Genomic DNA, 72089 nt, shown 5'->3' on the forward strand with positions numbered 1-72089 from the left:
ATGCCCTACTTTTGGATAGTGGGAAAACCTGTATTTGAACACCAAGCCCCTGGTCCTTCACTGAACCTAGAACTCAGGGAATATGTTTAGTGAAAACCCCAACACTGCCTAGGACTTGGGACAATAAAATAAAGACTTTCATCGGACGCTGTTTTGATGATGAAAAAGTTCTGGGGGAAGGTTGGATCCATGATAAAATAGTCCGTGAAGACCCAATCTTTCCACTTTAGAAGACTTAGACCCTGGAACTGAAGCAGAGGAAACCCCCGGGGGAACCACGTTGACCCAGTTAGTGAGTCCTCATCTGTGAGCTTATAAACTCAGGACACAAGTCAAAAGTAGACACCTGGGGAGAAACAGCAGTCAGAAGATTTATTTACCCAGGGGGTGAGAAAAGGGAGGAGAGCCTGCTGGGAGAGCCAGCTCTACAGTGGGGGGCACTCTACCCCTGCCTCCAGTCATAGAATGATGGAAAATGCTGGGGGAAAAAACTGATTCTGTGAGGAAGAGAACATGGGGAGAGGGAGAGATGTTTAAAGTGGATGCCCAAGAAGTCTTGTTGGGTGATACATTCTCTTCACTCTTAGGAAACAGGATAACCAGGTAAAGATTAGTCCTCTTTGACTTTCCCCAGTCTGTTTTGTGCTCCTTCTAGTTCTAAGGCATGGGGACACCACCTCAAGGCTGTAGCCAGGAAGCCCGTTTTACCCTGCTTATCCCAGTAATGACATTCAACACTATCAAACCATTTAAATGTAAAAACACAGCAAGTTTTCTGTTTGTCACAGAGGTCCTTATGGAGACCTCATATGGATTCAGGCATGAGAGTGGCCTCAAGACATCACCTTACTTTTTAATTATATTTTTGGCATTAGAAGTCTTGTTAAGATGAGGGTTGCTTGTGAGTTTCCATTGGCAGAGGTGAGACATGGAGAGTAAATATATCTCTCCATTCTTGGCCTAACCTCCTTTACAAACTATTATATTTCATGACTTCTACGGAGGGCGGGGAGCAGGTCAATGGACTCTCTAGTCATACCAGGACTAAGGTAGGATGGTTTGCACAGGGCAGAGAAAGCCTGTCACTCAGGTGAAGCCTGCATTTAGCAGTGAATGTGGCCTAGAATCAACACTAAGTTTGCTATTGGTGGCCTCAGACGGCTGGCCCTTGAGTGCTGAGTCAGCGATGCCTCCATAAACAGTGCCCACAGCAGCGCAGCCAGGAGGCAGCTCTCAGAAGCTCCTCTCCTGTGAGCAACAGCAAGGGACCTGGAGAGAGAGGCACATTGGGACCTCAGGCTATGCTTAATGGGGCTTTGAGAAAGGAGGTCCACTGCACATGGGTGGGGGCAGAAGGTTGTAAAAATTTTAATGAATAATTAATATTAAGGTGGAGAATCTGAAGGAACCTGGGATCACTCAACTTACGACATTATTTGACTGTTTAAATAAATAATACAAGTTGTTCTGCTTCTGTAAATATGGAACTATTGATCTGTCATTAGGAAGACATTCACTTGGCATTTTTGTGGTAGCTGTTGCTATTGAGTTTTGTAGTTAATGTTGTTCTCGGCAAACGGTCCACAGTCTTTTATGAATTTTGCATATTGGAGACTTGTCTAGGGCTAAGAATGTGACTAGATGTAGAGGCTTAATTTGCAACTGATAATTAGCAGCAAGAGAAATAGTTGTTTGAGGATAAAATCTGTACCTAGACCCTAAGAATGATTTGCACTATTATATTCAAAAGATCAAGACTTAGTGAGTTCCAAATGGTGTCAAGCTGGTAGGTCCATAAAGATGAACAATATACAGCTTTGAACACACATACTTTCCATGAAATATTAAAAGTGCCAAAATAGAGTGGCATTTGAGAACAGACAGATGAAAAAAAATTCTTTGCCTGGGCATCTGAGGTTTCGCAGAGTATAGGGCAGTTGAATTGCATTTTGAAGGATAGGTTAAAAAAAAAGGTGACATTCCTTAGTATAATTAAAAAAAAGGGACACTCCGATCCCTTCACCCCCCCCCCACTTATCAGCAAGTTTTATTGATTCTACCTCCATAATGGTTTCCTGACTATTTCTCTGTACCCTAGACTTAGCTGCCATGTCTATGATCTGGGTCATTGCAGTCACTTCTAATTCTGCTTTCATGATTGCCCTTCACTGTTTGCCCAGCAACCAGAACAATCCTTGAAGAATTAAATTGAATTGTTACTCCCACCACTTAAAACTTTCCAGTGGTTTCCAGTCATGTCCAGTGTAGACCCATACTCTTTGCTCTAGTGTTCCAAGTCCTTCTCCATGAACAGACACTAGTCTGCCATCCTCACCCTGTGCCCTTCCTTCCTTCTTCATTATGCTCCCACCTCAATGCATCCAGGCTGCACCTCCACCAGTCTCTATACTGTTTTGTTGTCTTCCTTAGAGCCATGCCCCTGGTCTTGCCTGGTTGGTTCTTTCCTGTTTTTCATTTCTTAGGTTTAATAGTACTTCTTATGGTGGCTTTATTGGACTCATGAGTGACTAACTATCCATTTACTATCAAATCACTACTTGTTTCTCTGAAATTTTTCTTATCATCAAGGTACCAGACTGGAGCATGGCAGTGTGGGTGGGGGGCATGGGGCTGGGAGAAGATGTTTCAAAATCATCCTCAAGGGATTGAGAGGTAAAACCAAAAGAAAACATCTTTTCCCTAGAGAAAATAATGTGGAAAGAACAGTCATTTTGTATTTCCCACTTTTTTTTTTTTTTTTGTGGGATCCTTGCCGGTGGCCGGGGATCAAACCGGTGCTGCAGAGGCTGCGGGCAGCCTCGCAGTCCAGTGCTCAAGTGCTGCGCCACCAGGGTAGGCCCTTGTATTTCTCACTTTTACCTAAATTTGTAAGCCATGTTCCTTTTATGAAAAGTTGGAATTCCTTGTCTTTCTTCAGTATGGAAACTGATTATTCAGAGATATGCTGATTAAGATTTCTCTGTGAAGGAACACATTCTACTACCTACTGACTCTCAATTCTCCATTTTCATGGTTATTCTCTTTATAGCAGATAAGTAAGACGACTTTAACACTGAATAGTTTTAGTCAGCCAAGAATTTGTCTACATGTGCTTCTTTCTGCCAGATGCTTTTGTGAATATGAAAACACTGACAAGTTTCTCATTCAAAAATTGTACTGGTAATGTCTTTGGGATATGAAACAATTAAGAAAACAATAACAGAAGTTCCAAATTAGGTGCAATAGAAATAAGGGCAGAACCTTAGGAAAGAATCATATGGCTCCACTCTACAAGTTATGTTTATTCTTTTATAAGCATTTTCCCCTGTGTTGACTGGAGAATGATCACAGGGAGAAGTCTCTAAATGTGTAGGAACTAGAAAAACTACACCAGAGAGGAGAAATCAAATACTATCCAAAAATTAACAAAGGTGTAAGAAAATAAATTAATGGAAAAAACCTTGAATCTTGTTTCTCTAGCAAATAGTACATGGTTCCTTGTCATATAAATCAACATAACTCAATAAATATAACTTTACCAACAAAAAAATAATTCCCCCCCTGTGTTTTCTATATATCCATTGACCTTTAGTTATTTGTATTTGCTTGATATTTTGAAGAGCAAGATTTTTCTTGATATTTTTATTTATATTAATGAAAAATTAATGTAAATATTTTACATTACATTTTTTGCATAGAGTGTGCAGTTCCTAAGTGTTGTTGATTGACCTCTAGCTTCATCATTCAAGAAATAAAATTCTACCAATTTACATTTTCAGGTTATATATTTATCCTTGTGTGAGTTATGGTATATTATGTGTTTCAAGGAATTGGATAATTTCAACTAGGTTATCAAATTTGTAGAACAGTGTTTTCCTTTAAGTCACCAGACAAGGGAGAGGATGTGGGGTCCCTCAGTTCGACCTCACCCTCCAACACCACACTGGCTAAGCCCAGAGTCATCCTGTTAGGGGGAAAGGATGTCCTGAGAAAACTCCATACAGGCTTTATGGACTCCACCCCCACTCCAACAAGACACTGGGAACTACAAATCCCATGATCCCCAAAGGGAGGTTGCGAGGACCCAAGGGCAGAGTTAGGCAGCCATTTTCTCTGTTTGTATATATAACCAGCTATGTGAGTGGGGCTCGCTTTCTCTTGGCCAGGCAGAACTTGGTCTCTGCAGGTCATTTGGGATTCCAGGTCAGCGGAATGGGTAGGATGCATTTAAGAATTTTTCTCCCTCTTTTTCTCCCTGAGTTATTCATTTCCTCATTTCCCCTTTCCTTGTAAAAACACCTTTGATTAACCTTTTGTGTGTCCCTGCAGTTTAAGTACCCTTAAAGTGCATGGGTGAGGACCCACAGTCAGGCAACCCATTTTACATTGGGGTTGCTCTGTAACAAGCCCACTAGTCCATCTGCCGAGAATCAGAGAGAAGGACCAAAAGGCCTTGCTGCCAAGCCAGAAAAGGGCCCTTGAAACCCTCTGGTCTTGATTGAAAAGAGGACTCCACGCACTGGTGAGGGCAGGCCAAGAGTCAGCGTTCACTGATTAGCAAAAGGGCAAGGAAAGAGAGCTCCAGGGAGACCTCTCTGGGCATGAGACACTCTCTGAAATACCAAGCCTAGGGGTCTATATAGGTTTAGGGTTGGTGTTTGAGAACAAAGGAATTAAACTTTATTGGCTGAGAATGCAAGACTTGGTTAAAATCCATTTGTCCATGCGAGTGGGGTCCGTTTATCATTGCTTATTGTGGGCACCATCTGCAATTGGGTGCTCATGCAGGTTCATGGACACCTCATGGGGTTGGACACAAGCAGGTGCTGCAGCTATTGTCTGAATTAGTCTGGTTAAGGCTCTGTAACTCCCTTTTTCTGTAAGAACCAGGGGACTTGCTTTAGGCTGTTAGGAGATAGCACAGGTGTGCACAGGCATCAGATGTCCAGGCCGAGAGTCATGAGATTTGTTTAACCAAGTTAGACTGGGGAACAGCAACTTTCTGTCCTTGTCCCAGGATCCTTTCTTCCCATCTCAAGAATTTTTCCTTATATATTATTATCCTTTTAATGTCCATGTGATCAGTTCTCATGGCCCAGCTTTCTTTTGAGATAATAATCCACATTTTCTTTTTTTCTTAGCTAAAACTTGGCTAGAAGTTTATAGTTTTTATCGATCTCTTCAAATAACCTTTTGGGTTTGTTGATTTTTCTCTATTGATTTCCCATCTTTAAGGCAAGTCTTTCCAGACTGTCCTTAATTCTCATCTTCAAGAAAGGAGGTGAGGAGGAAATTTTTTCACTTTGATGAAACCATTGTCTACTTATCCTAGTCCCACAGAATTGACAATTTGAGATACAATAATTGAAAAAATGAGCAATGGGGCAGTGATAACTGTCGAAAGTGAAAACATTTTTCTTCTGTGAGCAGGATTGCTTCAACTTGTCCTCAGGTGATTCTCACTGTTTCATTCTCCTCCTCTCCACTGGGAGAAAGTGGTGACTAGCACTCTTTGACATGAGGTGGTGATTGGGTACTAGATCTTCCTGTTTCATGCTTATTGTTTTCCAGGCAGGGTGGAAATTTTTATGCTGAGTCTTCATCATTCACAGTCCAAGACTGGACCACAAGACCTGGGAGGAGGTACTGTTCTGCCAGCATGCCCAGATTCATTTTTTCCATAATCATGTATGTAGCACCAGCAAGGCACAGAGCAGGTTTTCTATGGTTGGGACATAGAAAAATCCACTGTGGCTTTTTCAGGCTTTTAATGATCTTTCTACACCATGTACAGAGCTGTGAAGCAACCAGGTGCAGGGCAGGCAGGGTGGCCTGTGGGCCAGGAGGCAGGCAGGGCTCCTAGTCCCCAGATAATCTTTACTCTTTCTGGGCTCTCTGGACTCTCTCATGGTCTCTTCTCTGGTCTCTACTTTGCTCTGACGCACAGTCCTGTGCCACCTCGTCCTCTGCTGTGCTGCCTTTATGTGCTCAGTCTCTTGGCTCAGATGTGCCCACCCAGGCATGCCCACACCACACTCCAGGTGCCACCATCAGGCACATGTGTAAGACCACAGGTTTTGATCATTGATGCTAATGGGAGGATGGAAAAAACCTGATCACTGCCATTTACCTTACAATGTGGACAATCCTGGAAAAAAAGAGCAGCTTTTGTACTTAATGGTCAATCAAGGCAATGGACAGAGCAGGTATGATTTTGCTTGAGGGCATGTGATGGATGTAGGAAGAGTTGAATCTCAAACACAGCCAAGCAATTCTCATTACCAACTGTAAAGGGCAGGAAGATCACAAGGCAGGTTCTCTGATCCCATGCAGACTGGGTAAAGGAGCAGTCAGAGCCCTCAGTGGCTTTTTGCAGGTCTTTTATTGGGGTTACCAGGCATATGGCAGGCAGGGGTGCTGGGGGGCCAGGAGGCTGGCAGGCCTCCCAGCACCCAGCAAGTCTTCACTCTATCTGGGCTCTCCGGCCTTCTCTGCTACTTTTTTCTCGGCTTCTCTTTTGGCTTCTGCTACTTCTTTCTCGGCTTCTCTTTCGGCTTCTACTGGTGTCCCCATGACGCCGCCCTTAAAAAGCACAGTCTTAGCTCAGCTGAATCCCATCTACCTATGCCCACACCCTATTCCAGGTGCCCGCCATCAGGCATGCATTCAGGACAAGGATCCATCATCTATCCTGATGGCGGGAGGGCAGAAAAGCCTGACATTTTCTTTACCCTACAGTCCACCCCCTCAGGGTTTTCTGCCATATAATCCACACATACACAACTTTGTTTCTTAGCAAACACAAACAATGCAGCCATGGCCCACAAAAGCAAATACATCGCAATATAACAAAATACAACAGAACACAAATAAGTCCAGGCAGGGCCCCAACCTAGCACAAAAGACAATTATTGGTACCAGCAGATGAGCCACCAAATCTGCTGCCAAAGGCACTGCTCATACGAGGGAGGGGAACCATTCACGGCATCTACTATAATACACCAGGAGCCGTCAGGCTTCCTGGCCTTCTCTGGCTGTAGTCTTGGCTACAAGCCACACACAGCATCCACCCCCAGGATGCACTAGCTCTGGGATTGGCGATTCTATTCTGTTGGGGGTAATCGCCAACCCTCAGGGTTTCTGTCTGCAGTTGCTGTAACACTCGGCCTTCATAGCCACCAATGCGACTCGCAGACCCCTGCACTCAAGCCAACCCACTGCACAAGCACATTGGTCGGGGATCCAAACTCTACATTCAGCTTGGGCTCAGCCCCAAGCCACATTCCCTACCCATCCCCCAAGGACGGGTTCCTCAGCTCCTCACCTTCACTCAAGAATGAGCAGGACATCACCCACAGGTGATTTTATGAGACTCACAGGTCTTCAGCATACTCAGGCTGCTTAACAGCCACTCAGGGCTTCTCAACTTAGCATCAGCACCAGCTTTTGCTTTCTCATTTGGCTTTTCTCCTCTGCCTGGATGCTGGGCATACACAGGATGCTTTTGGCCATCAAGGTCCACTGGTCACCCACAGATTCCCATCTCCTGGGGTTTACAAACAAAACTGTTCCACCCCCAGCGTCCCAAAACATATCAACCTGCAAAGTCCTCTGCCTTCTGGCGGGATTGTCAGTCCTAGTTCATCAGTCCATGTCCATCAGTCGAAGTCTGTTGGCCTCTCCCTGCATCAGCACTGGTGAGCTCTGAATCGTGGTCCTCTCCTCCCCGATGATTCTGCTGCCTCAGGGGTCACTGGCCGGTCCTTTTGGGTGTCGTCGGCTGGTCCTCGTGGGCGTCTCCTTCATGCCACGTCCTGTCCTGCAATTCCTGTACCCCGTCCCTCTCCTGTGCCGCCATGATGCCTCCAGCATCATCACAGGCAAAGTCTGTTACTTCTTAGTCCCTCCAGGTCTTCGGAGGGCTCCATACCCATCTGCATGGATCATCCTGCCGACTACGCCAATTGTAAAGGGCAGGAAGACCACAGGGCAGGTTTTCTGATCCCATGCAGACTGGGTAAAGGAGCAGTCAGAGTCCTCAGTGGCTTTTTGCAGGTCTTTTATTGGGGTTCACCAGGCATATGGCAGGCAGGGGTGCTGGGGGGCCAGGAGGCTGGCAGGACTCCCAGCCCCCAGCAAGTCTTCACTCTATCTGGGCTCTCCGGCCTTCTCTGCTACTTCTTTCTCTGCTTCTCTTTTGGCTTCTGCTATTTCTTTCTCGGCTTCTCTTTCGGCTTCTACTGGTGTCCCCATGACGCTGCCCTTAAAAAGCACAGTCTTAGCTCAGCTGAATCCCATCTACCTATGCCCACACCCTATTCCAGGTGCCCGCCATCAGGCATGCATTCAGGACAAGGATCCATCATCTATCCTGATGGCGGGAGGGCAGAAAAGCCTGACATTTTCCTTACCCTACACCAACCATATACTATATTTCAGTTTCTTAACTTGGAAAACAAGAGTCTCAGAGAACACCTTTGTGATGTTCTGGCTTGATGAACACCTCTGGATGTTCATCTGTGGAAGAAGTGAAGAAACTGGTAGAACATGAACTCCCATAAGATGAGCATGATTCAAGAAACAGGAATCCTAAGGAATTCTTCAAACAATTTTGTAAGGTGGTGGGAAGTCTCTGTTCTCTCAAGAAATATTCAATGATGGGGTCTCCCCAGTGGTGCAGCAGGTTGAGCGCCGTGCTGTGAAGCTGCCCGCAGCTTCTGCAGTGTGAGTTTGATCTGTGTTGGTGGGCAAGAATCCCACATGTTGCAGCAGACCTCTCCTGTCGCGCCCGCTGCTCCCCTCAGCAGTGTATTTTGGTCCTTCTGCCTGTTCTGCTCCCCGCTCTGTCTCTGGTGAATCCTCTCACCCTCCCGCATCTCTGGCCTGTACCCTAGCTCTTGTATAAAAATAAATAAATTTAAAAAAAAAAGAAATATTCAATGACTGTGATAGTGCTGAAAAAATTAGCACTGTTCCATCTGACTGCATGCTGGAGTGGAAAACTCTGACCTCTTCATAGGTTTTGGTAATAACATGTGTGGACACAGATGGACACAGGCCAGGAAGATCCTGTGGCCATTCCACTCATTATGGCAGCTGCATCACCAGGGCACATGTCTGCAGGAGGTTTGGGCAAGAGGTTACTGACAACCAAACTGGCCTGACAGTGGGCTCTTTGTCTTGAATGTCGAGTGCTCATTATCCAACTGCTCCTCTGATTCTGAACTTCTGTGAACACAATCACCATAGACTACTTCAATAAACACTGGCCCACCTGCAACTATTCCCCTTTAGGAGATTACAGTACTTTTAGAGCAACAGAGTCTCAGTGCTGAAAGTTATAGTTGCTATTCTAACTCATTTCACTGAAACCTTCCCAAAAGACAGAAACCATTTCAGTTAATCTTACTTTTTCCCCCCTCAGAGAGAAAAGTACATGAATAAAGATTAAATTGTCTTTTCTGTCAGTTCTCTTAAGAGTTTAGGAAAGCTCAGACTCCAGCCAGCCCAGATAGTTTGCATGAGACACTTTCTCCCTCAGGGAAAGAAAGGTCTGTTTTCCTAGCCATTATCTATAATTAACCAGCACTTGCATAGATTAAACTACTCTTGTGACCCCAGATAGACTGTATGAGTTTTTTCTTTAATTACAATTTTTCCTTAGCAATTATAAATTATTTTCCCTATTTTACAAATGAAGAATTAAAGATACTTGTGGGAAAACAGGAATCCTGTCAAACCCAAAAAGAAACATAAGACATGTTCATATTCTACCGAGGAAGAGGGTTCAAATAGGCATCACTTGCTTGTCAGCTCACAAGGGGGGCTCTTTTGTCTCCAGGATTCACTTATTGAGTAATATAGGAAAGATCAGTGAGAAGCCGTGAGGATTTGAATTGCAGATAATTTTCATCTGGTTTACTTCCATATTTCTAGACTAATAGGTAGACTCAGGTAGATCTGAGTCTGTTTTAATGGTGTAATTCGCACATTCTTGTGTTCATGGGCACATGAAACCTATATCATGATCTCATTTCATTAACATCACCTGGTTTATACTTTATACAAACCTTAATCTCGCTGAATTTTCCTACAATTCCAGTTTAGTGGATCTGAAAATGAAGCTTTGGGATGATTTTCTAATCCATGGACTAACACATTTATCTTAGTCCCAATGATGGGGTAATTATATCCCATTTCTTCAAATCGCTCCAATGTTCTGTTGGGCATACAGACCTCTGGAGAGAACATGAGGGTTGCTCCCAGCTGATCCCTGCAGAGCGTTCCTCAAGAAAAACAAGGAAAGGAAACCTGGAGACCTGTGTTCACTCCTTAAGCTTACTGGGCACCTGGTTGATTCCTCGAGGCAGTACACTGCACCTATTTCCAGGGCAAGTTAGGAATGCAGAGCACAAGTTTGGGACCTACCCTTCTGTTCTGCAGGCTTCATCAACCAGACATGAGCATTCCTCACTGTAGGGTAAGGAAAAATGTCAGGCTTTTCTGCCCTCCCGCCATCAGGATAGATGATGGATCCTTGAGGTCCTGAATGCATGCCTGATGGCAGGCACCTGGAGTAGGGAGTGGGCATAGGTAGATGAGATTCACCTGGGCTAAGACTGCTTTTAAGGGCAGCATCTTGGGGATGCCAGCAGAAGCCAAGAACGAATGGAAGCCGAAAGAGAAGCCGAGAGAGAAGCAGAGAAGGCCAGAGAGCCCAGCTAGAGTGAGGACTCGCTGGGGGTTGGGAGGTCTGCCAGCCTCCCGGCCCCCCAGCACCCTTACCTGTTGTGTACCTGGTAAATCCCAATAAAAAAGACCTGCAAAAGCCACTGAGGGCTCCAGGACTCCTCCTTTACTCGGTCTGCTGGATCAGAAAACCTGTTCCATGTCCTGTCCTGAGCCTACACTTACCTACAGCTGTGACTCAACCAAGTTCCTGAGGAAGCATTTCCCATCTCATCCTTCAGACCTCAGACTACTCCCATTCTTGTTCCTTGTCATAAGTTCTGTACGAATTAAATGCAAATCAAAACAATGAGATGTCACCTCACCCTTTTTAGAATCGCTATTATCCAAAAGACAAGAAACAAGAAATGTTGGCACAGATGCAGAAAAAGGGGAATCAGCATACACTGGAGGGAATGGAAATTGGTCTAACAGATATGGAAATATAGAGCTCCCTCAAAATATAAGAACTAGAAATACCACATGATCCAGAAATCTCATGTTTGGGTATTTAGCTAAAGAGCAACATGTACCCCAAAATGTCATCACATTACTCACAGCTGAAAACAACTTCAGCCTCCATCATGTGAATGAATGGATGGAATATTACTCAACCACAAAAAAGATAAAGCCTACCATTTGCAATAACATGGGTGGACCTAGAGGGGATTATACTAAATGAAATAAATCAGATGGAAAAAGATACATACAGTGTTATTTCACTCAATGTGATAGTCAAACAAGTGAACAATCAAAACAACAGAAATAGACTTTAGACAACAAAAATGAAATAGTGGTTCCTAGAGGGACAGGGAAGGCAAATGTGTAAATTGGGTAAGATGGGTCAATGGTGAGGTGAAGAATGAAAATTAGATCTTGGTGATGAGTGTAACATAACAGATATAGATGCTGATATATATCTATATACCTGACACCTACATAATGCTATAACTCAATGTTATTTCAATTAAAAAAAAAAATACATTCCTTGCATCAGAGTCCTTGAGCTCTGGACTCTCTAAAGCTGATTTCTAAATCATCTTTATGCTTCCCTTTTTTTTTCTCTATTCTTTAGTAATTTGTATTTTTCTTTAATTACAATTTGGTAAAATTGGGGAAAATAATATTTTCTCCAATGCCCAGCAAGACTGTTGCTAGGATTGAATGAGATGATGAAAGTGTGAAGTGGTGCATGTGCACAGGCTTCTCTTACACAGTTCTCACTATGATACTTGGAAAGTCACATTTCCCATCCACTATAGGACAGTGGTATCCTGGGAAAAAAATGTTTTCAGGAAAAAGGTTTTGATGTGCAGCTTTTGCAGATTTCTTGAAATAAGTACTCCAACTTACACAGTCAATTTTATGCTACCAACATGAAGTACACAAGCTGGCAGAATTCCTGGAAATTTTTAACAAACAGAACTCAGCAGTCTGTATAAACCAACTCTATCTCAGACCCAGACTCCAGGGCCATTGGGCATCCAACAGTTTTCCTGCCCAAACCCTGACTCGCCCAACTTCCTCATCCTGAACAAATTCTTCTGCTTCCTCTGATGATTATTGTCATGAGGGAGCACTCCTTTGGACATACCAATCCGACCACTCTCCTCTGTGTCCACTGTTGTCTAAATGGGGGTCAGGAAAAGGTGACCCTGATCAGTTGTGCTGGCTCACAAGGACACTTTGTTAAGTAATGAGGAATTTTTCAAGCCAGATGTAAAACCACTGGAAATAGGTCATAGTGGGAGTCTTCACACCAGAGAAATTGGCAAATGCTACAAATCAGCACCAAGAGAACTGGTTTAATAGCATGCCATAGGACAGCGGTGTTTTCGGTCTTACTGTGGCTGTCAGATATCAGGCCTCAATCTCTAAGAATTGACTGAAAATAAGTGTTAGCAGAAAGAATGAGATCTGTATTTGCAACCCCAACTTGCACACTCTAAGCAGATTCTGCCATCTGCCACATAAAGACCAAGCACATTCTTGTGTATAAGACCTTTCATAGAAAAGAACTTTAATAAAACTAGTGTGCATAGAAAGAGAAGAAAAGAAAGGGCAATAATTTTCAATGAAACACCCACAGTTACCCAACCCCTCATGGGTAAAGGCCCAGCCAAACAGGGTTGATCAAAAGCGGAGCCACTGGGGCCGAAAAGCTTGCCAAAAGTCTAAGGCACCTTCTGGTGGGGACCAGAGGAAAGGGGACCAGTAGAAGGGGCCAGGCAAATCTGAAAGAAAAGAGGCAAAATCAAAGAAGTACAAATCAAGTTAAATGCTGCCATTGTCAGCCTTCCCATGTGTCTCTTACCTGTGTATGTCTTCTATAACCCCCCAGTCCCTAGTGCAAGTCCAGGGCCAAGAAGAAAGTGGGATTTCTTCACATGTCTGTGGGCCACATGCCTCCTTCCAGCTTCTCTTCCAAGTGTCCTCAAGTCTTTTCTAGCTTCTCTCCACCCCACCTTACCTCCGCCCTTTATTAGTTGGTGTAGAGAACCTGGAACCTCCCTTTTTTATGTTACAGATAACTCTCCTTAACAATCCCTCTCTGTAACTGAAGAACAATACAAAGATAAGGCTACCAGAGCTCATCCATTGTTGGAAAATTCCCAGGATCTCCACGCCTTGGATCTCTTGCAAAACTGACTCCAGCTACCATGTAAAAGAGCAATTTCTCCTTCTATGAGTTGTCTCCTGAGTCCTCATTTCTGGCACAATAATAAACTTTTTTCAGAACAATGGATGGTTTAAACCAGTCCCTTCAGGAAAATTGAATCCACACTGAAGGGTTGTGGAATGTTCCTAAAGTTCCAACAAAACAATCATAGAATAACCAAACCTTAACAGATGCTCCCAAGCCAGAAACTGCCAGCCTCGCAGCCCTGCTCAGGAAGAGAATGGGCTACACCCACTGGAGTGCGATTCTTTTTGTCTTCATTAAAAGTTTAAAAGAAAGTCTCAGTCTTATTTGACTTAGGGTCACCAGATTACATAAAGTGATTCAAGTCCTTTTAAGCCCACGGCCAGTGTGATTTTATGATGTCACAGTGGACGACAAGAACTATTATTGACTAGAGTGTGGGGTTCAGTGTCTGATACCACAGATTCTGAGATGCCATGAGCCACACAAACACTTGGCGAGGATGGGCCTAAAACCCCAAGCCAACTTTCACCATTCCTAAAAATAATACACACTTAGAAGACACAGGTGTTGTCCTCCTGTGGATCTCCCAATGCTTCTCCAGGTCATTCAAATGTAGCGCGAATCTCTCTGGCAAACATTTAGCCTTTTGCCTAAAACTGAAGAAAATGTTACAGCTTAACACAAAGGTGATTAAAGAACCTGGAAAAAGGGAGACAAAATGAAAGAGGAAATAAATTAGGGAGTTTTTGCAAAGTAGAAAAGTGAGGGTACCTTTTGATGCTGGATGTGAAAGGGAGACCTAAAAGGAGGAATGAAAAGTTTTGAGAGGTAGTGATCCAGGACTGAGCTGCAGAGAAGTGCGGGTGATTGAAGATGCTGCAGTAGGTGGAACCCCACCTCTGGGAACAGCCACCGCTAATGGTGACCCTAAGGAGAAATGTATAGGCAAGATATGTGGCAGAAGGGACAATAACTCCAAGGGGAACTAGGTAGGTATTTTATTTTGGATTATAATGATTTTGTCTGAGCCCCTCTAAAATTTTATTGGCCCCAGGAATCTGGGTCAGTTTAAATTTGTATAGTTAAAATCAATTGTCCAAAATCCAAAACACTTATGTTGAAATAGCCCCAGAAACATTTTCTTAAAGTGACCCTAATATTTTGCAAGTAGTATTTCTCTACTATTCCTTCAGACACAGAGCAGCGAGCTGGGTAGCTATCACTACCCTCCATTTTTCCTGGTTGAAACTGTCCTGTGAGCCTGAGGTGACATGCAGGAAGAGGGAGTCAGGAATCCTGACCTGCCTTCCATTCATTCTTCAACTCCTTGTGGCATTCCCCCATAGGCACCGTGGGCCTGACCAAACTCTGTCTTGTTGAGACAACAAGCCACCTTGGGAAGGAAGACAATGGGTTTGCTCATCCAGAGGGCGGGGCAGCCTTTGAGGTCAGCCCAGGCAGCAGACAGTCAAGTGAGCGGGTCTTCCCCTGAGAAAAGCCAGTGGGGCTGGTGATGGGGGTCTACAGGGCTATGAGGCAGAGCACAAAGGTCCAGCAGAAATGTCCATCCCTTCTCTGGACTTAGGGCAAGCAGGGCTCTCCTAAGCCACTATTCCTCTCAGTTAGGAGGCCTTGTTTTTTGGTGTCTTAGGTAAGTTTTCTGGCAGGGTCTCAAAAACGGTTTTCATCTCCTGGGCAACCAAACCCTCTCCCATAGCAGGTGGGTGGGTGGCATCGAAGTCCCCCACTGGAGCCCGTGTGTGGCCCCTCTGTAGGACTGTGTCTCCTCCACTGGGAAGGTAAGTCCTACAGCGATCACTGACTCATTCATGGAAGTTGATGGTTTTGCTGGTGTCACCTGATTATGTATATGGAAGAATGGACATATGGACCAGGCTGACTAAACTCAAAGTCCTTTTCCCTCACAAGCTAGCACTGGCCAGGAACTCATCTACTATAGCTCTTCTCTTCATCAGGAATGAAAGGAACCAGCACTGGACATGCTGCTTTCTGTACTGTGCCTGCCGAGTTATACTCACCTGGGAGGTGAGAGCTGTGCATTGAGAGGGGACATCTGAGTCCCCTGGACATGGTGGGCTCGCCAAGCACTTAGCAGTCTGTACCATTCGTTTACAGCTAGCTCTCTCCTAAACAGATGATCCCTGAAAACCACAGTTTTGAACTGTACAAATCTACATTCATTACAGAGTGCATCTCCGCAAAGCAGGAAGAAGCGTGGCAGCAGGGTGAATGGGTGCCGCTTTCCCCACCACTACTCATATGCAGCTGCCTGTGAGCCATGCTCACAGCCTAGCATGCCTAGCATGCCATGCCTGAATGGGGGGCAGCTGGCAAGAAGTGAGATGGGTATAGGGGCGAAATGAAGGCGGCGAAATGAAGGGGGAAAAAGGGGAGATACACAAGTTGGAAAACAGATATGTGGGTGAGAGACATGGGGAGGCCACTCCTGGTCCTGGGCAGAGACAGTGGCAGCTGCTATCTTGACCTTGTGGTGGATTATAGGGTACATTTTGCATTTGGGGTCTCTCCTTCCATCCCAACCCTCTGGAACCTGCCTAACCCCATTCTTGCGGTTCCTTGCCAGAAGGTACCTTAGACTTGTGGCAAACTTTCAGGCCTGGGTCATCCTGCTCTGGATCAAGCCTACTTGACTGGAATTGGCCCATAAAGAGATGAGTAAGTTTTTGAGTTTTATTTGGATCTGTTATTTGCACTCCCTCCTTCTCTCTCTCTCTCTCTCTCTCTCTCTCTCTCTCTTTCTCTGCCCCTTTCACCAATTAAAGATCTTTCATACTGAGACTTATTTTTTGATTTGTGTTTGCATATGACTGTACACTCTTTAGAACATGTACCCCTTAACAGTTTGGGGTCCCCTGAGTACCCCTCAGTCATGCAGTTATGTGTAAAGGTACAGGCAGTTACACTCATACATGCATTTCTTGTGAATGGATGACACAAACTTACTGTATTGACAAATGCATTTCAGCTCACTACATGCATTTTGTCTTCCTTATGATTTTCTTAATAATGTTTGCTATAGCTGTATTCTGTACTATAGTCTTACTTTATTCTATTATGACATGTATATATATAATACAAAGGACTGTCATTGTTATTAGTAAGAGCTTCAGTCAACAGCAGGCTATTAGTAGTTAAATTTTTAGGAAGTCATATGCAGTGCTTGCTTTGGCAACACACATCCAGAAAGGATTAGCATGGCTCCTGCCCAAGGATGACATGCAAATTCATGAAGCATCCCATATTTTTTTTGGATTAAAGAAGGTATATGTTACTTCAAGAGGCTCATTTGGCCATAAAGACAAACACAGACTTAAAGTGAAGAGGTTGTAAATGGTGCTCCATGGTGAATGGAAAATTTAAATGTGCTCAGGACACCCTCATGGAATCAAAGTCAGTGATTTCTGTCCTTTCCTTTGACAATTTCGAGTAAGCTGAGGCTGGTGGTGGGGAGGTTCAGGGCATAGCATATAAATCCAGATACCGATGTTCAAATCCCAAGACCTCTGCCAGTGTGACCTTGAGACAAAACTTCCCATGGTCAAGTTCACTATTATAAAGTGAGTGATGGTAATAGTACCAGTTCACAGGCCTATTGACTAAACCAGTTAGTGTAATTCAAGCTCTGAGAGCAATGTCTGGCAGACAGTAAGTGCTTAGTAAATGCTAAAAACATTATTTCTACCAATGTGGGCTCTTGTTCTAATTAACTCTTTTTTCTCAAGGGATCAGAATACAGGAACACAGATACATCATGTTGGTGAGTCTTAGAGCATAACCAAGCATGTCTAAAACTTTCTCTTTCACAAAATGACAAGAATCTTCTTCAGAAGGCTGAGTCTAAAGTCACTGCTACTTTGTAAAGAAAATCCTTTCAGCAGATGTTATAATAGTCCAATAAACTTAGACACCCTAAACTGTGGCAGGGCTTTCAAAGTCTCTAGTGTCCCCACTAAGTTTGCAGTCTCCATATCACAGTGAGTGTTGGAAGTGGGGTGGGAGACTCGCTGAGAATGATGATGATGATGATGATGATGATGATGGATAATTCGATTAAACAGTGTCTATTGTTTTGACCTCATTTCAGTTCCTATTTCAGAAGGGGACTAGAAGTACGAGGATCATCAGTTGAGGAAATGTACATTGACCTAGCATTTCAGTACTTCCAGAGACAGGGGTCTTTACTCATTTGCCAACGTTCCTCTTTGCAGCTCAGAATTGTCTTTGTCTCCCCAATGCAACTATCTTAGGTTCTATTTCTCAAAACTCCAGTTGCTGTTTTTGTTGGTTTCTATGCTGGATTTTAATGGATGCTTTTAATGGACCAGTTGTGAAGTGGTCATATAACCTAATGCCTTTACCCAATTACATAATTCAGTATCTTAGGATGCACCTTAACGGCTGACCCCAGCATAAGGCGTTTAAGGAAAGAGGCAGAGCATAGGAAAATATGGATATTGTGGAGTGGATCAGTCAGCTTGTCCATATAATAAATTGTGTGAATTTGTTCACACAATTACAGAGGCTGAGAAGTTCCACCATCTGCCATCAGAAAGCTGGAGACTCAGGGAAGCTGAGGTGTAATTCATTCCAAATTAGAATGCCTAAGAACCAAGATCACTGATGTCTGAGGGCAGGAGAAGACAGATGTCTCAGCTCAAGAGGCGAGAGAGAGAATTCACCTTTCTTTTACTACCATGTTTTTTTTGGTCCTCAGTGTCTTGGATAATGCCCACATACCTCCCCACATCAGTGAGGGTGAACTTAATTCATCCTATCTTTTCATATGCTAATTCCTTGTAGAAACACCCTCACACACACACCCAGAAAGCATGTGTTACCACCTATGAGCATCCCATAACCCCATCGAGTTGACATAAATTTGCTCTCACATCGGTGGTGTGAGCATGGCTCAAGATCCAACACCTGGGTCAGCCATCATGTTGAGGCAAATGACTTGAGAAAATTTATTTATGTTCAAACCTCTGCTGAGTAATAAAAGCAGCAAGCAGCGCACAGTAGATGGAGCTGAATAAATCACACTATAGCAAGGAGGCAGAACCCATAAAGTGAGCCACCTTCCAGAGCAAGGAGCCTCTGCTGGTGGATTACTGTCTGTGGCAAGAGGCATCAAGGCCACAGGGCTGGGCTGCCTTTAAGGCAATATAGCTCCTACAGAACATGATGTGTGGAAAGACACAGAACCTGCAGACAGCCACATGCAGAGTTTGAGTGCAGTTCTGACCGAGCATGGATTTCAACTTTTCTACTCACATGTGAGGTGCATGCACTCTGTTTGCCATGAAGAAAATGACGGAGTGAAGCCAGATACAGAGTTACAGCACCCCCTTCTTGTCATACTTCTGTCAAAGTCTGCTATGAGAGCATGTTGCATTCTACTCTATTCTGAATCAAACATAAATTCTGAGAGAAGTGTCTGAATTAGAGATTTTGCATTCCCAATTACGTTGTTTTCAAATTATGACTCATATTTTTAACAAGTGACATCGTTTTTTAAAAAAAGATACGTGAAGGAATGTGACTATTCTTTGATGTTAAACTACAAGGTATCCTTTTCCTACTATTGCCCATAAAATGTGAAATAAGTGACAATTTAAAACATGCTCACCCCAGCTCTTAAGGAAACATGTCAGGCAGGGTTCTAGTTGAACATCTTGCTGTGCTCCTCCATGGCCACTAGAGGGAGCACAAGCTAACCAACAGCCCGTCTCTGTCCCCAGAGTTTTGGCACTTTTGGGAACGCTTGCCATGACCTCTGGAAGGACATAGCATGCTCTCTTTTCTGCAAAAATACTAAGTAAACTTGTCATCAGGGAAATGCAAATCAAAACTACCATGAGATACCATCTCACACCAGTGAGAATGGCACATATTAAAAAAACTAGCAACAACAAATGTTGGCGAGGATGTGGAGAAAAAGGAACTCTTGTGCACTGTTGGTGGGAGTGCAAACTGGTCCAACCACTATGGAGAGCTGTGTGGAGATTTCTGGACCTACTAAACATAGAGCTTCCATATGATCCAGCAATTCCACTCCTAGGTATTTACCCAAAGGACACAGAAACATCAATTCCAAGGAGCACCTGCACTCCTATGTTTATAGCAGCACTGTTTACAATAGCTAAGCTTTGGAAACAACCCAAATGCCCAAAAATAGATGACTGGATCAAGAAGATGTGGTACATATATACCATGGAATATTACTCAGCATTCAAAAAAGATAAACACATGCAATTTGCAGCAACATGGATGGCACTGGAAGGGATCATGCTCAGTGAAATAAGCCAAAAAGAAAAAGAAAAATACCGTATGGTCTCACTCATAGCAGGAATCTAGAAAACTTAAATAAGGGACCAGGAAAATGAATATAAGAAAGTGAAAATCAAAATCAACAAAAAACTATGAACCAGAGACACTTTTTGGGGGGCGGGGGGGAAAGGATTGGGGTCAGAATTGGGCGTTTGCAATTGTATGGGGGAATATAAAAATAAAATTTAATATTTAAAAAAAAAAAAAAAATACTAAGTAAACTGAAAACTCAATGATCAAACTGGGAGGGTGACACCATCAGAGTGTCCTTTACTCTTGGAAACGCCAGACATAACCAAAGCAGACATGAGGATCCGGACACTTGATTCCGGTTAAGAAGCGTCAGGACAAGAACATCCAGAAATGCACAAACCTCAAGAAAAATGACCTATTTCCAATTATCAACTCTCTTTCCCTTCTGGGAGGAGGGAGTATGGGTTCTCTGATGTGGATACAGGCAACGCCCTTAGAAAGAGTGGTCATGTATAAAGGGCGGGGGTAGGGGCTGTGTCTGTGCAGGCACATGCGCATCTCTGTGTGTTTGTGTTTGTATGTGTGGATGTGATATGTGTGTGCCTAGGTCAGGAGACAGACTCTGGTTGGTCAGGTTCTTTCCCATGCCTCCCCCTAGATAGGAGCTGCAAAACACTTTGAATCTTAAGATTTTTCCAATCAGGCCATCAGCGGGAAAACCTTTTTATCTTTAGCTAGGCTCATTAAAAAAAAAAAACTGTCCATGCTCATTGGCAAATTGATAATTAATCTTTCCCAGGGGAAAAAAACCCAGAATGTCCAAGTTTCATTATCACTTTTTAATTTGTTTTCTAGTAAAGAGGATCCTTCCATCTTTAGTTTCAAATTACATGACAGAGTATTTAATTCCCTAAAAGGATTTTGATAGGTTTTTAAAAAGCCCAGCATAAAAATTAAGGGTGGCTTAAATACTGAAAGACATTTTTTCCTGTAGTGATCATTGTGTTCTCACTGGATGCCAGTCAAATAACATGCCTTGAAGGAGCAGGTGGACCAGTAACTCAGTGGTATAAGAAGTGTTTGGCACATGGTAGCCACTCGAAGTTTATAAATGAATTAATGAATGAGTGTTAGAGTGAGCAATTATTATAATGAAGAAAGAAAAGTGCTCTGAGAAATGGAGAAAGAGACTTGGATCTAGACTTGGATGAACATTCTGGGCACAGAGATGATGTATGAAAAGATGTCAAGACAGAATAAAAATACTGGAGAAATTGTGGGAGGCTTACTTTGATGGAAAGACAGAATTGAGCAAGAAATTAAGGCTTAGCGAATAAAAATTTATAGGCAATGTTAGAATTTGATAAGCATTAATAATAACAATAACAGCTAACAATGACAACTAAATGCTTTCTGCATTAGTTCTCGTTAAGTGTGGTATTCTTATTTACTATCGTTTTTGTGGGTGGTATGAGATAGTGGTCTAATTGCATTCTTTTGCATGTTGATGTCCAATTTTCCCAGCACCATTTGTTGAATAGACTTTTTTTTCCTCCACTGTAAATTCTTAGCTCATCCTAAATTAACTGTTCATATAAGTTTGGGTTTATTTCTGGACATGTATTATTCTATTGATCTGTGTGTCTATTTTTAATTCCAACAAGATACATTTTGATTATTTTTGCTATGCGGTACACTTTGAAGTCGGAGAGCTTAGTGCCTCTGTTGTTCATTTTTGTCAGAATTGCCTTGGCTATTTGGAGTTTCGTGTTCCAAACAAATGTCAGTGTTTGTTCTATTTCCTTGAAGAATGTCATTGGAGTTTTGATAGGGATTACATGGAATCTGCATATTTCTTTGGGCAAGATGGCCATTTTCACAATATTAAGTCTTCCAATCCATTTATCAGTGTTTTCTATATATTTTTATGTTTAATAGTTTCATTATACAGGTCTTTAACCTCCTTTGTTGGATTAGTTTCTAGGTACTTAATTCTTCCTGATGTAATTGTAAATGGGATTGTTTTCTTGATTTGCTTTATCTTCAAATTCATCGTTTGCATATAGGAACAGACTTTTCTATACTGATTTTGCAGCCTGCCACTTTACTATCCTGCTTATTATTTCTGATGGTTTTAGTCTTTAGGGGATTATATGTATTTTATCTTATCTGCAAATAGTGATAGTTTTACTTCTTCTTTTCCAATTTGGATTCCTTTTATGTCTTTCTCCTGCCTAATTGCTCCTGCTAGGATTTCCAATACTCTGGTGAATAGTAGCAGTGAATGTGGACATCTGTGTCTTGTACTAGATCTCAGAGGCCAATCTTTCAGTTTTTCAACATTGAGAATTATGATAGTTGCGGGTTTATCTTCTACAACCTTTACTATGTTGAAGTATGTTCCATCTATCCTCAGTTTTTAATTTTTTATCATAAATGGATATTGAATCTTATTAAATGCTTCCTCTGCACTTATTGATAAGATCCTATGAATTTTATCTTTCCTTTTGTTGATGTGATGAATCACATTGACTGATTTTTGTATGTTGAACTACCTATGTAGCCCTGGAATAAATCCCAGTTGGTTGGGATGTATGATCCTTTTGATATATTGTTGGATTTAGCTTGAGGAGAGAAGACATGGATAGACACTTCTCCAAAGAAAACATACAGATGCCTACTCTGAAAAGATGTTCATCATCACTTATTATTAGGGAAATGCAAATCAAACCACAATGAAATATTACTTCACACCAGTGAAAAATGGTTATCAAAAAAACAAGAAGCAACAATTGTGTGGTAGATGTGGAGAGTTGGGAACTACCACTGTACACTGTTGGTTGAAATGTAAATTGGTGTAGCCATTGTGGAAAGCAGTATGGAAAATCATCAAAAATTTTTAAAATAGGAATCCATACAATCCAGTCATCCCACTTCAGGGTATTTGCTAGAAGAAGATGAAAACACTATTCAAAGAGATACATGCACCAACCCCATATTCACTGGACCATTATTCCCAATAATCAGGAGTTGGAAACAACCTACGTGCCTATTAACAGATGATTACATAAATAAGTTGTGGTACAAACACACAATCTACTACTATTTAGCTATAAAAAATATGAAATCTTGACATTTTGCAACATGGGTGAGCCTAGAGGGTATTACGTTTATGAAATAAGTCAGACAAACACAAGCAACATATAATTTCACTCATATGTGATGCTTTAAAAAATGAAAAAAATAAAACAAACTTTATAAGACCAAATTCATAGTGACCACTGGAGAAGGTAGATGGAATAGTAGAAATACCCAGCAAAAAGGACCAATTGTTTGATGAAAAATGGAATTAGACTTTTAGTGGTAACATAAAACAACATGTGCACATGTTGATTTATAATGATGCATACCTGAAACTCATATAATATTACAAACCAATGCTATATCAATTTAAAAAAGAAATATTCTCATGGGCCATAAGCATGCCAGATATGTGTGGCTTCAAAAACACTTTCAGAAAGTTTGATTTCAGGTAAATAAACCCAAACATTTACATACAACAACTGCATGCTGGCTTTTTGGTAATCAGTGTTTATTTTCTCAAAGAAATGAAAGAAATCTCAAGGGTAAAAAGATGGCCTTTCCTTCCTCATTGGCAAGATTGGGTAAATAATATTCTCTCCACTCTCTAGCAATCATGGATCCTGTATGGCTATCCTGCCTTTTCAAAAATGGAGAAAAGCAAGGGGCATGAAGGCATTTTTACGGCTATAGAGTAATTCTGTATTTCGGTTGTGGTGATTATTACACAATCTTATTTTCCCTCTTCTAAAATTCACTGAACTCAATTCTTTAAAGTGGATGAATTTTATTGTCTGTAAATCATGCCTCAATAAAGCTTCTGTAAATAAAAGTAGACAAAGCATGATTGTCCACGATCTGGGTATAACAAAAAACTATTCCCCTAAGCTGATGAGGAATAGCTCAGTAGGTTAACTGCCTCTGTGTCTTATGTATGCAGTACTCAAAAGCTTGTCTCCTGGATTCTCATCTCAAAATCCAGACAAAACATGGTAGAAGGCAATGTGGGGGAATTAAAATCTATTTTTGTAGAAGCTTAATCAATATTGATGACCTCGGTTCTGGTGAATATTTTTCAATTCCTATTTAAAAGGGTAATAATTATGCTTTTGGGATGCCACCTTGGAAATCATTATTTCCACCCCTTTAGGAAAATAACTCAGGAAATAACAAGCTATATCTGAGAGGGTGAGAAGGAACCAGTTACAGGTATGGGTTGGGCAAGGAACAATGGAGATTATTAAACCTAGAAAAGAAATCAGCATCTTTGTGTTTGTGGGACCTGTTTAATTCCCCTTAATAACTGACACATAACATTATATTAGTTTCAGGTGCATATTTGTATATATGGTGATCTTAATCTACTCTTTTTAGCAACTTTCAAATATGGAATACAGTATTGTTAAATATAGTCACTATGATACACATTACATCCTCAGGATTTACTCATTTTATAACTGGAAGTTGGTACTTTTTGACCCCTTTCACCTACTCCCCTGTCCCTATATTTCCAGCAAACAAAACACCAATCTGTTTTCTGTATTTATAGATTGTTTTTTTCCCATCTTACTTTTTTGAACAATAAACAAAAGAGAACATAGTGTCTTCATGATTTGTTAATCTAAAAGCCCATGGAATGTCTTATACCAGGGGTAAATAAAGAATCAGCACTTTTGAGCAGAGGTTGGATTATTTGTGTTTTGATCTCTATCAGTCACAAAAACAAACTTTTCAAAGCCAACTGGACTCTCATTTAGAGGTGATAGGACTCTCCCTGGATAAATACTCTTTCCTTTCAAAAATCACGGCCGTACATCAGCATCTATAGTTTTGTAAAGAAGGTCTGCATGATACTTCTTAAATTGCTTGACTTGACAAAAATCAAAAGAATCCTTTAAAACATTGTTAAATAAGTACAAATTATTTGTTTTGAGAAGTTTATATATTTAGTTAGAGCATGAATTCTTGAAACCTCTTTCATGTACATGATTCGATGATGAAAAAAAAAATAGAAATGTGTTTCCTGAACAACACAACCCTCTGAGCAGCACACCAACACAGCTGGATTCTAGCACTTTCTGCCTTGTTGTGTAAGACTGCATGTGAAAAGGGCATGGGCACTTTGGGCTGGGAGACAGAAACATGGCATGTTAATTTCCAGTTCACCATGGACCTGGCACCTTATTTATCCAGGCATTGATCTTCTCGTTATTTTAGTAGTCATTAAGTACTAATGTGCTAGGTATAACGAAAATAAAGTCAAGAAACCGAAACATTAGGCAGAGATATGTTAGACACACAGAACATTTAAATATGCTACATTCAATTATCATTTTCAGAAGTTGCTCAGGTTTGTTCCAAGGCTCCCAGGGCCAGGACAGGGCACCAATAGAGACTATATAGCAGACAACAAGAATATTTACAAGTAAGAAGCTGATCAGCAAATTTACCTAGACAATGTTTCCTCCCACTCTACCTGATACATGTATATCATCTTTTTTTTTAAAGATTATTTATTTATACAAGAACCAGGGTACAGGCCAGAGGCACGGGAGGGTGAGAGAATTCAACAGAGCCAGAGCGGGGAATAGAACAGGCAGACTGACCAAATACACTGCTGAAGGGAGCAGCGGGCGCTACAGGAGAGGTCTGCCACGCCATGTGGGACCCTCGCTGGCTGGCCGGGATCAAACCGGTGCTACAGAGGCTGTGGACAGCTTCACAGAGCGGCACTCAACTGCTGCACCACCAGGGCAGGCCCCATGTATATCATCTTAATGACCTTCATAATAAGGTTGGTTTGAGGACTTCTCAGAGTGATGGGGTAGAAAAAGGACCCATGCAACACTCTTTTTTCCTGCCTTTGGTCCATCCTGCCCTAAGGTCCTTATATACATCTTTGGATAATGCCCCCAGCAATACTGCCATGTTCCATCAACACCCCTTTAAAGATACTTAGCCCTTAAACTTGGATGTATATGGGGGCACATGCCCATAACCCAGGGCAATTTCTGGAGGCTGGGCCCTGGACAGAGGCCCATGTGTGATCCATCACCCTCTGGGGTCGGGTCAATTGGGCAGGGAATTCCTAGGACTTAAATCCATGGAGCAGAGTCTAGTGGGGGTGGCATGCGGTCCCAGAAGCATTCCCCATTGGCCCCATTCCATGGTAGAGACACAGCAAGAGGAAGGCACAGTGGAAGGCCTCTATACTTTGGGGCCCAGGTTACAGACTGCTCTTACCTGGACCTGAAGGTGGAACCGGGGCCTCTAACACCTACACTATCCCCTGTTTATACATTGTAAACACAGGAACAAGAAACAGCTGGGAAGCTGTACTTATTTCATCAAAGAACTCCAGAAGAAAGGAAGACTAGCAACCAGAAGTGTTAAGAAATGGTCCCAATCACATGCACATGGGCTTTCTTAAAGCACAATGGTTCTGTCTAGAGAGTCAGAAATGAAAAGTGGGTCCAAACTCACCCTTCCAGAACAAATAGATTCCCAAAAAAAAAAACATGGAATAGAGTCAGAGATGAGCTCAGTGGGGAAAGGAAAGTGCTGTGTGACCATCAATGACAGATGCTGCTCATGGAGTGGTCAGTCTGGACAGCCAAGCAGGCCTCTTTTGGAGTGACCCATGGAGTCTGAGGAGCACTGCTCAACTGCCCGCTAAGGTGTCCTGGCATTAGTCACCACACCTCTCCATATCTCATTAAGGAAATGAGGAATGGGCAGGAAAGTGTGTGTGTGTTGTAGAATTATTGCTGTGAGCCCTCAGTGAGATCATACACACGAAGTGAATGAACCCAGAGCAGACCACATTGTAGGCAGCACTTAGTAATTAATTATAATAATTACCAGTTGATCAAATAGACCTTGATCGCAAGATTTTTTTTCTTGTATAGAGTATAGGGAGCCTTGGTTTCCTGATAAAGTAAGCACAGTTGTGAAATATAGCAGAACTGTCTGTCAAGTGGAGACTGTCTACTAAGCCCTCCAGTGCCGAGGAGTGGTGAGGACACCTGGGGACGCGAGGACCACAGCCACTGTGACATATGAGGGATTTTGTCTGAAAAAATGTGGTTGGCGAGGGTCCAGAGGCTGAGGTCTGGCTCTGCCGCACACTTGACTGTGTGGTCTTAGGTGGATCTCACCACCCTTTTGAGCTGTGTTTATCACCTCCAGAATGATTAACTAAATCAGGGTTTTCGTATCTGAGTTGTACAGATCAATGGAGCTTGTTACAAATTAGATTTCAGGTTCCTGCCACTGAGATTTGGATTTATTAGGTCTGAATCAAGTCTTGTGTGGACACAAGGAAACAGCATTTTCAATGAGCACCCAGATAACCTTAAAATGGGTGGCACCCTAAACCCACTTTGAGCGACACCAGCTGGACAATTATCTTGTGTCTCAGGTAAATTTGTCCATGAAAATCTAGCTCACATTTGATGTGAAAGTCTACTCATGTTAAAGGATCAGGTGATCCTTGAATGTGAGCAGGCTTGCGAGTCTATCTTTCCTTCAAATTCTCAAACTCCCACAAAGATCATAATGGTTGACTGGATAGATTAATATATGCAAACTGCTTTGGGCACCTCAAAAGAGGAGCATTGTTGCAACATGGAAATAGGTAAGTGGATGTTTATTACAAGCTTTGAGGTCCCCAGAGGAAAGTGGAGCTGTGTAAATGCAAATTGGTTTGTGTCATGTATAATTTTTACCAGCTCTGAGAAAAGCTAACCTTAATGCTTCACAGGGGCTCCTGGGAATCTGATCTCTCTAGTCGAGATAGGAACATAAAATTTCTATCAGGTTCACAGTCTTGACATGTTAAATATTGGCTCTGGGAGCAGCAATTTGGGAGAACATTATTACTCTAATTCAACTGGTCCTTTCTGTTTAAAAATGAAATCGAATCAAATCAAGTCTAATCAAATAAAATAAATCAACGACAAAATCAAGAGAATAAGCAGCCAGGATACCAGGTATTGCTAGGTTTTGGTCTGTTGTTAAGCAGTTATGTGACTTTGGGTTTTATGAGACACAGCATCCTCTTCTGGTTTAGCTGATACAACAAAAGGAATTTAGAGAGAGACTCAATCAAATATCCAAGTGAGGGACATTTATTGTGGATCACACAATAGGAGAGGCTGGCAACTGCCCTGAGCCATACTCTCTGCCTGAGAGTTATGGGGTCCTGATTTTATGTGGTTAATCGCCAGGATGGAGCAGTGGGGAATCAGGTTGAAGGGTCTTTTTCACAATATTGATTGACTGAGGTTTTGTGGTTTTCCTATTAGCCTGAGGACTCAACACTCGGAAGTTAAACAAGAGCCCTATAACATTAGCTTTTTTTCATTTACTAATTTGTGGTTCAGGTGACATAATGGCAATGGAACCATTCTGGACATGGTGGAGCATTCACCTCCTTTATATCATCTTTTTTTTTTAAAGATTTATTTATTCATCTATACAAGCACTAGGTACAGTCAGAAGTGCGAGAGGGTGAGAGAATTCACCAGAGCCAGAGCAGGGAGCAGAGCAGGCAGAAGGACCAGTACACTGCTGAGGGGAGCAGCGGGTGGCAGGAGAGGTCTGCACGCCATGTGGGACCCTCCTCCGGTGGCCAGGAAGCAGCCAGGGATCGAACCGGTGCTGCAGAGGATGTAGGCAGCCTCGCAACCCAGCGCTCAACCGCTGTGCCACTGGGGAGGCCCTCCTTTATATCATCTTTAATAACACATGCTCCAAACTGTTTCATGAAGTTCTGCCAGAATCTCTCAAGCCTACATGTCAGAGGCCACAAGGAGAGCTTAGGATGCTGCAATTGAGGGGAGGGGGTCACCAGAGAAAGAACTTGCTGGAGGCAATTGTGTGAAACAAGGGAAGCAGATATTATGGTTATTCTGCCTACAACAGAGGATAACATTGGACCAGAGTTTCTGAACTGACTCAAACCACAGGGCATAAAGGAGAAAAGAAACACTGGAGGCGGACCATCTGTGAAATCTCATCCGATGCTGAGCAGAAAAAGAAGAGCCAAAGATTAGATATGTCCAAAAGGCAAAAGAAATGTGGTCACTGCTGTTACTGATGCTTACAATAATTTTCTCAGTCTAACTTAATTTCCCTGTTGATCTTTTTGCCTCTCATTGCGTTTGGTTCTCTGAGATTTATTTCTGGTTTATATTGCATTTGCCATAGTGTTTGCTCCAAATGAGTCCCTTATCCTTTGAGCCCCCAGTATCCACTTTGCCTCTAAGCAAATGATTTCCACTTGCAATTTTCTAAATCACTGAGGTCTCTTTTGTGGTCTCCTTTTCACCAACCTCCCCCTCTTCTCTATAATACACACCCTTGCTTCTATTTTTCACTTCATCCTCCTTCTGCCCGCCTCTGTATCTACAACCTGACACTTTCTACTCTGTGTTGGAAATATTTGCAGAAATGGGGCACATTCACAGGTTGGATCCCCAAAGAAAAAAACTGTGTTACTTCCTACCTCTTAGGACTGGTCCTGAGTGTGCAGACTGCATACTTGGGTCTGGAAACTTATTACAGTGGTGTAATAAACACAAGCCAAGCCCCCCTCTCCAGCACATGCCAATATCAGCAACTGAGGGACCCCTCCAGGTCCCTCACCCATTCCCTCAACTCAGCAGCTTCAAGATCAGTTCTCTGGATCCAATCAAATAAAGCCACAGTACCACTTGCTAGAAAAACAGAGTAATACAAATCTTTAAAATACTGCTATAGACAAAAAATATCAAGAAATGTAAAGCAGGAAAATGGGCATACAGGAAAATACAACACATGGCACCTAGATCTCAAGGGAGTATGTTATTAAAAGGAAAGAAAATCTCCCCATTAACCCTGCCACAAAGACATGGTCGATTTTATCTTGATGTCACAAAAAGATTTCAAAATTGCCATGATTAAGAAATTCAAAGATAAAAGGAAATGAATACAAGTCAAAGTTACACAAGAGAAAAGCTAATCAGAGATACAGCAAAAGCCAGGAAAAAACTAATAAATGACTGAAAAATGAAATTAATGAATATAAAATATAAATTAAAGCACTAAGAAAATAACCAAACTTCAGAATATAAAAAAGATCAAGAGGAGAGATAAAAATTGCTGGAGAAAGCTATGGAAGCATTATTCACTAAATGTAACATCAAAACAGTGACCTAGAGGATAATAATGTCAAAGGATCCAGGTAGAAGAAGAAAAAGAAACATGAAAGAAAAAGATGAAGAAACACTTCAAGAACTATCAGACTCCCTTGGGAAAGGCAACATAAGGATAACAGATATTCTAGAAGGAGAACAGAGAGAGAAGGGAACAGAGAAATTATTAAAAGAAAAATAGAGGAAACTTTAAATGTAGATGTGCATGAAGCTGAAAGAATACCTGATTACCTAAATGTGATGAGACCTATACCAAAATTCATAGTCATCAAATTACTAAGAGTTTAAGACAAAGAATGTTGAAGTTGGCAAGGGGGAAAAATAAATGCAGACAACTTATGAAGGTGCCTCCATCAGGCTTACATTAGACTTCTCTGAGGAAACTATAATCAAGGTGAAATCGGAATGACATATACAAAATACCTAAAGATAAAATGTGCCAGCCAAGAATACTATGTCCTGCATTACTCTCCCTCAGATATGAAGGAGAAATAAAGGCCATGCCAGACAAATAGAAGCTGAAGGAGTATGTAAGCATTAGACCTCTTTGAAAAGAAATGTTGAGAGGCAACCTCTTACCTAAATTCAAAATAAGAACAACCAGAATACTAAGAAAAAAATGGCAGTAGCAAATCCTCATATACCAATAATCACCCTAAATGTAAACTCTGAATTCATCAATCAAAAGATACAGAGTGGCTGGCTGGATCAGAAAACAAAACCAAACTTTCTGATGTCTCTAGGAGATTCTTTTGAGCTCCAAAGTAAACATGCTCAAAATAAATGGACAGTTAACCTATGGCAAATAAGTCAAGGGTATAGACTGCAGAAAGGAAAGTCTCGTCAGCAAATGGTGCTGGGAAAATTGGACAGTCATACTCAAAAGAATGTAACTGGACCACTATCTCATACCATATACAAAAATTAATCCAAACAGATTCAAGACTTAGAAATAAGACCTAAAACTATATAATACATAGAAGAGACTGTAGGCAAAACACTCCATGACACTGACTTCAATGATGGCTTCAGGAACTTAATTCCAACAACAAGGAGAACAATAGCAAAAAAAGGCAGAAGGGACTGCTTCAAACTTAAATGCTTTTGTACAATGAAAGAAGCTGTCATTAAAGTTAGAAGACATACTACTGAACAGGAGAAAAATATTTACACATCATATATTTGATAAGAGGCTAATACCCAAGATATACAAAGAATTCATACAAATGAACAAAAAGAAAACAAAGAAACCCAGTCAAAAATGGTCAGAAGGGCTAAACAGACAATTCTCCAAAGAAGACATACAGATGGCCAACAGACACATGAAAAAAATCCTCATTACTGCTTATCATCAGGCAAATGCCCATCAAAACAACAATGAGATCACATACCTGTGAGAATGGCCCACATCAAAAAGACCAGAAACAACAGGTGTTAGGGAGGATGTTGAAAAAGATAAAAAAAAAAAACAAAAAAAAAACCTTTATATACTGTTGGAAATGACTAGTCCAGATCCTATGGAAAACAGTGTGGCAGTTTCTCAAAATATTAAAAATAGATCTACCGTAAGATCCATCAATTCTACTCCTAAGTATTTACTGAAGAATGCAAAAATAATAATTTGAAGGGATGTGTATACACTTTGTTCATTGCAGCACTATTTACAATAGCCAAGTTATGGAAACAACCTAGTGCCTAGAAACAGATAAGTGGATTAAAAAAATGGAATACTACTCAGTTATTAAAAAAAATTAACTCTTGCCATTTGCAACAACATGAATGGAACTAGAGGTGATTACGCTAAGTGAAATAAATCAGAGAAGATGAATCCCTTATGAGATGGTTTCACTCATATGCAAAATATAGAGAAATAAAATAAAGGATCAGACAAAATCAAACCAAAAACAAACCCTAAAAATCTTGACTATAATATTGAGGCAGAAGGTGGAGATCGAAGTGGGGAAGAAGCCAAAAAGACTGTGGTGGAGAACTATGGGTTCCTTGGTGGTGGATGTGGTCTGGTAACATACATCTGAAGAAGTATGATCCTGCACCTTTGAATCATATGCAATTGGTAAACCAATGCTACCTCAATAAAAATTTAATTAAAAATAATATTTGATAGGGGTTTTCATTGTACAGTGATCATAGTCACTATACCTGTATGGCTATCTTTGGAATGGTTTCCATACATGCATCCTTTCATTGTGACATGGAATAGATTTGGTCAGAATTTACTTGATAGGGTATGTGGGATTTATTGCCTACTTTTATGGACTAATGTGATGACAGATGTTGACAAAATTAACACTGCTTATTATTTGCTTGATAGACTGACTCCTCCATATTGTCAAGGCTGCATTTAGAGTGAAATTGCAAAGAAAATCTATGAAAAGATACTAACACTGATAAGGCATTATTGAAAGTATCAGAGAAGTAAAAAATGATCTTGCTGACTTCACATTCAAAAAATGTTGCACTTGCATTTGTGCAACTTTTCATATGGTTGAAGAGGTTGGTGATGTGTACCAGACATACAAGCACTTTGCTTCTTGGTGATAATTTGGTTAAATGATTGAGCTCTGCTTTGTTCAAGGAAGATCACAATTTTCACATTTCATGGCATGTAAGTGAAGGTCACAGGTTAGAACATTGGCAAAGGATCATCTAAGAATCTTCTTTTGGGGAAACCTTTCATATATTGTGCTGCTGCTTCTCAAGTAATAAACTGCTTCTCTCTGTGTTCCTCATGTTATTTAGTATTTCCACTTTTCTTACTAGATAGACTTAAAAAAGTAAAAATAAATATTTCTGGTGGTGACTAAAAAAATAAAAACAATAAAAGAAAGATATCATACAAGGTATGCTTTCTAATCATACAAAATCAAAGTAGAAATTAGTAACTGAAAGGTTTCTGGAAAATATTAAGGCATTTGAAAATTGAATAACCAACACCTTAATAGGTCAAAAAGAAACTGTCAAAGAAAATTAGAAACATTTTTATGTGAATGACAATGAAAGAACAGCATTATCAAAATTTGCAGATTACTGCTGAGTGCTTAAAGATAGCAGTATGCTTATATTAAAAAAGGAAAAGGATCTCAAAAGAATTAAAGAACAATAGTCAATAAATCTGACAACAGAAAAATAATGTAGGAAATCAGTGAAACCAAAAGTTGGTTATTTGAAACCATCAATACAACTAATAAAACTATCTAGTTAGACTGACTAAGCCAATAATGCATGAATTCCCATATCAGGAAAGAAGTAAGGTATATTTCTAGAGACTCTAGAGATACTAAAGGACAACCACAGGCTCATACATTTGATTTATAATATGTTGATTTATAATATATTATAAAATTTGATTTATAATATAATATAATTCAACAACCACCACAGGCTCATAAATTTGAAAGCTTAGACAAAATGGAATTCAGTCGACCATACTTGGTAAATTATGCTAATTATGTCTTTAGTGATGCACTAATTGCTAGAATATGTAAATTCTGTCTTTTATTCTGTCACTCTTCAGGTATTGCTTAACTCTATAAGGATGTGAGAAAAAATCGAGTACTTGTCATATAGCACCAAAAAAGATACAGTGTTTAAAAAAAATGAATGTTATAGGTTAATCTTGATTCTGTATTCTAGAAGTAAGTATTCCATTGAGATGAGTGATTGATTATATTTTTTCCCCACACTCCCAGTCCTGGGGGTAGGGGTGGGAGGAGCAGGGCTGCAGAGTGTAAATTTATGACATAGTCTGGGTGTTATCAGTAAGGTCTTTAACTCCTGCTACTCTAACAACTATCCTTGCAGTCCCAACACTATGCTATCACCTTAGAAGGCTGACTTAGTAAATGGTAAGTTCCCCACTTAGCCTGTATTCCCAAAGTATACCCAATATTGAAATCTGAACAGCATTTGGCTCTAACTTGCCTTCTCATTTTTCAGACAGAATTCATTTAGTCCCTGCCTTCTCTGCAATACCTGACATGCTACAAAGAGAAAACAAAAAAGAAGAGTGACATTTCAAGAAAGATGTATAGCAAGGAAAATGATTAAGGTCGTTGTGCATAATAATTTGTCTGTTTCTCTAAATTAGACTTTCTTTGATTTGGCCAGAAAGCGTAGTTTAGAAATTAAGTAGTGATTTAATCAGTTCTCCTGAGAGTTAAGAGAGCATTATTTATTTTGAGTTACAAATGGAGAAACTGAGGTGCAGTCTGCATGCTAAGGGCATTTTGGCAATCCAGTCATTATCTATGTACAGTCACAATACATTATTAGAGGATCAATGGATCATGTACCCTGATTAATAATACTAGTGACACTCACTCTGAAGAAAAATACAACTCAAAACAAGCAGCACAAAATTAGAGCATAGATGTTTTTAAAATGATGTCCAAATGTACGTTATAAAAATCATTACTGGAAAACACTAAGTTCCGGTGTTTGAATTTTTGAATGCTAGGACTACATCTGATTACAACTGTTATGTAGTTCCTGTCAGAAATTTTGCATAATTTCTCTTAATTTCCACTAATGAAATATCAGGAAAAAGAGAAGATGTTTGCTCCTACTTCTATTCATTATTGTACAGAGGTTCTAATTAGACAAATTATGTGTGAAAAATAAAGAGGCATTACATTGGAAAAAAAGACTCAACACTTTCTCTAATTTGTAACTATCTCTAATTTGTGACACACAACATGATCTTGTCCATAGAAAATTCTAAGTGATCTCCTAAAAATCTATTAGTACAGAATGGTGACAGGAAACAAAATGAACATATAAAATAAAAAAATAAATAAAATTATAATACTAACCAAAAAAGTTGCATTTCTATACAGAGCAGTTAACAATCTGAAATGAAATTAAAATGACAGTTGCATTTACAATCACACAAAAGAATAAAATATGTAAGAATATTTAATAAATAAAAATCTTGCACATTGAAAATGATAGTGTTCAATGAAATTGAAGAAGGTCTAAATAAATGGAAAGATGCCCATGCACATTAATCAAAAGACTTAATATTGTTAAGATGGCAGCAGTCCCCAAAGTATCCACAGAGTTAATGCTATTATCAAAAATTTAGCTTGACCTCTTTGAAGAAATCAACAAACTGATCTTAAAATTAATACCAAAATTCAAGGGACCCAGAAAAACCAAGTTTGTAACAAGAAAGACAAAGTTGTAGGGCTCACAGGTCTTCTACAGTTACTGCAAAGTTACAATTATCAAGACAACAGGTTGTGGTTCAAAGATAAACATACAGACCAATGTAATAGGATTGACACTCCAGAAACAAACCCTTACTTTTATGATCAGCTGATTTTCAACAAGAATGCTGAGAAAATTCAACAGGGGAATGAACAATCTTATAAACAAATGGTGCAGGAATAAATAAATATCTATATACAAAAGAATGAAGCTGGGCCTCCTATACTCAAAAGATAGCTCAAAATGGATCACAGGCATCAATGTTTAAGAATTAAAGCTACAAAACTCTTACAAGAAATGTAATGAAGTTGGGTTAGGCCAAATCACAAATAACCAAAAGCAGAAGTAACAAAAACACCAATTAGACTTTACAAATATTTAAAACTTTTGTTTGCACATGATATCAGAAAGTAAAAGTGCAACTCATGTAATGATGGAAAATATTTGTAAACTATATATTTGCTAATAGGTCTGTAGCCAGAGTATGTAATAAAAAGAAACAAAACTTATAAACTCAATTGAAAAAATACCCAACTAAAATGGGTAAAGGATCCCAAGAGACATTTCTCCAAAGAATATATACTAATGGTTAATAGGCACATGAAAAAATGCTCAATATCACTAATAATTAGGGGGCTAAACATCTAAAGCACTGGTATATATCTTTTTGCTCCCATTAAGATGGTTATAATAAAAAAAAATACAGTACTGTTTGCAAGGATGTGGAGAAATCAGAACCCTGATACACTGGTATGGAAATATAAAATGGGGCAGCTGTCCTGAAAAATAGTTTGGTAGCTTCTCAAATGTGAAACATAGAGGAACCACGTGACCCAGAATTCCAAAGAACTGAAAACATGTTCAAGCAAAATCTTTTATATAAATATCCAGAGCAGGATTTATTCATAGTAGCCCTGAAATGGGCACAGCACAAATGTCTATCTGCTGATGAAAGGACAGTAAAATATGGACTATCCATACAATGAAAGATTACTGAGTCAGTAAGTGAAATAAAGTATGGAATTTATGCTTTAACATGGATAAGCGTTTATTAAATTATGCTAAGTAAAAGAAGTTTGTGAGAAAAGATCACATTATATGATTCCATTTATATAAAATATCCAGAGAAGGCAAATTTTGGAGACATAGAGCAGATTATTGACTGTCTTTAACTGGAAGTGGGAAGGGGCCTGTGGAGTGACTGCTAGTAGGTATGGATTTTCTGGCTGACGAAACTGTTCTAACATTAGAATATATTGATAGTTATGGTTGCAGAACTAAAAATCATTGAATGGTGGGTGTACTTTAGATGGGCAAATTGTATGATACGTGAATTATATTTTAAGCAAGCTGTCAAATATTAAATTAGTGTTGTCTGGGACCATTAAAATGATATATTTAATTTGTATTTATTTCTGTTATTAGGAGCAAATTATTAGGGGCAAATCTGCATCAGACATTTTTCATGTTTCAACAACTTAAGAAATCAGACATTATTAGAATGCAAGTAGATTTGCAAACACAAGTGTAATCTACACATTTAAATTTTGATTTGATCAACATTTGTCAAAAGAAGTATACTCAACACAGAACTACTTTTTTTCCACATAGCTTTTTTATGATTTTAAATCAATTTTCAGAGTTTTTACTCTGAAACACTGATGGTCCATTAAGTATAGAAGTAGTCGAGCTTCACTCTTCAGTTTTTCTCTAGGCTATTATTTATTATTTTACAGAATCAGAGTCATCACAATGTCTCTGTTTCTACAGACAGAGTCATAATCGGATGCTTGCTGTTCTTTCTTCTGATTTCTAAAACTAGTATAGTGTGATTTATATTTTATTTTCATCTTCTCTTCACTTGGACTAGCCGCAAAATGGAAGTAACTGAAATCACAGCCAATGAAAAACAGACCAGCAGGGAGCCTCAATCTGCTGAGCCATGCCTGGTCCACTGCTGCCTATTTATTCTCAAAGCCCTCAACCAGCTTGGGGCTTAACTCTCCCTTGTAAATGGTCTATTTCATTTGGATAAATAAACGAAGTGAGGTCATAACAGCGATTACTGCAAAACCATGCCCGGAGGCCAAATTCATGAAGCATCTGATTGGAAGCTGACATTTTTGTCCTTAGCTGATGCATTTTCAATGAACGGTCTTAGTTTGTTTCCAATCTTGAAGGACTTTGGTTCACATGGACATGACACACTGCCATTCAGGACTCTACCTCTATGATTGTTTTTGGGTCTCTCACAGGGGTAGATTCCACTGATGCCCAGTTTTGGTCACATTTTAAAAAGTCGTTGAGTCATATGCCTTGTTTATTTATTTATTATTGATTTGTATTGGTTTATATTGTTATTTATGTTTCAGAGGTATAGGGTCTTCTCTTTCAGATGCTGGCACTACACTACAACCACCACAAAGTGCCCACAGTCGATCCCCACAGTCCCAACCCCAATTTGTTCTTGCCCCTCCCCCTCAAGGCCCTACCCCACCTCTGATAGCCTCAGTTCTATAATTGGCTTTGTAGGGTTTGTTGTTAGATTGGCTTTATTGGATCCTTGGTTGGTATCTCTATATTCCACATATAAATGACACCATCTATTCTTTCTCCTCCTGACTAACAAACACACCTATGTTCACTGCAGCATAATTTACAATAGCCAAAAGATGAAAAAAATCCAAGTGCCCAAATGCAGAGAAGTGGATCAGAAAGATGTGGTGCTTGTGCAAACATGGTGGAATACCACTCAGAAATCAAAAAAAGATAAACACTTGCCATTTGTGGCAAATTGGATGGAACTGGAGGCGATTGTTCTAAGTGAAATGAATCATGTCTTTCTAGATTGCCAAGATGAATCTAACTTTTTCTATGAAAACTTCAAGGAAGTGAGAATAAGGAACTTACATAGTGACTCCCATGATTTCAGTTTTAGAAGAGGCAGACAGTCCTGCTATTAGAAAAAATGAATTTCTGGTGACATCATCTTAAAGCAAACCCTGCAAGCACAGGTTCTGGTGACCTATGTAAGTGCAGAGCTGCACAGACACTGCCTGACTGCTAGCTTCTGTCTGTCTCCAGGCTGGTTCCATTTAAGAGGCATCACACAGCCAGCTCTTCAATGATGGCCCATTTCTCCCTGTATGTACCCCTCACCTCTCCAGACAGAGTAAGCTGGGATAGATAGGACAGAGAGAGCGCGCGGGATTGAAAAAGTGCCTGAGCATGTGCCTTGTCCCTCCTAGTGTGTGTGTGTGTGTGTGTGCACGCTCGCCCGTGCACACACATGTTCCTGCTCCATTCTGTTTATCATTTTTGGTGACTTGATCATCTCCTCTTTCATGTCAGTGCAGTAGTGCTGCTCTCTTCTTTCATTACAGCCTTCCATGGGGCTTGACCAAGCTACACACTGTCCTTTATATTACATGTTAGGAAAACAATCCAATTAAACCCCATTGTTACACTCTCCTGAAAAGGTAATTGTTTTTAAACTTTGTAACTCCACAGGTCTTTGCTTTCATCCTTCCAACTGCAGATATCTTTGAAGTATGGGTTAGCTGTAATCATATACTTCAGAAGATTCTGTTCAGAGGATAAGGATGGAGAGGCAGCTACTTGCATCCTCAATTTCCTGGGCCTGGTTTATTTTATTTTCAAGTACTGAGAATTACAATAAGATAATCACTGGTCTATTGGTTTCCAAACCAATGCTTCATATTTTAGAATGCTCCCTGGCAGCATCTTAATTTTAGGTGCCAATTTTTGTATCAGCTAGTTATTTCTACGTTATAAACCACCACTAAAATTAGTGGAGTGAAAGAATAATCCTTTATTGAGTTCATGAGCCTGTGTGGTGATTGTGCAGTTCTACCCATCCCGGCCAGGCTCAGCAGGTGTCTGCTGGATTGGCTTCTGTATCTCAGCACAGCAGCTGGTTCAGTTAGAGAAGGTAGGCTCATGAAAAGGCTTATGGGTGCTCCATGTACTCTCATCCTCCCACAGGCCAGCCCACTTGCTCATGTGGCAGCTGGGCAGAGTTAGGAGGGAGAGAAAGAAGAGGAAAGAGAGAGAAGAGGTGTACAAGGTCTTTTAAGATCGAACTTGGAACTAGAAGGTCAGTTATGCTACATTTTTATTGATTAGAACAAGAAACAACTCCAGCCCAGAGTCAAGGGTGGAGAAGTAATGTCTTGATGGAACAAATAGCAAAGTTACTTGGCAATAGGGCATTGGTATAGAGAAAAGAACAATCACAGCTATTGCAAGGAGTGAGAAGGTGGCCAAGTATTTCCTAATTTCCCAGAGACCTAGCTTATTCAAAGAGGAATTTTTTGAAGGTCTATCATTTCTAAATATTTAGCACCACATTAAGTTAATCACTGATGTCACAGAGTCAGTGTGGCTTAAGGAAAAGCAGAAGGTTGTCTTCATCAAGTTCAGACAGTGAAAATGAAAGACACAGAGAAACAACCATGTTCTCTATCTAGTGAGAGCCTGGATGTCAAGGATTATCCCCTCTGCTCCCTTAACTCCTTTCAAAAATTATAATTCCCAACTACATGCAGAAATGTTTCATTTCATTATGAAAATACAATAGTAATAACTTCTTTGATGATGAGTGACTTACCAGTGTCTATGACAGATTCATTCAGCTATCATATTATTTAAACATCAAGATCTCTTTATATAAATTCAGTCTTCATAATTTGTTATTATCTAGCTTGATCGTCCTTTTCCAACTTAAAAAAACTTGAGTATATTTTGGTGGTAAGACCAAATCTAGGCTTGTTATGTTCTGGGTCCTGGCCATTTAAGTTCTCTTGCTTCACATGTTCCAGATCAACAAAACCTCTAAATTAGGGTTGCTAGATTTACAAAATAAAATCCAAGGCTAAAATATTTCATGGGACATACTTATGCTAAACAATTATTCATTTCTTGAACCTGATTTTCAAGGTTTTTTTTAAAGATTTATTTATTTATGCATACAAGAACTGGGGTACAGGCCAGAGATGTAGGGGGTGAGAGGATTCACCAGAGACAGAGTGGGGAGCAGAACAAGCAGACTGACTGAAATACACCACTGAGGGGAGCAGCAGGCGAGACAGAAGAGGTCTGCTGCGCCATAGGGATATCTCCCTGGCAGTTCGGGGATTGAACTCATGCTTCAGTGGCTGCAGATAGCTTCACATTGCTGTGCTTAACCCCTTGCACCACCAGGGAGGCCCCTGATTTTCAAGTTTAATTGGGCATCCTGCAATGTATCTGGAGATCCTATACTGCATAAGTGGGAACAGTCAGAAAGAAGCAAAATATATACAGTGGGGAAGTTGCCCCTAATGAAGATATTGACAATTCAGTATAGCAATATAAGACTAACCCAAATTTGTATAATAATATAGTGAGAAGGAAGAATGTTCTGGGAAAACAATATGTTGTGGATTAGACATTAGAGACATCTGGTGGTAGATTTGATTGTGCTATTAATTTTTCCAATGATTCAGGAAAATTAATTTCTACTATCAGTGCTGAGGTCACCACAGATCAGTTTGAATACTAGTGTTACTAATAAAAGGATTCCTTTCCAGTGTCCAATCTGGGGTTGTAGCCTCCTGACCACACTGACTCATTGAGAGGCCAGTTCCTAACTTTGCAGGTCATACATCGATAGGAGAAGTACCTTCACTTAGCAACCTCTCACACATTTTTTCATTTAACAAATATAATTTCATGCCTGCTATACACCATTCATGGCAGGTCGTTGGATTAGTTAGATTTCCCTCTCCATTCTTCCTGATATCCTCTTCCAACATGAAAAATAAAATGGCAAATCATCTCCCCTATAAACTTTGCTATTTATTGAGTCAAGCACAAGTTGATTTAATAACAATTTATAGCTAGGCATAATTTACATGTGCAGGGGAGTTCTTGGCTGACACCTCTGTAATAAAAGACAGATTAACTTAAGAAAAACAAACAGAAGTTTGTTGACATGTGTCCCTCACACATATATGGCAGGCATCCAGGGAAATAAAAGTAATTCCCTGAAGTGGCTTAGAATTCAGGCCTAACTATGGGAGCACTTCAGAGGTTTTGCCGGTTCAGTTCCAAAGTGCGGCAGAAAAATAAATATTGCAGCAAGAGAATCACGTTTTTGTTGGCTTCCCAGAGCTTTTTAAAAGTGATGCTTAAATTACATTGTAGCCTACTGAGTTTGTAAAAGTATTAAGTCTAAAAAAGTAATATACTGGCCTTCATGAAATGTGACAGAGACATGAAGTAAGCATGTGTTATTGGAAAAATGATACTGACACTTACTTGGTGCAGGGTGGCCACAAAGCTCCAACTTGTAAAAGAAAAATAAAAGTAGTCTCTGTGATGCACAATGCATCAAAGCACAATTAAATGATTTATGCCTGCACCATCTTAATAGGAAAAGGGAGGGGACATGTTGGCCTCGTAAGGCAGTAGTAAATTATTTTTAGAGATGAACAGGCCTTTAGAAGGATAGGATGTATGATAGTTTATAACAAAATTTGAGTGTGGTGTTGACTTCTAATCTCTCCTGTGATAAGAATAAAGAGAAGGGATAAAGGAATAAAGGAAGGGATTTATGACAACTGTATCCCTTTTGGAGGATTTGTCTTTAAGAGAAAGCTCCTTATTCAATTTGCTGGTTTTGAAATATCTGTCACTCAAAATAATCAATATATCTGAGTGTGATATTTTGGGGTGACATGCCCCAAATTTCTATGATCATATTTCTATAATCACATTCTGCTACCCTTTACATCATGACACATTAGTATATTTTGTTGTTTTATCTGACTTGATTTGGAGCTTGCTTTATTGTGGAGTGATTCATTGATACTTAATATTAGTCCAAAAGATAAAAGTATTTGTTTGGAGATAAAAATAAAATCTCGCAGTATAACATTGACATAATAAGAGTTCAAAAGCATTACCTTGATTCTATTTTTAAAAGTAAAGGAGGCAGCAAAAATGTAATGATTTCTTTATTTCTGACATGTTTATAAACTTTCAACCTTGAAATTTTTTTAACACATATCTTGAAGAGAGAACACATTAGCTATGTCTTCAACTGAAAAGTAAATCTTAAGTTTTCAGGAAGAAAAGATCTATAAAAGAAACCACTGAATTATGGGCATTATTAATGAGACCTCCTTTACCTTGAAAAGTACATATACAATATCAATTATCACAAGTAAAATATAGTGGAATAGGAACTAGCAGAACCAATTGGAGTTCATATGACCCTAACTAACTGGAATTGCATTCTGAAATACAATTTGAAAAAGTAGCTAAAGAGACAGTATTTTCTCCTGACATGAGGTGTTATCTCCACAGATATTGGCTAATATTTACTAATCATCAATATCATATACTCTTCATATACTGTTCCAAGAGCTATACATGTATTAATTCATTTATTCTCCAAGCAACCTGGTGACTTAGGAACGATGGCCACCTTCTTTTCACAGGTGAGAATACTAGAGTACAGGAAGATTGGCCAAGATCCCATAGCTAAATGTGACAAGGCCAGGATGCTAATCCAGATGGCTTAGATCAAGATTCCAAATGTGAAAATGACTCCATCTGTGCTTTAAATTAAATCACAGACATCCAATAAGTGAAATAACTTGTGTTTGACTGCCCTCCTGTATAAACACTGTTTTTGTCTGAAAGTGGTGTTAACTTTTAGTTTTCTGTCCTATGATTAGTCATTTTTTTCTGACTGAAGAAACTTCCCAGGAAAGGATTTGTGAGAACTGAGCTCCTCTTGGAGGATTTGCCTTTAGATAGATAAGGAGAACTGAGAGAAAAATGTATCCCTGAGCTTGCTGTCTTTTCAGGTGCATACACAGCTGAAAAATAATCAGTATTTGGGGTGGTATATTGTGCTACTCTTTGATGGTGAGCTATTGAGTGCTTTCCTCCAAAGATCAGGAACAGAGCAAGTATATTGAACACATGCCTTCTATCCAAAATTGTAATGGAGGCCCTAATGCAACATTCTAAGGTAAGTAGGTGAAAGGCATTAAGATTAGAAAATAGAAGTAAAACAATGTTTATTTGCAGATGACATAATTGTATATAGAAGTAAACTAAACCAGCCACTAGAAATAATAAGTGACTTTAACAAGCTTGCATGATATAAGATCAATATATACAAAAAACCTATTGTACTTCTACATAATTGGCACAATTAGTAAAATTTTAAAATAATACCTTCCATAAGAATATTAAAAATATTAACACTTAGGATTACATTAACAAACATATAAGATCGATGTGCTGAAAAATACAAAAAACTGCAGAATTTTTTTTTAAATCTTTGAATAAATGGACTTATATAACATATTTTTGGATTGGAATGCAATGTTTTTCCTGTTAGTTTTCCTCAAGTACAGAAGTTGAATACAATTGCAAACTTGTTTTCAGCAGCTTCTCTGTAGAAACTGACAAACTCATTCTAAACATTATGTGGAGATGCCAAGTTCCTAGATTAGCCAAAGAACTCAATAGAAGTACTCAGTCTCTGATTTCAAGACTCAGTCTACAGTATTTAGCTTAGTGTGGTTTGTGCTGGTGTAAAGAGAGTCCAGTAATAGACTCAAATATATGAAAAGAATAAATTTTCAACAAAAACACCAAATCAGTTCAATAAGGAAATATTTTTTTTCAACAAATGGAACTGAAATAATAATATACATGTAGAAAACCATGAACGTTGACTCCTATTGCACCATACATGCAAATGTTAATTTGCAATAAATCATATAATTAAACCTAAAGCCATAAATCTTCTAAAAGAAAACAGAATTTCCATGAAACCTTGAAGTAGGCAAATATTTCTTAGATAGTTCATCAAAAGATCATAAAGGAAAAAAGTCAGTTGATCTTCATCAAATTAAAAACAATTTTTTTCAAAGACACCATTAAGAAAAAGAAAGGCGAAACAGACTTTAAAAATATTTGTAACATAAAAACCTGACATATGTAACCAATATAAAAATAGCTTGTAGCCAATATTAAAAAGGCAAACTAAAAAAAATTAAGCAAAAATCTTGTATAAGAAAGTATGAAGATGTCTATAAGCACAAGAAAAGATGCTCAGAAATTAGTTATCAATGAAGATGCTAAGTGAAACCAGCATGAGCTCTCACTACCCAACCACTCAACTGGCAAAAGAAAGAGAGACAAACAAAAACCTAACTATGCCAAGTGCTGTTGGGAAAAGAAAGAGGTTTGGAATTCTCACACAGCTAGCCAGAGCTTAAAATAATGAAACAGCTTTGGAAATTTTGGTAATTTCCAAAGGAAAAAAAAAGACATGCATCTACTCTGTGGCCCAGCAATTCCATTCTGTGCATTTCTTCAAAAGAAATTAAAATACATGTCCCTGAAAAGATTTGTAGCTGCTTTATTCATAATAAACAAAATTAGAAACTGCATGAATGAACATCAACAAGTATAGCTATAGATGATAGATTTTATGGGGAATTTTACTTAGCAATGAAAAGTAATGAACTACAAACACAATGGATGAATCTCAGAATCATTATATCATAATGAAAAAATTAAAGAAACCAGGAAAAACAGGAGTCCAAAATAGTTGACTTAACTTGAAGTTCTATTGATAGATCAGGCAAAACTAAGTGGTAGTGTTTGAAAACAACAATTGACTTACATTAGGGGACTGGCTATAAGAATTGGTTAGGAAACTTTCTGGGGTAGTGATTGTACAGGTGTACACAGGTGTGCACAGGTGTCAAAACTCACTGACCTATATGCTTAGATGAACACGTTTTATTTTAGTTTATTTTATTTCAATTAGAGCCTTAAATATTATATGTAAATTAACATCTAATTCATATTATATGTAACTAAACACATAATTTATATTATATGTAAATTAACATTAATGTATATTATTGGAAGTTGTTGCCTCTGCCATATTCTCTGTCTTGAAGCATAAATGCATGTAATAGCTTAAGAAGAACAGGATGTTTAACCCCTGAGAAGTACAGATATTTTGATGATCAGGAAAGAGGACAGTGTCTTCAAAACATTTACATGTTATACTTCTACCACAGCCCATTAGCACACACTGATATTTGTGAGTCAGCAGCAGTACTACAGCCCTTCAGATTTGCTGTATTTATTATCTATTCCTGAGAACAAAACCCTCCTTACTTCCCCACTGTCAAAAAACCAAAGCTGAGACTTTGAAATGTACATCTGATCTCTCACCTTTCATCAACCTTCTTTCATTTCCCTACAGGTTACAAGTTAGCCCTTCTGATTATGGATCCTTGGTGTCTAATGCTATAATTCTTGGAGACTCTAAGGCGATTTCACTCTACTAACTCTTCATTACATAGCATGTTATTTTGGAAAATGAATTTTTTAAAATAAGTAAATAAATATATAAATAATGAATACATAGATGAATAATTAATTACCTCCAAACCCAAAAACATTGATTTACAAGATTTTAATATTAGGAGAATCTCTCACTGGCAGTGACCTATTTCTAGAATCCATCTAATCCCCAAGCTTCCTTCCCACAAATGAATAGTAATTACAAGGGATAAATCTAAATTATGGTGATTTTCAAGTTTTGATTATTAACATCCCTAGAGATAACTTCCAATTTTTTACATTTAATTAATTTCTAGTCAAAAACAAAAAAAGTCATTTTTCATTTTAAAGGTCAATCATTGAACAATTATGGCAAATGCAACCATCATCAGCTATTCTGACATGAGCACTGGACCAAGTAGGATGAACTGAAGAATGGGAATCTGGAAAACTTATTCTAGTGCTGGATGCACAGTAGTGATTTAGTGCCAATTGACAACTTACTTGACTCTACTGTAGTTTCTACAAATGTAGTCTGAAGAAATCAGACTAAATATTATCTGAGATACCCCCTGTCCCCTCCCCAACCCAAGTGAAAACCTTTGGAAGGGAATTATTTTATTTCAACTCTTACAGCTAGGAAAATGTTCAAGGTTTGGAGTGTTGGGGAGGAGAGGAATGTAAGACCTAGCAGGGGGCAGAACAATTCTGCTTCCCAACCTACCCTCCCACCCCGCACCTCCCCCCTCCCTCCCCCCACCCCCTTTACTATCACCTCACCCTGCCAGTCTGGAAAAGGGATCTGTTTTGCCAATTACTCTATCCCCAGCACACAAGCCAGTGCCTGGCACCATGTGGACAATACACATCTGAATAAACTAATTCATTATTTCCTTGGCTAGGGCAAGACACTCATCCATAAAAGCAGACACCATATCTATCTAGTTCTTGCTATACCCTCATGGTGGGAATATGCACAATATCTGGCAGGTATTCAATTGATATATGAGTGAAAAATAACTGAAAAAGGTTGTCAGTCCCACAGAGGTGTTTGTCAGAGAGCAATGGTCGCAGTCCAAATGTCTTCAGAGAATGGTTTTAATAGCCAATTCAAGAGCTATTCCAACTACAGCTAACTTCTCAAGGAGTCCTGGAAAGGTTTTGCCATTGCTCCTTTGGTAGACTCCCAGGTGGGCATATCTGAGATAAGAAGTCAGAGGCAGTGATAACTATGGCAACAACATAAGTGATTGCCAAAAAACCCCAGGGGCTCCCAATGACCATGACTTGATCTTTGCCTAAGGTATATAGGAGGTTCAGATATAGCAGAAGTTAGTGGTGATGATTACTCTTCATGGTGGAACAAAACTGTAGAAGCAAAAATGATGGGGAACTTTCTTCCTGATGGAAGGGACATCCCCTTGAAATCTTTGCCATGGTCTCTACCTGTTAACTTCTGCTTTATACATTCCTGGCACCTTTTCTTTTACAGAAACTATGTTGGGCAAAATACAAGAATAAAGGGTAATTATAATCCTGGGGTTCTAGAACTTGCACACTAAGTACAAGTTCTTCAGCAAACCAATTAATAATCCAAGCCTTGGTCTTCTTATCAAATTAAAACTTAGTTAAAAGTAAAAGAATGAAAAATGTAAAACATAAGCAAAAGCAGAAAATTATGGGTGGTCTAAGATAGTCCTGAAATGACAAGACAGACCCTAGCCTAGAGAGAAATAAATGAAGGCTCTCAGGGGCCCTGGGGACTATTTCTACTGTCCTCTCCACTGCTGCTCTCCATCTGTTGCTTATACTAGCTCTGTCTTTCCCTAAAAGGCAAGAAACATGGATGTTGGCAGCTCTCATTTCTCACAAAATTTATTGCAAGCTTATTCTTCTAAGCCCTTTAGAGAGATTAATTAAACTTCAACACAAACCTATCAGGGTAAATACTATCACTGTCCCTATTTACAGACCAGGAAACTGACAAATAGAAATGTTAAGTAACTTGCCCAAGGTCACACAGATATAAGTGGTGACACTGGAATTCCTAGTATCACCCCCAGAAAGACACTTAATTCCTTCCTCTGGCTCCAATTTGGAAAACCTTAGGACAGAACTCATTGGTCACATGTCCCCAGCCACCTTCTCGCTCTTTCCTAGCTCTAGTCTCTCAGATCAAGGTGGCACCCACTAAAGGAATATGCTTAGAGCAGAAAAGGGAACTTTTTCCAGAAGGGAAAAGAGAACTGAATCACACACAAATCAGTACATGTTCATCACATGGTTATCTCAAAGTAAAGCAGTCATAAGCAGACACAAAGAAATGGAAAAATATTCTGAGGGGTAAATTGGAAGGATTAACATTGTTAAAATAGCCATATTACCTAATGCAGTATACAGCTTCAGTGTAATCCTTATTAAAATCCTAATGCCATTTTTCACAGAAATAGAACAAAACAACTATAAAAATTTATTTGGGACAATAAATGACCCTAAATAGTTGAAGTAATCCTGAGAAAAGAGAGCAAAAACGGAACTCTCAAGTCCCCCAACTTCAAACTATATTACAAAGCAGTAATAATAAAAAGAGCACAGTAATGGAATAAAAAGATATGCACAGATCAATGAAGCAGACTTGAAAGTTCATAAATAAACCTACATATATGTAAACAACAAATTTATGACAGCAGAACCCAGAGCATACAATGGAGCAAGGAAAGTCTCCTCAACAAATAATGTCTGGAAAACTGGTCAGTCACATGCAAAAAAATACAATTAGGGCCTCCCTCATGGCACAAGGGGTTAAGCACAGCACTATGAAGCTATCTGTAGCCACTGAAGCATAAGTTCGATCCCCGGCCAGCCAGGGAGCTACCCACATGGCGCAGCAGACCTCTCCTGACTGCCTGCTGCTCCCCTCAGCAGTGTATTTCAGTCAGTCTGCCTGTTCTGTTCCCCACTCTGTCTCTGGTGAATCCTCTCATCCCCCACACCTCTGGTCTACACCCCAGTTCTTGTATGCATAAATAAATAAATCTTTTTAAAAAATACAAATAGACTATTACTTAACAATAATCAAAAATTAATTCAAATTGGATTAAAAATTTTAATATAAGACCTGAAATCACAAAATGCATATTTTATGAACAATATGTTCAATACATCAGCCTTAAAGAAGTCTTTAGGGATTCGATTTCAATCTGATTTCAAATAAACAAATAGCTTCTTCACAGCAAAAGACATGAAAACGAAGAGGTCTTAAGGAATGAGAGAAGATATTTGTACATCGTGTGTCCAACAAGGGTTTAATATACAAAATATATAGAGAACTCAACAACAAAACCAACCAAATAAAAATGGGACAGAGCATTTAAATAGACACTTCTCAGAGAAGACATACAATTGGCATACAGACACATGAAAAAATGCTCATCATCTCTTATTATGAGGGAAATGCAAATCAAAACAACAATGAAATATCACATGACACCTGTGAGAATGACTGCTATCCAAAAGACAAGAAACAACAAGTATGGAAGAAGGTGTGGGGAGAAAGGAATCCTTGTAGACTTTTGGCAGGAATATAAATTGATGCAGTCATCTTGGAAAACAGTATAAAGATTCCTCAAAAAAATAAAAATAGAAATTTCATACAATCCAGTTATCAGACTTCTGAGTATTTACCAAAAGAATATGGAAACACTAATTTAGATAGGCACATGTACCCCCATGTTCATTATCACATTATTCACAAGAGTTGGAAACAACCAAGTAACCAACCAGATGATTGAAGAAAGATTTGGTGAATCTACCCAGTGTGATATCATTCAACTATTACAAAGATGAAAATCCTGCATGTGTAACAATATAGGTGGACCTAAAGGGTATTATGCTCAGGGAATTAAGTAAGACAGAGACTTAGAAATCACTGTATGAGTTCACTCATATGTAGAAGATAAAGAAAAAAAAAACACTAATAAGCAAACCAAACAAAAACAAGCTCTTCGATATGAGAATATTAAAGTGATAACAGAGGGGAAGGGGTAAGGAGATGGATTAATCTGGTAAAAGGGGTCAACTATATGGTGAAGGATGGAAATTAGATTTTTAGCAGTGAACATGATTCAGTGTAGACAGATGTTGATTTTATGATACTGTATTCCTGAAAACTATATGTTATAAACCAATGCTACATCAAAAAAAATTAAGCGCATTGATTGAAAAAGGCCTTTTGAGATATGCAGTTTCCAAAAGATGACAACATTTGTCCCTATAATTTGCTTCTTTTCAATAGCAAGTTTCATTATGCTTTAGAGTTTTAACCTTACATATGTGAGAAAGAAAATATATAGAGAATACATTTGCATACATATTACATTTAACATATAATATTTTTTCCTAAACTTAAAAAAAGACAAATCTATATTGCTTCAGTTTTTATACCATGCTAGAATATCTTCTATTAAAACTCTTTGAAGAAAACTGGGTTTTGCTGTTTGTTACTTGGCCATCATCTGACAGACCTGTGACATTTCATTTATAGTCACTCACATTTGCTTATCAATTCCAGGTCACAGAAGCAACTAAATGCTTACAGGTCAGATAGGAAGAGATGAGCTATGTTAATAGCCTGTTATGAAAAGATAACATATATGTTAATAACCCACTAGAGAAGTTACCTCTAGCTGTTTTAAGACTTTCTACCTAATTTAGTAAGAGGGGAGATTTAATAATCTCATTTAGGCTTTCCTTGTTTCACCTGAAAATATAAACCCCTGTTTCTTCAAATATTCTCCTAAAGAGCTCTTTTGTCTTGCAGTTGATTCATCCACTGGTCAGTTAAGTCAAACTTTAAAAACTTCTATCAGATCTATTTGTTGGAATTTTGTGTTAACAGATGAAAGGTGCATATATTTTCTGAGCTACATAAAAACTGAGGGTGATGGTTGGGTCTTTGACCCTCTCTTCCATCCCCCAGAGGAACTGCTGGCAGCCCCAGGGCTGGAAGGTCATCTTGCAGCGAAGTTACTTCCCGCTTTGACAAAGTGTCACGTGTGGCCCAGAAGCCATGGTGGCAAGGGCTAGGCCACTATTGGAAGGGACTACAGGCCATGGGTGAGGAGCACCTAGTCAGAGAGTTTGTAGCTGTCCCTGAAAGCTGTCCACACATTGAGACTGAGACAGCCTCCCTTGCTGAAAGGGAGGACACCATCCCAACAAGAACAAAGGCATTAACAGTCTCCTTGTGACTTCCAGAAACTCTCTACCAAGTCCTTTCAGAGAGAGTAGTTGCAAAAAGCTAGAACTAGACTTTTTAGATTCCAATGAGCACAGGCTTCTTATCAAACCGTAATAAGAACAATGATAAAATAAAAGTTAATATCCCTGGTTCAAAGGAAGACACCCATCCTGGCCTGGAGAAAGATTCAGGTGAGATTTATAACTGTGACCTAGCACTTCATTTGCTCTGGTGTGTGTGAATGTGTTTATGTATGCTGCGCATGTTTGAAGTTTTTCCTATCATCTGCCACCTGCCCATAGTCCCTTGGTCAGGCAGTACTAAATGGGGAGTTCAGAGCTGAGTAGAGTCATATTCAGAAAAGATTTTCCATCTCTACACAGCTAATAATTCACAAGGTAATTCACTAGCAGAATGATAAGATATTGGAGATATTGGAGATCTCAGTCCCACATCATTCTTAAAAACATCAGATTGGAGCTATGACTGTGTACATAGACACTAAGACATCTTCCAGTTTTCAAGACAGCTTCAGCCAAGGGCAAACTCTGTTGTTCAAAAGACTCCAGATAAACAAAGCTTCTTTAGTGCTAGATTTCTCTATTCACTCGTTAAGCAGTTTATACGTGATTTACTGTGGCTGCCAGGCATGCCATTAACTCCCAGAGCTCACATTCCTTGAAAATGAGATAATAAATTTTAAAATATTTGTCTGGTATAATGGAATATGGCTCGTTTCCTTCTGTAGTTTTTTTTTTTTTTTTTTACTTCGAGACCTTCCCTTAACCTCTAAGAGGTGTAGGCTCTAGAACCATAGTCAGAGAGTAGGAAGGAAAGGAGGCTGGCGTGATTACCAGACCGCCCTCTGCACCTGGTAGTTGAAGACTGAGCCCAGTTTTTTCTGAATGGGGAGTGAAAATAGTAACTCAGCTAACTCAGCTCGATGTTCCCCTCACTGGCAGGCCTTCCCTGAAACCTCTGTATGGCTGAGAGCCCTTCTTCCTCTGTGTCACCCTATTACAAACCCATAGAGTGATTGTCTATTTGTCTAGCCCTCCAATAGGGCCAGTAATTTTTGGTTTAATAACTTTTGGTAATAACCTTTAGACACTGCACAAAATACAACTGACCCCTGAACAACATTGGGGAAAAGGGGGTTAGGGCTGACCCCCCTGTAGTCTGCCCCAAAACTTAACTGTTAATAGCCTGTTGTTGTTTCTGAGAACAATCAATTAACAACTGTTTTGTATGTCATATGTATTACATATTATATTCTTAAAGTAAGCTAGATAAAAGAAAATGTCATTAAGAAAAATGATATGGAGGGCCTCCCCAGGGGCGCAGTGGTTGAGCGCTGGGTTGTGAAGCTGCCCACAGCCTCTGCAGCACCGGTTCGATCCCCGGCTGCTCCCCGGCCACCAGAGGAGGGTCCCATATGGCGCGCAGACCTCTCCTGCCGCCCGCTGCTCCCCTCAGCAGTGTACTTCAGTCCTTCTGCCTGCTCTGCTCCCCGCTCTGGCTCTGGTGAATTCTCTCACCCTCCCGCGCTTCTGACTGTACCCAGTACTTGTATAAATAAATAAAAAAATAAATAAATAAATAAATAAATAAATAAATCTTAAAAAAAAAAAGAAAAAGAAAAATCATATGGAAAAGAAAATTAGAGCACAGTGTTTAACAGTAATATAAGTTCAGTTTATCTGTTTTCAAGAAAATCTGTGTATAGTGGCCCCATGCAGTTCAAATCCATGGTGTTCAACAGTCAATTGTACAGAAAGAGAATGCAAAGAAGTAAGGGAGGGAGGAAGGGAAAAGGGGAGAACAAAACAAGGGAAGAACAAGGCAAGAGAATTAAAAGATAAAAGAAGAGGAAATAGAAAAGTTGGAATGGGTACATCAGGGCATTTTGCCGAAGATTCATCCTGAGGCTTCATTCTGGCCTGACATAAACTTGGAACTCACTTATAAGGGGAATCCAGGACCTTTATGCACTAACCTTGCTAAAAACTCTGTCCTGCTACACTTTGCCAATGTTGAATGGAATAGCATCCTTTTTTTTTCCCCGCTGTCCCCACACAGAAAGCAAAATCTGTCTGCCTAATCTGTATGACCTTGCATGTGAAGGTGAGTTTTTGGGGGGTGCAAATACAAAGGAAGAGCGAGGCATAGGCAATTTGGCCTGCTAAATATAGAGTGGCCTGCTAAATGCAATCTTGGCTGCTCTGAGTGTCGAAAAAGACCTGCCAGTCACTGCAAGGGCAGCGGATCAGTTTTTTTCTGGACTGTCTGAGAATTTAAGGTCCTATATGGAAATGAAACAGATAATTTATAACACATACATGGAAAATGACCACAAGAAATTATACCCAGGTTGCCTCCTGATATCATCTCCCTGCAAGAGGCCATATCACCATTTTTATCACAGTTTCATGGAAGCCCTAGAAGCAGGTTGGGGTAGAGAAAAGAAAAAAATTCAGCACTAGATGCCTGAATCACTGCATCACCCTGTATTAAGGCATCTCAAGAGGAGTGTCATTATGAGAAGAAAAAATGATGGCACGGAATAAGGACTCTGTCACAAAATGAGAGACTGCAGCAACGAAAGAGCAGATTGTTCTTAATGGCACCAAACTGCCTGGAAGCCAGCAAAGTGGATCCTTCACTGACTTAAGCTGTTCTGGGCCATCAAGTATCACTTGGCACAGTCCCTTTTAGGTAATGACAAAAACTGAAAACTATAGAGTTATTTCTATCTACACCCATCATGTGATTCCTACCCTAAAACCAGGGAAAACTGGTTGCTGAGTTTGAGCCAAGAGGGTGAGTTTCCTCAGAGGTCTCAGTAGACTGGTTGGACCTGATTGGGAACTATATAGTTTGCCTATCACAAAAATAATATACATGCTACATGCTTATATACTTGCATCACTCTACTAAATTATGCACAAAGAGGTTTGCACAGATAGATTCTGTGAGTAAGATCGAAACACAGCTATGAAAGGCAGGATTTCTTTGGGGTATGAGCTCTGGCATTTAGAGGCCTCAGTTCAAATCCATCACCATTAGTCATTATTGGGGTGACAGTGGGCAAGTTGCTTAATTTCTAAGCCTCATCTGGAAAAGAGAGGTAGTAATAATACCATTCATAGGATTGTTCTGAAGATTATGTGAATTAATAACATGTCAAGTGTGCAGAAATATGCCCTAAACATAGTAAGTTGATAAACAGCTGTTGTTATGAATGAAGAGAACATAGAGCGATTTAAAGTGCTAAATTGTACACATAGGAACAGTTGAGCATGTGTAGAAAGTGACAAGCACAGAGGGAAATAGTGTTTCCTGAAGCCACTCATAACCAGTGGCCAAAGTCTCTGGAAGTCCCCTGACCTTCCTTAGGCAAGCACAACCTGATTTTAAGGGGCATCAGTATATCAGATGTGCAGGGCACACCCCTTTATGTCCTTTAAGCCCTTTATGTCTCATGTACTGGACCATCACTTGCTATATTCAGTTCCTCCCTTCTAAGGAACTTCAAGGAATTGGTGGTAGACAATCAGAAAGATGTCCATGCTCAGGTGTTTAGGTGCATAAAGACACCCCTGAAGAGACAAGGACAGGTATCTACTATGTTTTGTTAGCATGAAATCAAGGGGCACCCAAGGACCACAAACTTTAGGAGTGCATGCTATAAAAAGGATTCTGCCATCCACCACACAAAGGCAAAGGAAACAGACTCTTAGTGTCAAAGATCTTTAGTAGAATTAGTGTGCATAGAAAAGGAAGAGAAGATATTCCTAATAGTTTCCCAATAAACCTCCCTACATTATCCATCTTTTATTGGCAAATGCCCAACCAAACAGGGTCAACCAGAAGCAGGGCCACTGAGGCTGAAAAACTTGCCAGAAGTCTCTCTTTTCAGGGAACTTTAAGAAAGAGGTATGGAATGTCTGGGGAAAAAAGAACAAAATTAAAGTACAAATTAAGATCACAGTTGCCATTGTCAGCTTCCCCATGTATCTCTCACCCACATATATAGCCCAAGTATCTCTTCCAAGTTTCTACATGCCTCTCATTCAAAACCTCCTACCCCCAAGAAGTACCAGGGTGCAAGATGGGTCACAGAAGCAAGTATGCTGGCCTGGCTGCCTGGTGTTACATAGTTCGCTAAGCTCCATCCCAAGTTCCGGGTAGATTCCCTGCTCAGGATGTCCCATCATGGCACATTGAACCTGTAAACCAGGATGGCTGCATGTAGGTAGGGGCGGGGAAAATGGCACCTCCCCTCCACAGGGTGTATCTATAAGTTTCTGACTGTGGACCAAGTGTCAAAAATTTTGAATAGTTTTCATAAGTATGTCCAAGTGTTTCTCCTAAGGGGTCAGGTTCTTGATGACAGCAGTGCTGGAGATCAGAGGAGCCTCAGTTCAATCTGACTGTGCAGATGAACTCTTAGCTGGAGCACAGTGCAACTAACATGTCCCTGTAGGCACTGCAGGGCAGACAGTGATAAAGGTTTCCTTATCCTATGCAAAGGGGAGGTGATTGTTTGTCTTTAGTACTGAGGCTTCTGGAAGAAAATGAAACCAAACAAGGGAGCTAAGTATCCCTCCTGGCAGAGAGGTTTCTCTCACATAAGGAAACAGAGTATGAAAAGGTAGGATAAGGGGCCTGAATAGAACTTCAATGCATGAATCCTGAGGACAGCCACTCATGCAAGAAATACTTACTCAGGGCTGACCACTCAAAAGGCATCATGCTAATTACTTTTGTGGTTCAAAAATTTTTGGCCATATATTGAACTGTGCCAATAAAGGCACAGTTAGCAGTCAAGGCATCCTGGAGCAACTCCTGTTCCCATGGGTAAAGGCCCTCCCTCATTCTATAGTGATGCTATCTCTGGGAAAGTTTTCTTGAAAGTGGTCCTCTGGGGCACAGAATTTCAATTTTACATTAATTTTATAGACCTATTTACTGTGAAATAAATAGAATTGATCCTTGAACAACACTGGTTTAAACTACTTGGGTTCAATTTTATACAATTTTTTTTCAATAAATATATTTGGCCCTCCGTATCCACGGGTACCACATTTTCAGATTCAACTGTTCAACATTTGCATTCCTTAAGGAGGTGGCTCTTACTGTTGAAAAACACAACTCTCTCGTCCTAAGATTCTTCTTACGCAAGATTCAGGTAGCAAACATTGCACTAGTCTCAAAATGATCACTCTCTTATGCTTCCTTTTGAGCTGGAAAAAGCTTCAATCCCTTGGTCCACTTGTGCCTTAAGTTTAGTCATCTTCTTAAGTAACTTGTTTTAGGTATCATGTAAATAGATTCCTCTATAAATAAACCCAGCGTGTAGCTCTTTAGATCTATTATGTGTCTGCATCCTCGCAGCACAGTTTAAGATTAAAATAATCCTGCTACCGGGCCTCCCTGGTGGTGCAAGAGGTTAAGATGCAGCTTATGAAGATGTCCTCAGCCACTGCAGCACGAGTTTGATCCCCAGCTGGCCAGAGAAACTACCCATATGGTGCAGAAGACCTCTCCTGTCTCGCCCGCTGCTTCCCTCAGCAGTGTATTTCAGTCAATCTGCCTGTTCTGTTCCCCACTCTGTCTATGGTGAATCCTCTCACCCCACACACCTCTGGCCTGTACCCCAGTTCTTGTATGCATAAATAAATAAATCTTAAAAAAAAAATCCTGCTACCTTACCTTTTCCCCAGAAAACAAAAAAAGAACAAAAATGTTAAGGAATCAATTTCTCCCACTGCATGTAGTCCCAACATGAAACTCCCCATGCACCCTTCACTCGGGGGTGGCATTGACAATCAGGGATGCCAGGGCCTTCAGTCTTCCCAACATCCACAGAGCTCATGGGCTGACCTGGGTTGAGGTCACCATTTTCATCCTTTGGCCAAATAAATATTTTTAAAAAACAGGACCAACATACTCCTGTCTCGCCTGCTGCTCCCCTCAGCAGTGTATTTCAGTAGCTCCGTCTGTTCTGTTCTCCACTCTGTCTCTGGTGAAACCTCTCAACCCCCACACCTCTGACCTGTACCCCAGCTCTTGTATGCATAAATAAATAAATCTTTAAAAAAAAAAAAAACAGGACCAACATAAATAAAGAAAACATTTCTTGGCTGGTTACAAATCTGGAAAGGTGAGAATCTAAAAACACCATCTAACTACCTCAGCCTTCAGATGAAAAACACCTTCTATGTAGCAAATTTCTTTAATGAATTCACTCTAATTCTTGTGGATTCTATATAAAATTAAAAAGAATTATTTTTGTACTGAAGATACCACTCAAGTATAGTCATTTGAGAGTCATCCCAAATTCCCCATGTGCCTGAAATACCTATTCAGCTTGCTTAGCCTGTTGCCTGGTGATTTCCCCATTAGGGTCAATGCCATGAAAGAATCCTCATTATGACTTCAGAAAGTGCCAGTATTACTTCTTCTGGGCAGCTAATCCTGCCTCTGCAAGCTGATTTCAATGCTAACTGCTCTGGTCTCATGATTCCCTGTGGATACCTCTGTCATTATTTGACAGTGTGGTTTCCATAGAAAGGGAAGTTTCAAGGTTCCCTGCTCCACCCAAGGAGGGTGGAGCAAAGGACGGGTAAGAAGCTGAAGGAGAAAAAGAAGTGGAGAGCGATAGGGAGAGAAGAAAAAGATTGGAGGAGGCACATGGAGCAGAGAGACACATGAAGAAGCCTCATTTGCTTCTCAGCCTTGAACATTTACCAGGGACTTGGGGGACATGGAAAGAGACACCTGAAGCAGACATGGGTGAGAGACCCGTGTGGAGGCTGACAATGGCAGCCTTTATCTTGATTTTGATTTTGCTCTTTTTCTTCTAGACTTGCCTGGCCCCTTCTGCCCCTTTTCTATGGGTCCCCACCAGTAGGTACCTTAGACTTGTGGCAGGCTTTCAGGCCTCAATGATCCTGCTTTGGGCCAACCCTGTTTGGCTGGCATTTACCCACGAGGGGATGACTAACTTTGGGTGCTTCATTTGGAAACTAATTATATTCTTTCTCTTCTCTTATTTATTGCACACTAATTGTATTAAAGTTGTTTTTTTTTTAAAGATTTATTTATTTATTTATACAAGGACTGGGTACAGTCAGAAGCGTGGGAGAGTGAGAGAATTCACCAGAGCGGGGAACAGAACAGGCAGACTGACAAAATACACTGCTGAGGGGAGCAGTGGGCGGGGCAGGAGAGGTCTGTCACGCCATGTGGGACCCTCGCTGGTGGCCAGGGATCGAACTGGCTGCAGAGGCTGTGGGCAGCTTTGCAGCCCAGTGCTCAACCGCTGCACCACCAGGGGAGGCCCTAAAGTTCTTTTCTATTGAAGGTCTTATGCATGTTTGTCTTTATGGCAGAACCCATTTACAGCAAGCAGGTTTGGGGGTACTGGGGTGCCCCTTACCCTGCCCAATAACACAGTATGTGTCCCCTGCCCCACTAGACTTTGGGTTTCTTCAGGGAAGTAACTGGGTTTATTCATCTTTGATCAGAGTGCCTGGTTCATGGTGGAAACAAAACAGATGCTGAATGAATGAATAAGTGAATGAATGAATGAATGAATGAGTGAATGAATGCAAGCAACAATCACCTACATATATTCATTATTAAATCAGTACACAGTCATCACATTTATTATCAGGGGACTTTTTTTGAGCAATGGGGAGGTCTGGAGTCAGAGACATCAGACCAGGATGACCAGGAGCCCAGCATGACCCAGAGCCTAGCAGTCAGTGCTAAGTTCTTGCAGGGAAGACATCTTGTCATTTGTAGTAGATTCTGCTATTCCCTCGGGGGTGAAAGATGGGGGTGGGAGGATGTTCTTCCCAGAAACATTTCTATTAAGTTGCTTTGCATTTTCAGCGTGGCCTTGTTCCTACTCATTTAGCACATGTCCTGATAAAGCATGATGATATAAATGGCTCTGCAACACATGGAAAAGTGGGATCTGTTTTTTAGCTACAGGCACAGAGATGAAGTCATGTGGAGGAGAAACACTCTCCTTGACAGACAACTCAAAGCAATTAGCAGCAGCAGTAGGTGGAGACATGTCAAACAACCAAATGCATATGACAGGCAGCCCTTTATCCAGGTGATTTTGAAGACTTTTGTCCAAGCACAGGATATGAGGAATAAAGTGCATTTGTATTAAAAATAATTGTAGATCAAACCTTTGAGCAGCTAACAATGGTAAGAGGAATAGTTATCAACCTTCTGCTGAATATGAAAACATGTGGAAAATGGAAAACTTGAGAGATTAGTCAGGGATAGGGGAGGCTGGCAGGAAGCTTCCATCCTCAGAATCTTTGAAGAATACATATAGAAACACATATAAAATGAACTATTATAAAAATGTCTCTATATCTGAGAGTTGCTGGGTGATGTCTGATATTAAGGACACAGACAAGACTAATACCTTAGCAAACTCAGGGAGATTCTTTTACCTCCATCCAGTACCGTTTCACTACCCTACTACGTTGAGGTCATCTCTGAACAAGGCTCTTGTTATTAATCAGAGTCAACTTAAACAGCTGCGTCAAGTTTGGTAGGGAGGGCATTCCCCTGTACTCACCTGCTCAGGCTCAAGGTGCGGCAACAATGTGGTTTATTAACAAACAGGAGATTGGGGGAAAGGAAAGAGTTTCTCTCAGGCCACAAATAGCCGATTGACTCACCTTAGGTAGTGCCCACGATGTCTAATAGTCCCAAACAAAATCCGCTTGGGGAAGATGCCGCTGTCCCTTCTACAAGGGCTGAGCTGGAACACGCCCATAAGCAATGCAGGAAGATTCAACTCACAGTAGCAGCTGGAGGTGCTCGCAGGCCATACTGCTGAGGTGGCACCACGGCAACTGGTGACACCTATTTTAAGGCCAGGTTGGCCAGTGCAGCCACCAGACAGGGCAGTGTCAGAGGCCACAGCACCAGGAGGCTGCTCCGGAGGATTGGAAGCGGTAGGCAGCTCTCAGAGGTAGCAGGACAGAGGCCGGCAGTCTGCTGGTGCCAGAGTCCAGGCACTAGTGATACCACCCTTCCAGAGCTAACCTTTTAGAGACACCAGGCCAGACCCAGGGGCACAGGCTAACCGTGTCCGTCAGCAAGGCAGGGCCGGAGGCAGGAGCAGCTTCAGGCTGTGGTGTGAAGGGGAGGTCAGATGTGAAGGTCTCTGAGTTCTCAATGTTCTCCCCAGGAGGCCTGAAGGAGTCTTCCCATTGAGTCTATCTTGAAAGTCTTTCCTGGAGATGGTCCCCCACTCGTCTGAATATTTGAAGGCCTGGGTGTGAAAGTCTGAAGCATCCTCGCCCCAACCTCCGCTTCTATCCCCCGCCTTTCAAGCCTGATTGGTTCGTTTACAATTCCAGCTGTCTGATTGGTGCAGGGAAAGCTACAATCAGACTGGTCTGTTTTCAATTCCAGCTCTGTATCCAAAAGGGGAACCCCAAGCGTCTCTACAGACCTGACCTGCTCTAAGGCAGGGCAGGCTCCTCAGCAGTGCATTCAGGCAGCTGGATGCTCCTCTGAGTAGCCCTGAACCAGGTGGATGCCGCTGGAGGGGGAGCCGGGACTGGCTGCAGATTGCACCCACCGTGGGCCCTTGCGCAGCGCATAGGCCTGCGCGTGCGCCCTGCGTAGCAGCATCCAAGCGGCTCCTATTTCAGTTATAATGTCAGTGTGGTTGTCCCCTGTGCTTCTGTAACAGGGTGGATTGTAACAGGGTGTCCCCCAGGAAAGAGGGAGGTTCCAGGTTCCCTGCCCCACCCAAGGGAGGGTGGAGCTGAGCAGGGAAGGAAGAAGCTGCAGAGGAGACTGAGGAAGGAAGGAAGCAGGATGGAGCCAGGAGGAGACCTGGAGGAGGCTCGTGGAGCCTAGAGACACGTGAAGAAACTGTGCTTGTCTTTTGGTCATGGACGGGGTGACACAGATGTGGGTGAGACCCGTGGGGAGGTGATAATGGCGGCTTTTATCTTGATTTTGCTTTTGCTCTTTTCCTTCCAGACTTGCCTAGTGGTTTCTGATCCTTTTCTGTGGGTCCCCACTGAAAGATGCTTTAGGCTTATGGCTGGCTTTGGGGCCTTGCTCTGGGCCAATCCTGCTTGGGTGGACTTTTACCCACCAGGGGACGGGTAACTTTGGGTGCTTGATTTAGAAATTTTATTCTTTGCCTTTCCTGTATGGTTCACTAACTGTATTAAAGTTCCTTTCCATTAAAGTCTCATATGTTTTTGTGTTGATGCAGCGGGTGGCAGAACCTATTTAGAGCAGGCAGGTTTGCGGGGTCTGGGGTAACCATCCCCCTGCCCTGTAACACTTCCAATCCATCAACTATATAGCAGAGGTCCCAAAACTCCTCCTCAAGTGCAGTTAATATACTAGAACACCTCAAAGAACTTAGGAAAAATGGTTTGCTTACTGTTTACCAGTTTATATTAAAAGGATATGATAAAGTAAGCAGGACCATTCAGATGAAGAGATTCAGAGGGCAAGGGATGGGGGAAAGTGCAGAGTTCTCAAACTCCCCACACCCCCATGTGTCCACCAACTGAGGAGCTCTTCGAGCTCTACTTTAGGGAATTTGATGGAGGCTTCGTCACATAGGCATCATTGTCACATAGGCATCCATTTCCAGTTGCTCTCTCCTCTCTGGAAAAAGGGGGTTGAAATTGACAGCCCCAAGCTCCTCATGATGGTTTGGTCTTCCTGATGACTGTCCCCATTCAGGAGCCTTCCAGGAGCTCCCCTTGGGTTATCTCATTAGAAAAAAAGGCTCTGCGATCACTCTGGAAATTCCAAGCAATTTAGGAACTTTGTATCAGGAACTGAGATCCTACTAGAACAAAATACATTGCTGGTGTTCTTATCATTTAGGTAATGACAAAGGTTTTAAGAGCTCTATGCTAAGAACCTGAGGCAGAGACTAATATGTATATATATAATATGTGTGTATTTATTACTAGTAGTTCTCATGTGCCATGCACTCATTTCATAGAAAATGACCCAACCACTTAACCCAACTATTTCCCACAATACTGCTTAATTGTCTGTTAGTGACCTCTGTAGGGTATTTTTTATTTTTTGGCATTTACTGTCTTACTAAACATTACAATAAATCATCATTAATATCGCTATTAATAAATGTTTTCTGCAGTTCCTCAGAGATAGTGATAGGAGTGGGCAGCAGTGAGTTTCCTAAAGCAGTAAGAAACCAGTCCTCAGCATTGCAGCAGGGGCAAGCCTGGTTTCTGTTGCAGCTGCAGAAGATCTCTGAGATCACAGGCAGACAAAGCCTATTTGAGAGCCACATTCAAGTTCACATCGTTACACTGAGGGTAGAGTTGTGGTTCTGGAAATGGGAAACTGAATGACCCAGTGCTCAACAGACAAATGAGACATATTGATAAATGTTGTTAATACACACCATTCACTATATTTTAATGTTGTCTATACAACATAAAGGCCATTGAAGGATTATAGACTGACGTATGTAACTTTTCTGCATTCTTAAAACTGTTTGAGTGATGAATCTCATTAAGTTTAAAGCCTGACCCGTGTCCATCTAGATACTCAAAGTGAGCACAGTGGGGTGGGGGGAGATTCTCTTTGGGGAAAAGGGTGGCCAGTGAACTGGACTTTGCTCTAGAGAGATGCTGTGAAACATACCCTGAAGCAGTGCAGCAGGCATCCTCCTAGATCTGGCAGACATGTGCTAACAAGAACAGGTGGGTCAGAAAGAGCTGGTTAGCAATGGAAGCACAGGAAGAGGAGCATCTCAGAGCTGGCAGCATTCCGCCCACTTCTGTGTAAGAAGATTTTCCTTCCTGCATCCCTGCTGTGGAGGTGGACATGCAGGCTCCCAGAGCCTGATGACACTGAATATTCTTGTCACATATCTGACATCCCTTGCTTTCATTCTCTCCTCTCCAGGCAAGCAATCTGCTGATTATTCAGCTTCTGTTGACATTGAAACAACCTTTGATATACTTTAAAATATTATTGCTATCTTCTGGATGGAAATGAAGGAGCTCAAGCCTTAGGAGATATTACAGCCCAAAAGTAGAATGAGCCAAACTTTACCACTAGGTAGAAAACCACCCATCTATGTGCACTAGACTGTTACACAATTAAAAATTAAATTCTATTGTAGTCAATCTCTGGCATTTTGAGTTTATTCCTTTGTATGTAACAAACATTATCTGAGCTGATACAGGAACCTAGCAACCCCCTCATTTATTAAGCTTATCAATGTTTTACTCTTTTTTCTACATCTGATAATTGGGTGGTTAGGTTGATGGGCCAGGGAACAATGAAAGGATTCTATTATTTCAAAAGACACTATCGCAGAATAGCTCAAACATTATGTTGTAGAGATGCGTGAGATAGTGAATTCAGAAAGAAATTATACAATGCAAATAACAGGGAGTTATAATGTCCTGAGATCCATCTCAATGAGTCAACACTAGTTCATCTGAACTCTGAAGATAAAGATTGTATTGATGAGGACTTTTCAAAATTTCAAAGCATTTTTCACATTCCTTCATCTTGTTCTTTCATTTTCATTGTATTAGCTCTCTTTTTATGAAAGAAAACTAAGGCATAGGCACGTTAAGTAACTAATAAGACCACAAGACTTGTTAATAGCAAAGGACTAGAAACTAGCTCTATTGATGCCCATTGTGCTTAGTAGCACTAACAAGAAAAAATTTTGTGCAGTTAATCATACAGAGTGTGTGTCATTGCAGAAATGTAATAAAACTCACTGGATTTCTTCACCTGACAGGTGATCACTCCTCCAAAATTATACTGCTCTATGTACTTTCCACTCCAAACCCAGCACTTCAAGTTATGGAAGAAATTAATTACTGATTAAACCAAAGGAATAATCGCCTCCAATAAGCCTTTTTAAGGTATCTTTTGATGTTTGTCACTTATACAGTCTAAACTGAATTCAGAGGTGGAGTTGTCAGCTCAGAGGCCCTTTTAGGATCTTGAGAAGGACTCTCAGTAAACACTCTCTCTCTCTCTCTCTCTCTCTCTCTCTCTCTCTCTCTCTCTCTCTCTCCCCAAATCTGGACAACTGGTCTCCCTGGAAAGAGCTTTCCATGGAGCAACCCTGTGAAATAGTCCTAAAGAATAGAAACACCATGGTTGATGTTTTTTACATTTTCTTCACCATTCTTCTCTGTATTTTCCTAATTTTCAAGAATGAACATAACTTTTGTAAATAGAAAAAAAAGAGTAGCAGCTCCTGTTATGGTATAGCCATATGATGATACCATATAGCCATTATGAAAAATGGAAAGAAGCCTAAAATATAGTTTTAGATGAAAATATCAAGGATATATAATAATAGTCATTATTAACTTTCAAATAAATTTCTATCCTTACACACACATATAAATCTTCATCATCTACATCTGTGTCCACAATGTATATACATGCAAATGAAGTCTATCATTACACAGATACCTATATATACACAAATATATATGATTCTTACATGTGATATGCATATGCCTACACAAGTACACATGTATATATAATGTGTATTAATAATAATGATATTTCTGATAAGTGACATTGAGTCAGTCAGGGGCATAGAAAAACTTGAGGTTTTGTACTGTGTACGTTTCTATAGGTTTCATTTTTAATATGTATGCAAATATGCATTTCATGAAATTTTCTGTTGATCAATAGCAGAGAGTAGGCAAATATATGAAGAGCTTAGTGAGAAGACCTTAAAAAAGGTTTAATAAAATCATATTTTGTAGTAAAATCTAGGATAGTAAGAACACAAAAGATAGTGAAAAGGAGAGAGGGCTGAGCAAGGGAAAGAAGACAGGGCCAGTGGGCATGCCATGACTGCGTATGTAAAGCACACTGTATATAACTGGACAAATGATAATCAAATGATAATAGATTAGAATAATAGACACACAGAAAATTCAGTAATTCTCCCTTGACAATAAACAAGGACCAATGACATCATTTTGGAAACAATGTGGAATACAGAGAAACCAAATAAATGATCAGACAAAGATCAACTTTAAAACCAGGCCTTGAAAGCTGACCATAGATCTGAGGCATCCAGGAGGGGAGGAGAAGGGGGGTTGGGGAGTGAGAAACTGGGGGAGAGCAAATGGGCTATGGAAGAGGACTATGGGTGCTTTGGTGGTGGGACAGCAACGGTGTCCACATCTGAGGGGAGGAATCCTATACTATTAAAAAAAAATTAACAAGGATATATAAACAATGGCACTTTATTAAAAATTAAAAAACATAAAACAAGTATTCTTGAGTCAGAGGATTAGCACCATGGATTCTGTAATTAGTCTGAGGGAACAAGAAGTTATTAATCATTTTATAATAACTTTCCTTTTTTTCTTCCTCTTTAAAAATCTTTAAATCCGCCAGCATAGTAACATGGATTTAATCCCAACACAATGGAGCGAGCTGGAATTGCAGAATAAAAAGTGGCTTAATATTGCCTTTTGGTCATAGAATTTGTCTTGATTAAAAGCAAGAGATTTAGGGTTAGTTACAGGATTATATTTACAGAGCTTAATAACCTATAAATGTTCTTCAAAATTAAATGTTTTACTATATTATACTAAGTTACCATTCAGAAGACTAATCTTTGTACTTATCACCAATAGAGAGAAAATCTTGAGAGGTCCCCAAAAGCAACTGTCTTCCTCCAAGAAAATTTGAGGACAATTTCATTTATAATAATAATTCAGAGAAGATATTGGACTATATCTGTAAGTATCTACATGAAATAGAATTCTTAGCATGTTTGCTAATCTAAGACTTTTTTGGAGAAAGGTCAACATTGGGTACAACTGTAATGCAGTCATTTCTCAAGACTGAACAAATCCACAAAAGGCACTTGAAAGAAGATAAAATGAGTTCAAATAAAGAAGTAATGCAATCTAAATGGCCAATAGGCATATGAAAAAAATGTTCAACATCACTTGTAATCAGGGAAATGCAAATCAAAACTACAATGAGATACCATCTTACACCAGTGAGAATGACACATATTAAAAAAACTAGCAACAATTGGCGAGAATGTGGAGAAAAAAGAACTCTCCTACACTGCTGGTGGGAGTGCAAACTGGTCCAACCACTATGGAGAGCTGTGTGGAGATTCCTCAACCTACTAAAGATAGAGCTTCCATATGATCCAGCAATTTCACTCCTAAATATTTACCCAAAGGACACAGAAACATCAATTCCAAAGAGCACCTGCACCCCTATGTTTATAGCAGCACTGTTTACAATAGCTAAGCTATGGAAACAACCCAAATGCCCAAAAATAGATGACTGGATCAAGAAGATGTGGTACATATACACAATGGAATATTACTCAGCAATCAAAAAAGATAAACATATGCAGTTTGCAGCAAATGGATGGAGCTAGAAGGATCATACTCGGCCAAATAAGTCAGAAAGAAAAACAAAAATACTGGATGGTCTCACTCATAGCAGGAATTTAGAAAACCTATATAAGGGACCAGGAAAAAGACTAATTAATACAAAATCAAAATCAAAATCAACAAGCAACTATAAACTAGAGACACACTACAGGGAGGGGGGAAAGGGGATGGGGAGAGGAAGGATTAGTGTCAAAATAAGAGGGGGTGCAATTGTATGGGGAAATATAACCAAAATGAAAATGCATACATTGTGCAAAAATGAAAAATGATGTAAGAATTATATAAAATAAAATATTAAAAAAAGAAGTAATGCTATCTATTTGCAAGTTTAAGGAATATACTCACTAGTGTAAGGACATTTTGCAAATTATATATCTTGCAATTAACACAGCTCATTGGATTTTTCCCCCACAAAATGATAGCAGAATAAAAATTGCGAATGATAGTTATGAAGCAAAACTATGAGCTGGAGGCCAGTGAGCCCGGTGGCCCTGAATGAAGAATGGAAGGCTACACGGAAGGCTCTGACACAGTGTAGTGGCAGGAAGGCCGCTGAGCAGGATTTCTATGATCCGAGCAGACCAGCCCAGGTAAAGGAGGAGTCCTGGAGCCCTCAGTGGCTTTCTCAGGCTTTTATTGAGCTTTACATGTAGTGTGACAAACAGGTACACAGCAGGCAAGGGTGCGGGGGTGGGGGGTCAGGAGGCCTCCAAGTCCCCAGCAAGTCTGCTTCTCTGGCTTTCTTTCTCCCCTTCCCTCTTGCCTCTCCTGCTTCTGCTTCTCTTGGTGACGATCTCAATACTCCTCCCATGACCCACAGAAGTAAATAAGATTTGAAATAGGACCACCCCTGGTGGTACAGCGGTTGAGCGCTGGGCTGAGAGGCTGCATGCAGCCTCTGCAGCGCTGGTTAGATCGGCGAAGGTCCCACATGGCACCCAGACCTCTCCGGCCTCCCGCTGCTCCCCTCAGCAGTGTACTTCGTCAGTCTGCCTGTTCTGTTCCCTGCTCTGGTGAATTCTCTCACCCTCCTGCGCTTCTGACTGTACCCAGTGCTTGTATAAACAAATAAATAAATCTTTAAAAAAAAAAAAAAAGATAGTTTGAAACGATGTAACAACTGCAGATGCCCCATCAGGCAGGGCAATCCTAATGGCAGGAGGGCAGAAAAGCCTGAAAACCATTTACCCTACACACAGCTTTTTCTAGTGGCCTCCTGTCCACTTCCCCATGGTGTCTTGCCCAAAGGAGAGGCCTTTCTTGTTTCAGGTGTGTACTTACTGCTGGGGCTAGGATGCTCCAGTCTTCACTGTTTACAAAAACATTGTTACATTGACACACCATTATGGGGACTTCTAATAACTTACTTTATGCAGTGATGCAGAAGGTAATTTCTTCAAGATGGAGAGAAAAAGTCATCTCAAATTGGGCTGAAATGTGGAAATCCCTAGAAGAATTTTTCCCCTTTAGACTGGGGCGGGGGGGATTTTTTTCAGGAACTTGGGTGTCAGGAGGGAGACTGGGCATGTCAGGCAAAGTAAGCCTTCCATAAAGTAAGCATTGAAAGGTTTTCTGTTTGTCAAGGAGAGAGAAGATCTTTCAGCATCTTTTGGTTTGGGGGGCATCCTCCTGACGCCCAGTCCACCTGGGAATCAGTCCAGTCACTCCCAGTCCATCTAAGCACAATGACAGATGCAGCCCCCATCAGGCTGTGGGGAGCCCCCTGGGGAGAGAATGGCCTAACTTTGATGTGTCTGGGCCAATTGACAATTGGTTATGGAGGGGTGGGCAGTGGAATTGAGGAGGGGTCCTGGGTGAAAATATGTGCAGATAAGGTTAGGGGTGAAGATTTTATCACTTCTGAGTCTAGGAGTTTTCTAAGTTTTTGTAAAATTAATGTGCCATTCATTAAGATTACACATTTTATTATTTTTCTAAATTTACACATTTTATTTTTAATTGAGGTAATATTAGGATCGCCACACTAAGTATCACCACCAGAGGGCACCCACAACCGAATCACCCCTAGTCCAACACGTTGGTCCATTGTGCTTCCTGCCTTCCTTGTTTTTATTCTCCCACCCCCACTAATATGAGGAATGGAGAAAAACTAAATTTGCATTTTTAGAAAGGCTCTCTGGCGAGGACAGTGTGGAAAAGATTTGGGAGTGAAGAGGATCTGGACTCAGAGAGTCCAGACCTGCTTGAGGGAGGTGGGGAGGAGTATTCTTTAGTCTAAGGTAGAACAGCTAGGGGATCTGGAAGCTTCCTAGGGCAACTCTGGGCTCTCATCTGCCTGAAATTCAGCATCTCTGCAGATGCAGGTTACACACCCACAGCAGTGAGGGCGCTAAAGTGTCATCAGGAGGGCGGGCTCGTCGTGTGTAAAGAGCAAGGTCAGTGCTGTTCTCCCAGGGCAGGCGCCCTACCTGCTCCCTGCACCACCTCTTTCTTACACACTGGCTGCCCGGCCCTGTAATTATCTCCACTGCTCTGTCAGGGGCCAGAGCCCATGTTTACTGACCCCCACACCCTCTTTATTCCCTTGACCATAGGTCCTCCCTTAAAACAAAATGAAAAACAAGGGGTCAAGTTGGCTGACTGATTTGTTTGGGGCTTCTCCTTCCTTTCCCAGTTCCCAGGCTACCTTGTATTGGTGCAGGGGTGACCTTGGCCCACAGTTGTAGTCACTCACCCCCACACCCTGAATGATTGTGAGGCCTGTAGTGGCCTCTGTCACATAATCAAACCAGGAGTGCGTGCCCGACTCTCCTCAGTCTCCTTAGTCAATAAATAAAAGGCACTTTATCAAAAAGCATCATTAAGCAAATGTCCAGTCCTCTTCTGGCCACCTGCCTTGCTGACATAGGGGAGTGGTTGTGTAGAGAAGTGACTCATTCAATATGACTTCATCTGGACCGGAAGTGTATGATTTATCAGTGTGCTACTGGGCCTCACGCTGTCCACAACTCGCCCCTGGGAGCCTGCCCACAGAGCCTGGCTTTTCCCTGAGCGCAGTACCATTGGGTGGCTTTATGCTCCACCCAGCAGCCTCGGGGTTCTGGGGCAGTGTCACAATGGAGGCAGGAACATCGGATTTTATATTTCATGTTATGGAAAGAACAGTGGTTGTTGGCTGATTTATCAAAAGGTCTCAGAATTCCCTACCTCAGTAGATATTACAGAGACCCTGCTATGAGACAATGCCCAGAATCTGGAAAGTGGGGCCAGCCCTTGTGCAGATGAGAGTTCAATGACTGAATTGCTGCTAAAGAAAGAAGGGTCAGGAAGGAGGGGGATATTATCCACTGTCTCTACTGAGGTAGGGAATTCTAGACAGGTGGAAATGAGACCTTTTGATAAACCAGCCAACAGCCACTGTTCTTACGTTTCTTGTGCATCAAAAATGTGAAAATGAAATGGTACAAGTATACAAGAAAAAGTCTCTAATTTCCCTAGAGTAAGTTCTCCATGGAGACAAGATTACATGCCTTACACTCCCTGATGCTTTTACAGGTTAGTGTGGAGTGGGCCTTCAGCTATCTCCATGTACCTGCTTCTGCTGAGCAGCATAGACAGCTCTTCGGGGATGCTGGGCTCCAGGGGTTTCTCCAAGCACAGAGTTGCACCCCTCAAAAGCTGCTGGATACACTCCTCTCCTTGCTTCTATAGATGGTCTGCTTTTTTTCTGAATCACATATGAAATGTGACCGCAGGCCACCTATCAAAAAAAATACCCTGGGAACCTTGCAATGTGTAGAGACAAGGAAATGGCACCCAGTCTGTGTGAGCAACCAAGAAAGGCAAGGTGTCCATTTAACATGGTACCTGCCTGCTGTCCATGTGCGCTCTGACCCAGTGAAGCCTGAAAACAAGACATGCTGATTCTCAACACTGCCCCCCAACTGCCTTCCACTGTGCCATGCTTCAGAGCTTCATCCCTCAAAGGGTCTCCTAACAAAACCACATGGCAACATTGGTCTGTTTAGGACCAAAATAATCTGTGATTATTTTATTTTGTTTTTCTGTTTTACTTAATCCTGCTTTCAGACCTAACTGAAGCCCAGAATGGAACATAAAAGCCATCCTATTCACCCAAATCTTCACTCAAGAGTTGGCAGTGATGTGACAGCTACTCTAAGCTCTGGCTATTAGAATGTCCTTTTATATATATATATATATATATATATATATATATAAACAGTTCAAAAAATGAACTGTTCAAAATGGGGTCTTCATATCATTGAATGAAGACCCCATTTTGAACAGTTCATTTTTTGCCAAATGTTTTTCCCTATCAGTTTTTTATTCATGATACCATCTACTACACTGGCGGTCCCAGTGCTTTTTAAATGATGGAGATTTAAGTAGCAATTTCTTGTGGCAAGAAGTGAGACCATGAAGGATTGTTCATCTCAGACACAGATGATAATGAGAATGGGCCACCTCTCCTCCTAAGATGCCCTTGCCTTTCAATTTCTTCAACAAAGACTCACTGATTATCCACCAGATCTGGGGATATAGCTGAGAGCAACCCAAATCCCTGTTTTGTTATGCTTACATGCTGTAGGGGAGACACACAATAAATAACTGAACAATTAAATGTGTTTTAAATTGCAAAACTGCTATCAAGGAAATCAACAGTGTGATGAGATGGGATAAGGAAGAGAACCTCGGAAGGAGGGACCAGCATGTCTACCTGGGAAGGTTGTGTGTGAGTTAGAGTTGGGACAGGAAGGCTGGGACTGAACCAGTCTCACAAAGATCTGGAGCAAGAAAAGAGGGCACCTGGGCCTCCCCGGTGGCGCAGCGGTTGAGCGCTGGGTTGGGAAGCTGCCCGCGGCCTCTGCGGTGCAGGTTCCATCCCCGGCTGCTCCCCGGCCACCGGAGGAGGGTCCCACATGGCACGCAGACCTCTCCTGCCACCCGCTGCTCCCCTCAGCAGTGTACTTCGGTCCTTCTGCCTGTTCTGCTCCCCGCTCTGGCTCTGGTGAATTCTCTCACCCTCCCGCGCTTCTGACTGTACCCAGTGCATGTATAAACAAAAACAAACATACAAATGAATAAATAAATAAATAAATAAAACATGTCTCTATTAAAAAAAATAAAAGAAAAAGAAAAAGAAAAAAAAAAAGAAAAGAGGGCACCACTGTTTTTTCGCTTTTCTCCATTGGATTTAAGTGACCACTATTATACTCCTAAGAAAGAGAAAAACAATGTTATGATCATTTTAAAATCATCACTGATTGTAAATCATATTTGATTTCAGAAATATTAAATGTGTTAGATTAAATTGTGTAATTCATCAATTCAAAAAAAACCTTAGAAATGAAAAAAGGCTTGGTTTGTTTGAGAAATTGAAAAAATATATACTATTAGTTTGTAGCTATTGATTTAAAAGAGGGAAAAAAAGGTGTGAGTTTCCAGGAGGTGAAAGAAGAAATCTTGGGGTTTTGGTTTAAGCATTGAAGAATGATGATGAGACCCTCTGCTGAGACAGGAGAAACTCTGGAGTTGCCAAGATATCAAATTTAAACCTATCTTGTATATTTTAAGTGGCAAGTAAAAGGAGATTTAATGCTCATTTAAAACTCAAGGCTTATGAAAAAGACTTATCCCATGCCCATCAGGAAAACCAGGGATGCCTAAAGTTGATAGCTCAAGAAATTGAATAAGATTAACATTTGGGGGTTTGTATACATATTTATATCATACGCAAACTATGTCACCATAATCAGTAACATGTTGAAAGTTCCAGAAAATGC

General features: G+C 40.5%; 1 long non-coding RNA gene and 1 pseudogene across 1 annotated transcript; both read left to right on the forward strand.

Moving 5' to 3' along the window:
- Positions 1-13836: 13836 nt before the first annotated feature.
- On the forward strand, positions 13837-34059 carry LOC119245243 (uncharacterized). The gene is made up of 3 exons (XR_005125226.2): positions 13837-14364; positions 17140-17174; positions 33952-34059. It is a non-coding gene; the product is annotated as an uncharacterized LOC119245243 (long non-coding RNA).
- Positions 16591-16663, forward strand: LOC119245465 (U6 spliceosomal RNA; annotated as a pseudogene).
- Positions 34060-72089: the final 38030 nt, after the last annotated feature.

Source organism: Talpa occidentalis, unplaced genomic scaffold, assembly GCF_014898055.3.
Source record: "Talpa occidentalis isolate TD23 unplaced genomic scaffold, MPIMG_talOcc4v2.1 talOcc4.14, whole genome shotgun sequence".
Lineage (NCBI taxonomy): Eukaryota > Metazoa > Chordata > Mammalia > Eulipotyphla > Talpidae > Talpa > Talpa occidentalis.